Consider the following 72,089-nt stretch of genomic DNA (forward strand, 5'->3'; position numbering starts at 1 on the left):
CCCCACGGCGACGGGAGCGCAGGAGCCGCAAGCGGCGGTGCCGCGAGTAACCCGCACGGAAACGACGCGAGGTTTGTAGAGAACCGAGGAGGAGCAGTGAGCCTGCCTAGCCAGCAGCAGCATCTAGCCCTGGAGACTTTCCACGTCGAGATCCGTGCACCCGGAAAAGCTCCTTTTTCCCCAAGCTGAGGCGCTGCTGCGCGGCCATAAATTCCCATAACTCACGGGGACGCTGCCTCTGGCGCCGGTTTGAATGCGACGCATGCAAGACGATGCCGACGCGATTGATGCTCCGGTACGTAGTCCAGTCTCTACTACTAGTAGCATCAACGGCGCCACCAACCAGGCAGCCAGTCAGTGATGGTCTGATGGAGTGATACGTATTGCACTGCGTGCACAGTACTCCTTCGTTCGTCGTCTACGCGCAGCTCACCGTGCCCGTATGTATGGTACTCCCTTCGTCTGAATCTAAAACAAAAATATATCTAGATACATTTCCTTTTATTCATTTTGATAACAAGTATTTTTGAATGGAGGGAGTACTAGGTTTAGGACAACAGCACCAGCAATCTCTTCTCTCACAGTAACCAATTTTCTTAAACACGGTTTCTTAAAATCTGATTCATTAAAAAAGGTCAAATAGAGTTGCCCAGTAAATTAACCAAAAACTGGGTGAAACCCACCACAACATGTTCATAAAAACAAGAAACAAAGGACGATCTAGCAACCCACACAAGAACACACACACGCTGTCGAGAGAAAAGCGTCGTCGAGGTTGCAATCTGGTGTCATCGTCATCACTCCTCCGCGAGGGCGACTCCGACTCCACCTTCAACGACCATCGATAAAGCCCTCACCGCTCAAGCGCCGAGGCCTGCGCCGGTCGATGCCAAACAATCCACCACACGCGTCGACCAATGGGAGATAGTAGTTCGGGTTATATTCAACCGGTTCGGATGGCGCTCGCATAATAGGATAGGAGTCTAGGGAGCTTATCCTTCTTTTATCATACCGGTTATTCTTGTCCGCATATATTTTTCTTTATTTCTTTTTGCTCCGTTTACGAGCTGTAAGACTTTTATGACGATACTTTCTGAATTATTAATAAGATGGCCGCATGCATCATCATGATGTAGAGGACGGGGGCATGCCTCCATTTCAAAAAAAAAGCATGCATCGACGACCAGACAACTTTGACTCTGTCGACAAGCATTGCAGGGGAAAAGCATGGCGTAGCAAAATACTAGAAGGGCAAATATCAGCATGCACCCGTCTTTCACGTACCAGTTACTTACCACGGGTAGCTGGCATTGCCGCGGCGGCACAACTTGAATGCAAATATCCAAATATGTATCGGCAGAATCAACAGTCTTTCAGTTTAGGAGCTACTGATCCCATTTAATTAGTTAGCACTTCAGTGGTAAGACAAGGAGGATTTCATATTTACGGCAGTACACCAGTAGCCATTTCCCCCCTACAATCCTAAAGTACAACGTTTTCTTTTCTTGCAGAGAATGGCCGTGACACCCTCCAGGAAAGTTCAAGTTCGAAGCGGGAGTTTATAGAATCTTCTGGAAATAAAAAGAAATCATACATGCTCGCTGGGCTTGGGCCAGAACAAATTTAGCCCACATTCTGCTTGCCCACCGGCCCGGCTATGCACATGCCAGGAGGTCACGTGCGTTGTCTCGAAAAAAAAGGAGGTCACGTGCGATGCACATGCCAGTAAAACGCAACGCGTGCCGCATCGAAACGAATGGGGTTTTATCGCGAGACGAACGGACACGAACGAACGCGCCCCCTCCCTCCCTCTTCACCCTCCACCGACGATGGCCCAGCCGGCTGCCAAGGCGGCGCCGGCGACGCCTTTCTCGTCGCAGCCGCACGGCGGAGGCGTCCTCCTCCGGCGACCTTCGTCACCGCCGCCGCCCGCCGCGGCGCTGCGCCTCGGACCCCTCTTCTGGCCGTGGCAAAAGGTCCCGACACGCCAGCTCTCCTACACATGTCTCCTGCATATTATACCGTTCGGAATGCGGCGATTTCACATCAATTTTGCATGAATTTCATAGCGACGACCTCGAGTCGCGCAACCATCGGAGCACTTCCCCTGTTTTTGATAAACTTGTAGTCTTGCTTATCCAGAATTCCAGAGCCTTAAACTACAGTAGCACTAGCGCCGTGAACTGTGAAGCAGGCATGCAGGGCTTGGTGCAGTTTTTGACACAGCATCAGACTATCGACACAACATTGAATGGTTACACAGCACCCTCTCTTCCACACTGCGTTGCCGATTTCACGACATGACATGAGCTGTGCTGAACCTACAGTACAGTACAGCTCGCCATCAAAGAACATGGCGAGTAGATGAGACACGAGGACAACCGTCTGAACTCGCACACACCCACACTTGTTCACGAGGCAGGAACACGATTAGATTAGCAGTAGCAGTAGCAGTACTTTAATCTGTGGTGTCCCAGGGGCTGCGGATCAAACGGAAAAAAGCCCCTGTTCGTTTGGTTCAGAGCTATTGTCGATATGCATTCTGATTCTGCCGTTCCTCTTTACCGAAGCCGTGCACGGCGACCCAAAAGTTCCACATCACGTGAGAACGGGTTAGAGGCTTGACAGAAGGTTGCTGTTGCTGTGCTTATTTTAACTCTAGGTGGGTGAAAAGCTACTGACATAGCGTCTCTAGTAAAATTGGTTGATAGCACCTCTAAAGAAAAGGAGAAAAAGGGTTGGTTGATTCATCAGACCATCGTCAAAACAGGCAGAGGGTTAGTTGACCTGATTAGCTCTTATCCCTCTTCCACAAAGTCCTGATGGACTAGTGAAACATTGAACTCTTAACAAGTGCAGTGTCCAGAAATCTGTAAAGCCAACTCGCTAATTGTTCATCTTTGTATGCTCACATGACAGTCTGAACCATAACATGCAACGCAATCTTCAGAAAGAAAATGAGGACTGTACAATTAGTACGTTAGGTTATCAACTCTTGTTCACTGAATTCTGCTCAAGGTAACATTGCTGTTTCACAAATGTAGGTGAAAGTTGGGCCCCTTTCAGTTTCCCCCATGGGTTTTGGAACATGGGCTTGGGGCAACCAGCTGCTCTGGGGCTACCAGGAAAGCATGGATAGTGAACTGCAGGAGTGTTTCAATTTGGCTCTGAAGAATGGCATAAACCTTTTCGACACCGCCGACTCTTATGGAACTGGGAAGTTGAATGGCCAAAGCGAAAGGCTGCTCGGAAAATTTATCCGCGAGTGCCAAGGTTTGGATTGTTGGATAGCATAATTTGCTTAAAATGAATTCAGCAACCGTGAACTGATACTTGTTCTATCATTTGTATGGCTTAAAATTTATGACACTTTCTATGCCCTTGTATTGTCACAGGGCCAATAAAGTCTCCAGATGATGTGATTATCGCAACTAAGTTTGCTGCGTATCCTTGGCGACTAACGTCAGGCCAGTTTGTCAACGCCTGCAAGTACTCCTCCAATTTGTGTGCTTAATGTACATCAGCCATATTTCCTTTTGTTCAATCCATTCAATGGATTCGTGCAGAAACATATAGCTCAGACGGAGCATATCTGAGAAGTTGCATTAGCTTCTAATCACCTTGCGGAGTGCCTCTTTTGCAGGTCATCATTAGAAAGGTTACAGATCGATCGGCTCGGAATAGGGCAGCTGCATTGGTCTACTGCTAACTATGCACCTCTGCAGGAGCGCGCTCTCTGGGACGGTCTAGTTGAAATGTATGACAAGGTTGCCATTTTTTCAGACAAATCATATCATGCCATCGATATAAGTTTCTGAATTCCTTTCTACATATGTATGATTTGACTATCATTTCTTCAGACACATAACTGGCCAAAGTTTCTGAATTATGATTTGTGCAGTGCACACGCCATGCTATGTTTCCTATCATTCATTTGACTGGAAGTTTGTGGCGTTTTCAGGGTCTTGTCCGAGCCGTGGGTGTGAGCAATTATGGGCCGAAGCAGCTTGTGAAGATCCACAGCTACCTAGCATCCAGAGGTGTCCCCCTGAGCTCAGCTCAGGTTAGCTGCGAGAAAATGGCTGGCCGTGCATCTTCGGCCTATTGGGCCTAACTATACTTCTCATTCAGTGTAGTTATGCCTCAAACTTACTGTAAATGCAGGTGCAGTTCTCGCTGCTGAGCATGGGCGATGAGCAGATGGAGCTGAAAACCGTGTGCGATTCCCTGGGTGTTCAGCTAATCGCTTATAGCCCTCTTGGGTTGGGCATGCTCACCGGGAAATATGACGCCTCTAACCTTCCAAATGGGCCAAGGTAATGGCCGATGGGGGACGAGCGAATATGCGCCGTTTCCCTTTTCTGAATTTGCATTGCAGTTCATGAGTGTATGTTCTTCTCTTTCTCAACATATCCTGCAATGCAGATCTGTGTTGTTCCGGCAGATTCTTCCTGGGCTGGAATCCCTGCTGTCTTGCTTGAAGAGTATTGCCGACCGAAAGGGCAAAACCATGTCCCAGGTACGTGTTTTCCTAAGTGCAGAACGACTTTGGAGTGACCCAAATTGAGGGATCTGTCACAGCAAGTGGTCTTTTTTTTACATAGTAAGTGCAGAGTTCCTGAAATTTGGCTTTACCCTGCCAGAATATGTTAGGAAACCATGTGCATGCCGTAATTTGACATCTGGTTTTTTCTTTCAATCAAGGAGCTTTATTAAACACTAAGAAGGATTACAATCATACTGTAAAACATCAATAAGAAAAGCAGGAATGAAGTCTATCATAAGGCATCTCCTTCTAGTGCTGCTAGCCTGTTTTGCACATCTCTGAGCTGCCTCATTGGCTTCCCTACGATACAGGCATAACTCAACACAGCTACCAAAAGCTCCTCCAAATTCTTGAATCTCTATGAAAATTGCAGCTTCTTTTTCTCGTTTGCTAACAATAGGGGAAAATATCTGGTACACCGAAGCTTGTGGTGCTACCGGTGCACCGAACTCACATTGTGCTTTTAAAATGTTCAAAAAAATTTGAAAAAAAATTAGCACACTCGTACAACAGGTTGTCACAAAAATTCAAGTTAAAATTCAAAATATAACTCAAAAAACAAAAATGAAAAATTCAACACTAAATAGTACTCCCTCTGTAAACTAATATAAGAGTGTTTAGATCACTACTTTAGTATTCTAAACGCTCTTATATTAGTTTACGGAGGGAGTACATAACATAACTTGGGCTTTAGATTTGGCCCATTATCACACCGATGTCAAATTTGTCATTTTTATAGCTCAAAAAATATTTCATATTTTTGTACGAATTTTTGTGACATCATACATTGATGTTGCGTTAACGTGCTAGAATTTTTTTTCAGATTTTTTAAAACATTATATGGCATCCGGTGCACCGGTAGCACCACAAGTGCGGATGCACCGGATACATTCCCCTAACAATAGCTTTGCACCAGCTACGGTATGTCTGGGACGTGCGCATGCAGCTAGGAATGTGAGGCGGTTTAGGCTGCAGATGGGCACAGGCATTAGTCGGCAAGATCAAGCCCATCCCACTTAGGCCCTGTTGGCTTCGAATCACATGTAGATTAGCTTCACTCGCAGAATTTGCTTTACCACTCAAGTACGCTTGGACGTGCTTCTGGCAATTGCATTGAAAAGGGTCTGAATCTAGATTCAGCTTCACTGTCAAAGATGATTACAAATAATTGTTTGTTTCAATTTCTATTTTTTCCTACAAAAATCTGCTGCCTAAAGTTGAAACAAACAGGGCCTTAAAATGTTCCATGGGATCTCACGGTTAAGGCCAAAATTTAGTGGGTTCTTCTACGGGAAAACTTTGTTTTTTGCCACTCTAGTTTTTGCCTACTTTGCATATGCCACTCTAGAATTTAAGATATCATTTTTGCCACTCTTAGTTTTTAACAATACATCACAAATGCCATTCCGTGGCAAAAGCAATAACTTTTCATTTCACTTTTGCCACTCTTAGATTTTGACAATGTATCACAATTGCCACTCTAAAATTATTGCTTTGCCACAGAATGGCAATTGTGATGTATTGTCAAAAACTAAGAGTGACAAAAGTAAAATGTCAAATTGTAGAGTGGCATAAACAAAGTTGGCAAAAACTAGAGTGACAAAAACAAAGTTTTCCCCTCAGACCACCGGAGCCCATCTGTCCAACACGTATCAGCCACTTGACAGGCTCCCATGGCCTACTCGGTAGATGTTGTGTATCGCTCCATGCGAGCAACAAGCCTTAAGTCACTTGGTTGCCAGGTCGCTTCCCTAGCTGCTAAAAAATTCAAATATATTCTTGTTTTCGAATATTGGTTGGATTTTTTAATGTTTCATTTTCAAACTTTGTTCATAAATTCAAAACAATTGGGTTAAAAATGTGTTTCCAAATATTGTTTTGAAATTTCCACTGTATAAAATAATATACTATAAATTCAAAAACGTGTTCATGTTTTCAAGAATTGTTTGGAATTTCAAAAAACTTCCCTGTTTAGAAAAATCACAAATTCCAAAAAATTAGGCATTTTCCATAAAATGTTCCCATTATAAAAAAGGTTCTGAGATTTCAAGAAAAAAAAGTTCATCGGTTAGAAAATAGATAGGCGCGACACAACCGACAAGGTTTTGCACTGCCAACAAGTGAGGCTTCCTTGAAGGAATCACCGTACTCAGATGGCCACATGGGGCGTGTTTGGTTGCCGTAGGTCTACAGTAGTTGCATTGCATAGCCTTCTCAACTCAGTCTGGCTATGCAAATGCAGCCTCAAATGCTCCATCTGCAAGTTGTTTGGTTGCTTGCATGCCCTTTTGCCGGCATGGGCTGAACCACATTGCCTGGTGTTTGGTTGTCCTGCATGTAAGTGGACAAATCCAAGGCATGGTGTTTGGTTGTATGCAACGCCTGATGTGTGGTAACCTCTTTGGCTAGTTGGTGAGGTTACCAGCACACTTCGGCACAATCATGTACCACACATCATCAGCAGAGTAGAGCATAAACAGAGCATCAACTACTTAACAGCATAGTTCAGATAACATAGTACCACACATCATAACGATAGTTCAAACACTTCAACGCATAAACCATAAAGCAGACTCGATAGTACTTAGGAAGGAGGTGCCCCGGCCCTAGTCCCTAGCGGCGAAGGCTTCGTCGTGCTTCCCGCACTTGTTTACCACCTCAATGCCATCGTCATCGAAGATGATGACCTTGAGGCTGTCGGGAGTCAGGAGCTTGAACGTCACCATGTAGCCGATCTTGATCTGATGAACGGCGGCGTAGGTGGCCCAACCCTGATCCAGGGTCACCCTGCCGTTCATCAGCTTCACTGTCACCCTCCAGGAGCAGCCGGTGTTGTTCCTTGGCTTGAACTCCGTTGGCACCGCGACGAAGTGCTTGGGGAAGTCCAGAGGCAATGGGGATGCACTCAAGCTTTGGTGCAAGGATGACCTTGCAGAAGTGAGTTGGGCCACCCTCCTCATGGTAGTGGCCGTAGTTGCGGCGCTTGCTGCTGAGGGGCTCCTCCATGCGCTCGTCGTCACCAACCATTGGCGTCTTCGGTTCTTCCTTGGCGGTGGGCGGCAGCACCACCTCGGGCATTGGATGAACCGGCTCCTTCCCCTTCTTGTCAACGGTCGGGAGCACCTCCGTGCCCATCTCATTGCTTTCCTCGATCTGCACATAATTCATGGACTCAGACACATCGCAGAGTTCATGGCTTATTGAAGAGCATGTAGTTAAAATGACATGACTGTCACTCTGCCTCCTCGCCATCGCGCCTATATTTACTCACCCGGACCACCACTACTTACCCACTCCCTCTCTTCTCTCACTATCAACCTTCCTCCTCTCCATCGCCATGAGCTCCAACTCCAACACCAACCCCTTCCCTTGGGGTATTGGCTGGAGGGCCTTCTTCCTCGGATGGTCGGCTAGTGACCACACCAAGTTCGAGAACACCATGGAGGTGTGCTCGAACTTTGGCTCCATGCCTGACATGCAGAAGCAATCTGATGCACTGCTCATGAGGGCCATTGCACAAGACTTGAAGACGCTGATTCCTAACCTAGCGAAGGGCGCGATGGCAGTCGACATCATTCGCTGGGTCATGAATCAGGCCATCTCCGACGACGCTAAACAGAGAAAGAGGTGGTCCAAGTACAAGAACTATTGGGCTCCTAATGACCGTCGTGCCGCAGTGTACTGGGAGACGACAATCGTGCCGCCGGCGATCATCGGTGGGGAGCCTAATGAGGAGTAAGAACCGGTGCAGATGCCAGTGAGGGCGCCGGAGCCAGGCCGTCGTACCTGGCAGATCGACCTCGACTCCGCCGAGGACGAAGACGACCCGCCGCCCCGCACGGCGATGGACAAGAAGATGAAGGCCAGCCACTCGACCCGCCGCTCCGCACGCCTCAACGGCCGCCACGGTTAGCCCGTGTCTGTTGTGTACCCCAAATCCCCCAATCCCCCTTCTAATTCAACCGCATCTACCTTTATTCTGATCTTGCATGAACTAGAAAAAAGCCCATTTTACTCCCTTAAAGAAAATGGGTGGTTCGCATAACCCCCTGAACTTTTTTTTGGTTCAGTTAACCCCCTAATCTATCCCAAACCGTTCAAAAATCATCTCTAAGGTTTTTGAGCCCATTTGCTGACATGGACACAGTCAAGGCGGTATTTGACCAGTGGGGTGTGGGGCCCATTCGTCAATCGGATCCCCACTCTCCTCCTTGACGCCTAGAGAGCATAATCGACGCTTGGTTTATGCCGCCGGCGCTGTAGTTCTTAGCCCGCGTGGCCAACACCTCCCCCTCCCCTTCAATCCATGTCCTAGAGCTTCCCCTCGCTCTGCTATACGCTCATGCCAAAGGACTTTATCCTAGTCACCCTAAATCACCGGCGACTATGTCTTCTTCCCCGCCTCCGGCATCGACTGTCGCCGCCTCGATCTCTTCCTCTGGTGAGCCCCGCTTCTCCTTCTCTGCTTCCTAAGCACCGTGGTGCTCCTCTGAAGCTGACCGTCCCATCAATTTGGAGCTGCGCGTCCCCGAGGAGCTCTCCCCGCATGGCCAAGCTCCAGCCCCTGCTGCTGCTATGGGTGGCACACTGCGCGAGTAGGCTACATAGATGAGGGAGGGAACGGAGAGGCTCCGGAGGAGCAGGGACTCACCTAGGGGGTGCTGGCACAGGAAGGGGGACCAGAAGTGCTCTGCAGCGGCGCCATGGACGCCGAAGGCGGCGACCGGGGCGCAGGCTTGCGGGGAAGGGGTCGCGGGCCTCATCGGGAACCTGTCCAGAAGGTGCGTGAGGTCGTCTCGCGTCAACGAAGGGGTCGTGGAGGTCGGGGGCGCGCTGGTGATGGCGGATTTTAGCGTGGTGGCTGGCGGCAATGGCGAGGAAGACGACGATGCCAGGCTCGATTGGGGTTGGCTTGGCACAATGGATTTGGCAGAGTTGAAGAGGGTAACGAGGCAGATGATCCCGACATTTTGGTGTGGCTCTATGCTTCCTCCGGCCACGTGCACGGCGATGGTGGCCGTCGACCGAAGCAGATGATCCCGACATTTTGGTGTGGCTCTATGCTTCCTCCGGCCACGTGCACGGCGATGGTGGCCGTCGACCGAAGCTCGGGCACTCTCGGGGTGGCTGCAGATGTGGGAGAGAAGGCAGAGGAGGGCCCCACTGGTCAACAACGCTTTGACCTCGTCCATGTAAGCAAAACCACCGGTGCAAACCCACCAATGACGATTTTTGAACGGTTTGGGATAGATTAGGGGGTTAATGAACCAAAATAAAGTTCAGGGGGTTATGTGAACCACTCATTTTCTTCAAGGGAGTAAAATGGACTTTTTTCCATGAACTAGTATGAACTCGTCTGAACTAGTATGAATTGCCATGCTTATCTACCTCTATTCCCCATTCCCCTCTCCGCCGTGGATTGAATCTACCGCCGGATCGAACACGAAAAAGTAGTGCATGACGAACAGAAAAGTGCTTACCGCCATTGCCGCGGGCCAGGTGATGATCCGCTCGCCGGTGATGGAGTCCGGTGGTCTTCTTGCTCTCTTCCGATCCGCCGCCGCCGGAGGGAGTGGGGGAGAGTGGGGAGAGGGAGCGGTGAGGGGCGGTGAAGCTAATAACTGCCGGCGCTTCGGGAAGCAACGCAGCTTCTCGAGTGTGACCGCGCGCGTGCAGCCGCCGCCGCCCACGGGCACTGCTCGGGCCTGGCTCCGGATAAACTGTCGATTCGAGCGTTTCCAGGGAGCCAGGCCCAGGAGTGCTTTAAACATCATGCCATACAATCCCAACAATGTATGCAGCCAATCAAACATGCTGTTTTCTTTCCGTACGGACCTGATTGGGCCTCACGCAGGCAACCAAACACGCCCCAATTGAAGTCACGACCACCCGCGACGTTTTGCAGTGACAGTGTCTTTGCCCATGTTTTGTGGGATTGTACTTGCCCGCCAAGCCCAACTACGTATTGGGTGGGCTCCCCACTATTGGCCATGTGTCAGGATCATGTGGATTGAGGTGTGATTTCCACGGGCAGTCCCACGTGTAGCTTGAGAGATGGTCATGCTCTTGCGGTCTTGCCACGCGTAAATTTTATTTTTGAAAAGAATGTATCCTCCATCCTCTGCATTGATTGATGCACATGCCGCATTTTTTCTATTTAAATATGCCAAGTAAAAGTCAAAACATCGACATTGAACAAATTGGCGAACATACCCATTATCTCCAAAATTCCACCGCAAACCCGATGACATGTGACTGAATACGACAAGTACACTACCGCTAGCTAGAGTTTTCAAGAAGAGATCTTCCCACGTTCGTCAATATATATGTCATACATATACAAATATGAAGAAAAAAATTGACACTGATAAACAAAGCTTGACACTTAACTGAACGCAGGTGGCTATAAACTGGTGCGTTTGCAAAGGCGCAATTCCGATTCCCGGCGTGAAGACAGTGAGGCACGTGGAGGACAACTTGGGCGCGCTCGGCTGGAGGCTGAGCCCTGATGAGATCTCAGAGCTGGAAGCCGCGGCGATGGAGTGCCCCAAGAAGATGGTTCAGAACATATTTCAGACCGCATGAGCAAACTGGAAACTGCAGTAACGCCAATATTAAACACGACAGCAACCTGCAGAAAAGAGACATGTTGCTTCCTCTTCTCTGCCTAGTTCAGAGTTCAGTTCAGAACTTAAGAGTTCAGAGACATGCCATTGTGAATTCTGACTAGATATCTAGAGCTTTAGCTGATTGCTGAAACAGTATTCTGGTGTTGGTATGGACAGCAACTAGCCACAGTAAATGCAGAATCGAAGCGTGCGAGCGAAAAGAAAAATCGGGATGGCAGTTGACAAATCATCACTGACAGGGAATTACGCCAATTTATTCCGATAATACATGCATGATGCATCTTACAGTACGCTCTTCAAAGACTAATCAGGCGCGCTGCTTAACACACTGGCATGTCCATCCATCTGATCAGGTCCAGATGGCGCTTAACCGTACTTACTTAGCTAGTAATGGTAGGAGTATATAATACATTACATGCCATGAGGCATCAGGGCTTGGTGGTTCACGCAAAGCCTCTCGGGTCGTCAGACGGGCTTGCCGTACTTGCCGGCGGCGGCGGGGGTGTCCTGCTGCTGCATGAGCGCGAGGGCGCGCTCGAACTGCGCCCAGCGCTGCTCCAAGGTGCCGTTGTAGCCGACGGACATGCGGATGAGGCCGGGGGAGATGCCGGCGCGGGCGCGGTCCTCCGGGTCCATCTCGCTGCTGGTGCTGTTGCCGGAGCAGGACATGAGGGTGTCGTAGAAGCCGAGGCTGACGGCCATGAGGCCGAACTGGGTGGTGTTCTGCAGGTGGTACATGAGGCGGTTGGCGCGCTCCTCGGTGCCCATGTCGAGGCACAGCATGCCGCCGGCGCCGTAGCCCGGGTTGCCCATGGCGCGCAGCCTGGCGTGGTGCGGGTGGTCGGGCAGGCCCGGGTAGGTGACGCGCAGGCCCTGGCGCCGCATCCGGGCCGCGAACTCGGCGGCGCGCCGCGAGTGCTCCTGCATCCGCAGCGGCAGGTGCGGGAGGCGCGCCGCCAGCTCGGACGCCACCTTGGCGTTCATCGTCGGGCCCAGCAGCATCAGCGCGCCGTCCTGCAGGTCCATCATGGAGTTCACCAGGCTCGCCGGCCCGCAGATCGCACCTGCAATCGTCAACACTTGTTAGTCACTACTACTTGCTGCAAGATTTCACATAGGTTGATCAATTAGATGCATGCAAGTTTGCGAGAGATCAGTTGTTTGTTTGGTTCGGTGTATCGCGCTAGGCACCAAAAGCGTAGCCACAAGAAACCGTCGGCGCCGTGGAGCGATGCCATGGCAGGACTACTACGGACCAAAGAAAATGAATGCGTGGGGTGTGCACCGTTCACGGGCTGACAATTATTACTGGCAAGAGGAACAGCTCGCTCGCTCGCGCAATGATCGACCAGATGGCGCGAAAACGCGCAAGGAGCCAAAGGAGGACGACCCCGTAGGGTAGCGTCGTCCATGGACCGTGGAGGGCTAGCAGGCAGCCGAGGCTCCATCATTCGCGTCCGGCCGCGAGACGATCGACGGTGGTGGTGGTGGCATGCGAGGGAGCGTACGCGTGCACGGCCAAAACGGGTTAGGTGGGACACCACACGCACTAGCTAGAGATAAGTAGCTGCTGCTGGCTACAGACGAGTACTCGTAGTACGTATACGTGTGTGGGTGAGCATCGCTGACTCATCGCTTCGTCCTTTTGGGCCTTGTCTGCACACGGGGGTGGCGAGTGGCGACCACCTTGCGTGGGGTGCAACAGTGAGAGGCGTCCGTGTCGAGAGCCTCTTTGCATATATGCATGGTCCCGTAAAGTGATGGCCGGCCACCGGCAGTGAATTACCCGCTACTGAATTCTGCTTCTAGAGTTAGGCATAAGTAATACTAGTACTAGTGTTATATGACGAACTATGTAAACTATGATTAAGATCGGTCATATCATAATGGTTTAGCGCGGGGTACCATTTTCTCCTAATTACTCATCGCTGTTCCATAATCTTTTTACCATTTTCTCCTAATAATTACTACTCACAGCCATCCCATCGTTATTCCAGACCGTTTTTTAAACATGGATATACTTTTCTTTTCTTTTTTTCTAGTAGTTGAACCTATACAGCCCCGGGATGTCCTTTTCCATTCGTCCCGTGTCTCAGGGCATTGCATGTGAGCTAGCACTGCTGCTTTGAGCGTAGCTTTCCCCACCATGCATGGTAGCAAGTACAATATGTCTGGGTGTGTCAAGTGATGCTACTGCCGAAGTTTTTTCCTAACTTGCAGAACGAATGAGACGTCCGGATTACGATTGTTTCACGCCAGTTAAATAAGATGACGGTTGACTAAAAACGTGGGGTAGTTGCAATCCAAAATAAAAAAACTAGGTACGTATGGACTTTGTCGAACTGACTTTTAAGTTGGGGAGATAGGCTTGCATGCGTGGGACTTTTAACCAGCATACGTGGGTCGTTCTACGCAACAGCTGTTGCCGTTCCTTGTCTTTGCATGCGTGCATGGAACATGCATGCAACATAACTTGGGAGTACTTCTTGGATGTGTGCGTCCTTACCGGCGATGATGTCGGCGCCGCCGCTGATGAACTTGGACACGCTGTGGACGACGATGTCGGCGCCGAGCCGCGCGGGCGAGACGACGACGGGGGTGAAGGTGTTGTCCACCACCAGCTTGGCCCCGGCCTCGTGCGCCACCCGCGCCAGCATCGGGATGTCGGCCACGGCCAGCGTCGGGTTCGACATCGTCTCCACGTACACCACCCGCGTCTCCCCCGGCCTTATGGCCGCGCGCACGGCCGCCTCGTCGTCCGCATCCACGAACGTCGCCTGCACGCCGGAGGTGCGCGGCAGGAACCGGGACAGCAGCGCGTGGGTGCCGCCGTACAGGCAGCGCGACGCCACCACGTGCCCGCCGGCGCCCACCAGCTGCATCAGCACGCAGGAGATGGCCGACATGCCGGACGCCGTGCAGTAGGCGGCCTCGGTCCCCTCCAGCGCGGCCATCTGCCGCCCCAGCGCCAGCACCGTCGGGTTGAAGTGGCGGCTGTAGATGTACAGGTCGCCGCGCTCCGGGCCCAGCTCCCCCGTGAAGAGCCGGCGCATGGTGTCCGGCTCCATCACGGTGAACGTGGCCGAGGCCTCGATGGACATGTTCACGCCGCCGTGCTCCCCGAACTCATGCCGCGCCGCGGCCAGTGCCGCCGCCGGGTCCGACTCCCGGCGGCGCGCCTTGGGCGCCTTCTCCTCCGTGCTGCCGTTGTCGTCGCCGAAGCCGTCGTTCTGCGGCGGCGGGCGCTTGAGGAGGGTGAGGGGCTCGGCGGCGGCGAGGACGTGGGCCATTGGGATCGTAGGACGGATGACTGGATGTTTTCTTTTTGCAGAGAAGAGAGCGCGAGCGGGATCGATCAAGAGCTGTGTGGGGAAGCTAGCAGGGGACGGTGCCAATTTATAGCCGATGATCAGGAATTCAGGATCTGGCAGGTAGTCCGGAGTTGGGAGAGCTGCGAGCCGTGAACGTGGACATACGTACGGGCACAGGATTGGAAGGAGCAACGTGCCGGGGCAAAAGAAAAAGAAAAAGATCGTACCGTTCTTTGTAAATTGTAACGTCAATAATAATGCACGGCAAGTGTAATGTTGATGTATATAGACGTATTTTAGAGTATAGATTCGTTCTGTATGTAGTTCACATTAAGATCTCTAAAAAAGGCTTTATATTTAAGAGCAGAGGGAGTAAATTTTATGGGACAGTTCGTAAGCTAATTTGCCCTTTAACCGGCCAGCCAGGGTGAATGTGTACGTACAAACAAAGCAGGTTCAATGCACTTATGTTCGGCGGTGAAAAGAGACGGCGTCCATGTTCAATGAACCGAAACGCAGGCCTCCTATACGAAGGCGACCATTACTAGCAGCAGTCAAAATTGGCCGCCATGCATGCTAATTCTGGTACGTACTCCACAAAGATAGACGATTCGTGCAGATTTCGAATGAATCTGGCCATGAATCTTCCCAAATCTGGCAGGAAAAGTGAGCATCCGAAGGCAAACCGTATCAGGATGCTGCGTCTATCCGCATCTGGGCTCGCCATTTTTTTAGATGGATGCGTTCCATCACGATCACGGAGTCACGAGTGTTTGACTGATCCTAGCTGGCCCATCGACCAGAAGGCAAACTCGTGTTCAACTTCTCCTTCCAAACCAAACGTATTGGCGTGCGTGTAATCGCGTAACTGTGCAAGTTCTTTTCCTTCTTGTTCTGAACGACGAACTCGATCACAGCCACAGGGTTTCTGATAGGAAATTCTAACGAGCGAACTTTGAATTTCAGTACTACAATGCCAGCCAATCCCGTGCGGAAGTTCTACTTGTGTGCAAACACATCACCATCAAACCACGATTGATATGCAAAAGGAAACATTGCTAGTGCACACACAAATAAGAGAGTAGAATCACTAAGTGCGCACAAGCAAAAATCAAACGTGCTCTTAAAGAAAATAAAATTACATTCAAAATCTTGAAGGCTTCGAAGTCTTCTTCCTAACATTCATTCATTTAAAGATGTTTTATGAAAGAAAGAAAGAAAAAAAATTAGCCAAAAGAGCAAAACAACTACTCTTTTTGGGGTATTACAATCTTCGGTTATCAGTTCATGAAGGCTCGAAGGGACCTCAACAATCAGTTCTTGGTCCCATTGTCTCATGGCTAGCATCGCTAATTCATGAGCAACGTGGTAAACATCAACACACTCATCGCCATATCAAAGATGATCGGGTAACGCCGTGACTTAGAGGGGGGTTGTTGAATCAATTCTTTCACAAGCATGAACAATTCACTAGGACAACCGGGCCTCAGTGTACACCATTTTATAATACAATAGCATTGGACAATTAAAAACTTCAATACAATGTTCTCTTCGAAGATCGATTCGATGTAATATTTTTGCGGCGTGTTTGTTGGGATCCGATGAATTGTGGGTTTATGATCATATTATTCATTGATAATAATTCAGTCTTTTTTGAACTATATTATGTGTGATTGTTATAGCTTTATTTTTCTCTCCGATCTATCCATATAGTTTGGCCAATTAGATCAATTTATCTTCAGTGGAAGAGGTGCTTTGTGTTAGGTTCAATTTTGCGGTATCCTCACCCAGTAACAGAAGGGGTAGCGAGGCACGTATTGCATTGTTACTACTAAGGGTAAAACGATGGGGTTCGAACATGTCATTTGGCCTTACTTTGTCTACATTATGTCATCATGCTCCAAGCATTACTCTGTTTGTTATGAACTTATAATACCTTAAAATGCATGCTGGATATCGGTCAAGGGGTGGAGTAATAGTAGTAGATGCAGAATCGTTTCGGTCTACTTGTCACAGACGTAATGCCTATGTACTGATCATGCCATGAATAACATCATAACTATGCGTTTTTCTATCAGTTGCGCAACAATAATCATATCCAGCGTTACTACGCTCATGAGAGATGCCTCTAGTGAAAGTTATGCCCCCCCAGTCCATTCACTTCACATACTAAAATCTTGAATAGCGTTTTGCACATATTATGTTTTATTTTGTTTTATAATTTATCTATCTATCTTTAACAGAATTAATCCTTGCAATTAACGACTCAAGGGGATTGACAACCATCTTCCTCGCATTGGGTGCAAGTATTTTGTTTTGTGTGTGCGCGGCCGTGCAGGTACCGTTTATCCTTGTTTGTGTGACTCTCCTATTGGTTCGATAAATCTTGGTTGTTAACTGAGGGAAATAATTTTTGCTACTATACTACATCACCCTTACTCTTGGGGGAATTCCCAACGCCTATCACAAGTAGCAGAAGAATTTCGGGTGCCGTTGTCGGGGAGACTTCACCCAACAAATACAAGTTCCTTCATACACATATATCATTTACTTGTTCTACTTTTTATGTTCCTTTATTTGCCTATATTAGTTTTCGTTAAAAAATCAAAAATACAAAAAATATTTTTACTTTTGTTGCCTTCATATTGACTCAAAAAAATAAAAGGAAAAATATAATGAATTTATGGAGTCACTTAAAGCTTTTTACTTGGGTCATCTTCGATCCATTTGTGCTCGTGCTGAAACCCCACTCTAGCTCAGTTGAGGGGAAATCATTAGATGGGCATGCTTATTTTGTGCGTCACCGCTTGTCTCAAGGGGGGGGGCACTTATGGGATCAAATATCTAGATTGCAATTATGCGGATATTATGATTTTACTTGTTGTTCTAGAAAGGACTATAAAAACACCTTCCCTACCAATGTGAGTCTAATGATAATAAAACCTTATCTTTTTATGCCAAGGGTATTTATAATTACTATGATATCGAATAAATTGAAGAATTTTTTGCATTTAAGGGTGCCTATGAAATTGCTTCTTTTATTTAAAAGTATGATGCTACTCTCTATAAATCTGAAAAAATCCATACTTCAATATTGCTATGAAAATTATGATTCTAGTGACTATATTAAAGATTTTATTAAGAAAATCTCTGTTGTGCAAGAAGAGACCGATACTTTGTAGGAATCTGTAGATAATTGATATGATCTCGTTGATTTGATTGAAATATCCCTTCTTGATGAATGTGATGCTTGCTATGCTGCAAATATTAATGATGATTATGGAGATGAACTTGCTATAGTTCCTTACACTAAAAATGAAATTATTGCTATTGCACACACGCTTGGTAGTCCTATTATCTTTTGAATTCTCCCAAAAACACTATGAATGATGCTTGAGAGAAGTTTGCAATTATTAAGGATTATATAGATGGGTTGCATTTCACCATTATACATGATGATTTTATAATATGCATGTGCTTGTTACCCCTACTTGCAATTATTATGAGAGACGAACTACGTCTTCATTTTTTATGTTTCTAATACAATAAAATTACGAGAAACTATGTATGATATGTTTGTAGGCATTTTTATGATTTTTTATGCCTAATACTTAAAATGATCATGTTTGGGGTGATGATCATAATGCTATGAACATTAAAAGTGGGATTAGAAGAGTGTCAACATTAGAAAATCCCACTATCTTGGACAACAACCAATCTTATGAAATTTTTGTTAAAAATGGGTTTAAGATGTCAAACTTTAGTTGATGTTAATCCCATTATCTTGGAAGATTGTAAAATTTGTATGCACATGAGTCATAAAGAGAATATTTTATATGATAGCTATATTGTTGATTTTGATTATGATCTTACATGTAATTATTATAAGAGAGGAAAATATGGTTATAAAATTTTTAACGTCACTAAATTACCTCTCTTTGTGTTGAAATCATTAATGCGTCATTCTTCCTATTTGCATGAGCTAGATATCGCTTGTCTTGATAACTTGTTTTACTATGAAATGCCTATGCATATGAAGAGGGTTAGACTTAAATGTGTTTGTTACATGTTTTGTGATGCTATTTTTGTGCTTCAATTCTTGTTTTTCATGTGAGCACCATTAAAATCTCAAAGTCTATCTTAATGTCTATAAAGAAAGAGCTTACTGGGAGGCAACCTGATGTAGGGCACGGGCCAAAGTGCCCTGATTTGTCCTGATGTTCATGAATTGGAGGTGGGTTCGAGGAGGAACACGAAAAACGCGAGGGGAAAACAGGGAGAAATCACAAGAGGAACACTCAAGAACAAGTCCAATCATATATCTAATAGACTCACAAGAGGAACACTCAAGAACAAGTCCAATCACATATCTACTAGACTGACAAACACGATCCACAAGGTACATGAACAATCAAAGGGAATAAGGATATATGGTAGAGTTCATAAAAAAACCCTATGAAGGAGATGATGTCTTGAATCCAAGATGGATCTTCCTTTAGATAGGGGTTTGCACATGGAGGCCTTGGACTCAACGTGAGTAGGGGGTAGATATGAGCAAAGCTCTCTCTAGATATGAGATATCACTTTGCTAACCCTAGGACGGAGGTAGGGGACGAGTATATATAGTCTACGGGAGAGAGAAGGGTACATGGGTCGAAACCCACGGGTCTGCGTGCAGGCAGGTACCAGATGCCCGGAGGGTTACTGGTTGCACGACCTGAGGGGAAGTTCATGCTTCTTAGATGCTTCATGTGACTCTGGCCGATTGATGCCCCTCGCGTCCTTGATGCGTCCTTGTGTTGGATATATGCTCTAGAGGCAATAATGTATGATGATATTTCCTATGTGTTTATGAATAAAGATAGTCCTTGGACGTTATCAATGATGTGTATCAACAAGTACGTGACTTGTTTGTGGGACTATGCATTGCATGATGATTGTCCTAAAAGGTCCCTAGTGGAATGGGTTGTCTGGACGCGCAATCGACTAGACTAGTGATGTCGCTTGAAGCTACGTCGGTATTTCCCCAAAGAGGAAGGGATGATGCAGCACAGCGGCGGCAGGTATTTCCCTCAGATATGAACCAAGGTTATTGAACTAGTAGGAGAACCAAGCAACACAACGTAAACAACCCCTGTACACAAATAACAACCACTCGCAACCCGACGTGTTAAAGGGGTTGTCAATCCCTTTCAGGTAACGGCGCTAGAAACGGTGCGCGGACGGGAGAAAGTTGTAAATATTGATAGATTGAACGCCAAATAAAATAAATTACAGAAAGGTATTTTTGGTTTTCTGGTTTAATAGATGTGAAAATAAAAGAAAATAAAAATAGATCGCAAAGGCAAATGATATGAGAAAGAGACCCGGGGGCTGTAGATTTCACTAGTGGCTTCTCTCAAGAAAAATAGCAAAGCGGTGGGTGAACAAATTACTATTGGGCAATTGATAGAACTTTAAATAACTATGACAATATCCAGGCAATGATCATTATATAGGCATCACGTCCAAGATTAGTAGACCGACTCCTGCCTGCATCTACTACTATTACTCCACACATCGACCGCTATCCAGCATGCATCTAGTGTATTAAGTTCATGGAGAAATGGAGTAATGCAATAAGAACGATGACATGATGTAGACAAGATCTATCTATGTAGAGATAGACCCCATCGTTTTATCCTTAGTAGCAACGATACATACATGTCGGTTCCCCTTCTGTCACTGGGATCAAGCACCGTAAGATCGAACCCACTACAAAGCACCTCTTCCCATTGCAAGATAAATAGATCAAGTTGGCCAAACAAAATCCAAATATCAGAGAAGAAATACGAGGCTATAAGCAATCATGCATATAAGAGATCAAAGAAACTCAAATAACTTTCATGGATATAAAAAGATAGATCTGATCATAGACTTGAAGTTCATCGGATCCCAACAAACACACCGCAAAAAGAGTTACATCATATGGATCTCCAAGAGACCATTGTATTGAGAATCAAGAGAGAGAGAGATGAAGCCATATAGCTACTAACTACGGACTCGAAGGTCTAGAAAGAACTACTCACGCATCATCAGAGAGGCACCAATGGAGGTGGTGAACCCCATCCGAGATGGTGTCTAGATTGGATCTGGTGGTTCTAGACTGCGGCGGCTGGATGAATATTCCGCCGACTCCCCTAGGGTTCTGGAAATATTGGGGTATTTGTAGAGCAAAGAGGCGGTCCGGGGGGGGGGGGGGCACTCGAGGTGGGCACAACCCACCAGGGCATGCTTGGGCCTCTTGGCGCGCCCTGGTGGGTTGTCCCCTCCTCGGGACTCCCCCCAGGTGCAACCAGGGCCCAACATGTTCCTTCTGGTCCATAAAAAATCTCCGTAAAGTTTCGTGGCATTTGGACTCCGTTTGATATTTGATTTTCTACGATGTAAAAAACACGAAAAAACAGGAACTGGCACTTGGCACCATGTCAATAGGTTAGTTCCAAAAAATGATATAAAATGATTATAAAACATCCAAGATTGATAATATAACAACATGGAACAATCAGAAATTATAGATACGTTGGAGATGTATCAGCATCCCCAAGCTTAACTCCTACTCGTCCTCGAGTAGGTAAGTGATAAAAACAGAATTTTTGATGTGGAATGCTGCTTATCATGTCATATCATATTTCTTTCTTTATAGCATGGACAATTGGACTTTTATATTGTTCAAAGCAATATTCTAGTTTTGACATGATAATTTAGATACTCAAGCATATCAACAAGCAACCATGTCTTTGAAAATATCAACGCTAAAATAAGCTATCCCTAGCCCATCATGCTCAAACATTGATCCATTCATGAAACACACTCGAATATTAGCTACACCCAATACTTAAGTACGATCATATTGCCTCCTAGTTGGTGCTTTTATAAGAGAAGATGGAGACTCAAAATAAAAATTGCATAAAGTAAAAGAAGGCCCTTCGCAGAGGGAAGTAGGGATTTGTAGAGGTGTCAGAGCTCAAAGTGAAAAACTTAGAGATAAGAACATTTCAAGAGGTGTGTCCATCCAACCAACGAAAACGACTTAGAGTTCCCAATACTTTCCATGCATAGATATATCATAGGCGGTTCCCAAACAGAAAATAAAGTTTATTCCTTCTTCCACCATAACTTTCACTTTCCATGGCTAACCGTATCCACGGGTGCCCTCCATATACCAACAAATTTATTATTTGACAACATAAAGTAAATTCATTTTTTGCATTTCGGGACTGGGCATCCCTAATACCTTTGCCTTACTCTCGTGCAATGACAAGTGAATAAACACTCATCTTGAGAATAACACATCTAGCATGGAAAATATTAGCCACCTCTCACCACTTCGCGAGTGAAACGAACACACAAAAGAGAAGTTTATTTTTAAAATTAGAGATGGCACATGCAAATTTTCTTATAACAGCAAAAGAATATCGCATATAGGTAGATATAGTGGACTCATGTGGCAAAACTGGGTTAAAGGTTTTTGGATGCACAAGTAGTGATCATACTTAGTGCAAAATGAAGGCTAGCAGAAGATTGGGAAGCGACCAACTAAGAAACAGGTAATCTCATAAGCAAGCATTAAGCATAAATAACACCAAATAATGCACCACAAGTAGGATATAATTTCATTGCATGACTATTGACTTTCGTACTTGCATAGGGAATCACAAACCTTAATACCAATATTCTTACTAAAGCATAATTACTCATCAAGATGACTCACATATCACATCATCATATCTCAAAACTATTACTAAGAATCAAGTTTATTTTGTCCAATGATCTTCATGTCATTTTTTCTTTATCCTTCTTGGATACCTATCACTTTGGGACTAATTTTCATGTATTATTTTTCATAAGCTCAAACAAATATAAGTGAAGATCATGAGCATAACAATTTTTTCTTTCTCTCAAAATAATTTAAGTGAAGCAAGAGAATTTCTTGAAAATTTTACTAACTGTCAAATAAATCTACGTGAAGCAAGAGAGCATTCCTTCAAAAATACTAGAGCACACCGTGCTCAAAAAGATATAAGTGAAGCACTAGAGCAAGTCCATTGCTCATAAAAATTTAAGTGAAGCATAGAGAGCAATTCTAACAAGTCATGACATAATTTTGGCTCCCTCAAATAGGTGTGTCCAGCAAGGATTGATGACTTAAAGCACAAAAAAAAACAAGCAAAGACTCATATCATACAAGACGCTCCAAGAAAAACACATATCATGTGACGAATAAAAATATAGTTTCAAGTAAAATAATGATGATCGTTGGAAGAAAGCGGGGATGCCACTCGGGGGCATCCCCAAGCTTAGTTGGTTGCTCATTTTTTGATAATAGCTTGGGATGCTGGGGCATCCCCAAGCTTAGGCTCTTCCATCCTTCCTTCATCCATCGTAAGATAACCCAAAACTTGAAAACTTCAATCACACAAAACTCAACAAAATCATCATGAGATCCGTTAGTATAAGAATAATAAATCACTACTATAAGTGTTGTATCAAACCAATTCATATTTTGTTTTTGTATTATATATATTGTATTCCAACTTTTCTATGGCAAAAACTCACCAAAGAAAACCATAGAGCCATTAAAATAAGCACACAACACAAAGAAAACATAATCTGTAGCAATATGACTATTTCAAATACTTCTATAACTCCAAAAATTCTGAAAAATTAGGATGGCCTGAGAAATTTGTATATTGATCTACTGCAGGTTGAATGGGTATTTTATCGCTCTCTGGTAAAAAACGAAAATTAATTCCGTGAGCATAGAAGTTTCTGTTTTTCAGCAAGATCAAACAACTATCACCCAAGAAGATCCTAAAGGCTTTACTTGGCACAAACACTAATTAAAACATAAAAAAACACAATCATAATAGTAGCATAACTGTGTTAACACACAAAAACAGGAAGCAAAAAGCAAAAACAAAATTTATTCATTGGGTTGCCTCCCAACAAGCGCTATAGTTTTATGCCCTTAGCTAGGCATAAAGCAAGGATCTAAGTTTTGTCATCTTTGGTTCGAGATCCATAAGATGCCCTCATGATTGATTTATAAAGTGGCTTAATTCTAGTTCTAGGAAAGTGTTCCATACCCTTCCTCAAAGGAAATTGGAACTTAATATTTCCTTCTTTCAAATCAATCACGACACCGATAGTGCGTAAAAACGGTATACCAAGAATAATTGGACAAGACGGATTGCAATCAGTATCAAGAACAATAACATCTATGGGCACATAATTCCTATTTGCAAGAATAAGAACATCATTAATTCTTCTCATAGGCTTTTTAATAGTAGAATCTGCCAAGTGCAAATTCAAAGAACATTCTTCAAGATTAGAAGACCAAGCACATCACATAAAGATTTAGGAATTGTAGAAACACTAACACCCAAGTCACACAAATCAAAACACTCATAATTTTTAATCTTGACTTTGATAGTAGGTTCCCATTCATCATGCACTTTTCTAGGAACTGAAACTTCTAATTCCAATTTTTCTTCAAAAGCTTTCGTCATAGCATCAACAATATGTTTAGTAAAAGCTTTATTTTGTTCATAAGCATGGGGTGAATTTATCATGGATTGCAACAAACAAATACAATCAATCAAAGAGCAAGTATCATAATTAAAGTATTTGTAATCCAAAAGAGTGGGCACATCACTAGCTAAAGTTTTGACCTCTCCAAACCCACTTTCATCAATTTTTTCAACAAGATCTTCACCCTCCGAAATATTGGGACGCCTTCTACCTAAAGTTGACTCTTCTCCAGTCCCTTTTTCATCAATATTAACTTTACTAAACAAGTAATCAATAGAAGAAACACCAATCATTTTAAGATCTTCGTCACTTTTGCGAAATAAATCACTAGAAAAAGCTTTTTCTAAAAATTCTTGTTTAGCTCTAAGCATAGCGGTTCTTTTCTTAATTTCATCCATAGAAACATAAAGAGCTTTATTGATTCATATACTTTAGGCACAAAAATTTTCATCTTGAGATTTTCCACATCATGAGCAATTATATCAACACTTCTAGACAAATCATCAATCTTACTCAACTTTTCTTCTATGGAAGTGTTGAAAACTTTTTGTGTATTGATAAATTCTTTAATATTATTCTCAAGATCAGAGGTGTTCCTATTATTATTATAAGATTGATTTCCATAGGAATTACCATAATTAGAGGAATTACTAGGAAATGGCCTAGGATTAAAATTACCTCTATAAGCATTGTTGTTGAAATTATTTTGAGAGATAAAATTCACATCTATGACATCACTATTTTTATCAATCAAAGTAGACAAAGGCATATCATTAAGAACAATAGGAGCACTTCTATTAGCAACCAATTTCATAAGAGCATCAACTTTTTCACTCAAAGAAGAAATTTCTTCAACCGAATTAACTTTTTTACTAGTAGGAGCTCTTTCGGTATGCCATTGAGAATAATTTGCCATAATATTATCAAGAAATTTGGTGGCTTCACCCAAAGTAATTTCCATAAAAGTACTACCCGTGGCGAAATCTAAAAGATTACGAGCAACAAAATTCAACCCCGCATAAAAATTTTGTATGATCATCCAAAGATTTAACCCATGAGTTGGGCAATTCCTTAGCATCATTTTCATCCTTTCCCAAGATTGAGCAACATGCTCATGTTCAAGTTGCTAGAAATTCATGATCCGGGTTCTAAGGGAAATAATTTTTGTGGGAGGAAAATACTTAGTGATAAAAGCATCTTTGCACTTATTCCAAGAATCCATACTATTGCGAGGCAAAGAAGAGAACCAATTTTTTGCAGAATCATGCAAGGAAAACGGAAATAATTTCATCTTGACCACATCATTGTCCACATCTTTTTTCTTTTGCATATCGCATAATTCCACGAAGGTATTAAGATGGGACGCGACATCCTCGTTAGGAGTACCGGAAAATTGGTCTTCCATAACAAGATTCGGCAAAGCAGTATTAATATCACAAGTCTCCGCACTAGTGGCGGGAGGAGCAAGTGGAGTGCTGATAAAATCATAGTTCTTGGTATTTGAGAAATCACATAACTTGGTGTTCTCTTGAGTCATGATTACTACACAACAAGATTGCACTCAAAAACAGATCCAGCAAGAAAACGAAGAATGAAAAAAAGAGGCGAATAAAACAGCAATTTTTTGTGAAGTGGGGGAGAGGAAAACGAGAGGCAAATTGCAAATAATGTAAATTGTAAGGAGATGAGATTTGTGATAAGAAACCTGGTATATGTTGAAGATGCTCCCCAGCAACGGCGCCAGAAATTCCTTTTGATGTCGCTTGAAGCTACGTCAGTATTTCCACAAAGAGGAATGGATGATGCAGCACAGCGGCGGTAGGTATTTCCCTGAGATATGAAACCAAGGTTATCGAACCAGTAGGAGAACCAAGCAACACAACGTAAACAACCCCTGCACACAAATAACAACCACTCGCAACCCGACGTGTTAAAGGGGTTGTCAATCCCTTTCGGGTAATGGCGCCAGAAACGGTGTGCGAACGGGAGAAAGTTGTAAATATTGATAGATCGAACGCCAAATAAAATAAATTGCAACAAGGTATTTTTTTGGTTTTTGGTTTAATAGATGTGAAAATAAAATCAAATAAAAATAGATCACAAAGGCAAATGATATGAGAAAGAGACCTGGGGGCCATAGATTTCACTAGTGGCTTCTCTCGAGAAAAATAGCAAAGCGGTGGGTGAACAAATTACTGTGGGAAATTGATAGAACTTCAAATAATTACGACAATATCCAGGCAATGATCATTATATAGGCACCACGTTCAAGATTAGTAGACCGACTCCTGCCTGCATCTACTACTATTACTCCACACATTGACCGCTATCTAGCATGCATCTAGTGTATTAAGTTCATGGAGAAACGGAGTAATGCAATAAGAACGATGACATGACGTAGACAAGATCTATCTATGTAGAGATAAACCCCATCGTTTTATCCTTAGTAGCAACGATACATATGTGTCGGTTCCCCTTCTGTCACTGGGATCAAGCACCGTAAGATCGAACCCACTACAAAGCACCTCTTCCCGTTGCAAGATAAACAGATCAAGTTGGCCAAAGAAAACCCAAATACCGGAGAAGAAATACGAGGCTATAAGCAATCATGCATAAAAGAGATCAAAGAAACTCAAATATTTTCATGGATATAAAAAGATAGATCGGATCATAAACTCAAAGTTCATCCGATCCCAACAAACACACTACAGAAAGAGTTACATCATATGGATCTCCAAGAGACCATTGTATTGAGAAACAAATGAGAGAGAGGAAGCCATCTAGCTACTAACTACGGACCTGAAGGTCTACAAAGAACTACTCACGCATCATCGGAGAGGCACCAATGGAGGTGGTGAACCCCATCCGTGATGGTGTCTAGATTGGATCTGGTGGTTTGGGACTCTTCGGCGGCTAGAATCCATTTTCATCGACTCCCCTAGGGTTTCTGGAATATTGGGGTATTTATAGAGCAAAGAGGCGGTCCGGGGGGGTACCCGAGGTGGGCACAACCCACCAGGGCGTGCCTGGGCCTCCTGGTGCACCCTGGTGGGTTGTGCTCTCCTCGGAGCACCCCCTAGGCGCAGCCTTGGCCCATTAGGTGTCTTCTGGTCCATAAAAAATCTCCGTAAAGTTTCGTTGCATTTGGACTCCGTTTGGTATTGATTTTCTGCGATGTAAAAAAGATGGAAAAACAGGAATTGGCACTTGGCACTATGTCAATAGGTTAGTACCAAAAAACGTTATAAAATGACTATAAAATGATTATAAAACATCCAAGATTGATAATATAACAGCATGGAACAATCGAAAATTATAGATACGTTGGAGACGTATCAACTAGCATATGACACGGTCGATGGCTTGGTCTCACTAGCCAGGGAGCATTGGATGCTAACCGGATAATATGGACTCGGAAGGATCTGGTCGGATCCAAGTCGAGATAAGGTTTGAGTCGGATGGACCCAACTATGAGATGCAGTGATGTGTCATCTGTGAGTTTCTAGTACAACATGCGTTCTATGTCCTATGACCGGAGCTGGCGCATGTACTCGGGATGGTGACAGACTTGCTTTGGGCCAACTAAACGCTACTCCATGACTAGGTAGGTACGAAGGTAGGTTTCAGGCTTGTCCAGACCCATGTTGAGAGACATGGTTGAACAAGATGGGATTTTCCCATCCAATCAGGAGAGAGATATATACTCTGGGGCCCTCGTGCAATTCGACCAAGATAAGCATGGCCATGCGACAAGGATTATGAGATAATATGGTTTGTGGTCGGCATCACTGGAACGAGAAAGAGGTCGGGCTCGCACAAGGATGACAGACTTGCCTTGAGCCCGACAACATATATCGTGTGGCAAAGGGAACAGAAGTGTGACATGTTGTACATGTTCGCCAACCGGCTTCATTGTCTACTTGGTGGTCGGCACGCCTACCTAGAGGCCCCTATCAACCGAGCAAGTCGGAGGTGATCCGACCTGCGACCAAGCCGACTTGAACCTAAGGGGTCGCGCGCTTAAGGGAAGGAACTTGTGAGGCCCGATCCGACTCCACGAGTTAGACGTGATCCTACTCGGACTCGGATCCCGACCGAACAGATTTTGGGCTTTAGGGTCCGCGCGAGGCCAAAGTGTTGAGCCCGCGACGGATGTTTATATATAGTGGAAGTGCGGCATACTCATTCGGTTTATCGCGTCGGTGCCGTCACTAGGGCTTTGCATGTGTTGCAAGTAGCCACCTCCACTCGCCACCGATTGTGTGATCGGATCTAGCAGTCCGCCACATGGTGTTCCTCCTGCACGCGTGAATACCGTTAGAGGTGGTGCACTTGCGCTACTCTGGCGAACCAGTACATGGGATCCGATGAATGATTGTTCGAGGGAGATTGGACAAGGAGGAGACGACTACAGAGACGCACTGCCCTAACTCTACTCCCGCTGCATGCACTGCGTGTCTAGTGGTAACGAGCCGTGATCCATTCCCGTTGCATGTTCCTGGTTGTTCTGCGCGTAGGAAATTTTAATTTGCAGTCGACACACCCTACCATAGAACCCAACATCTTGGTCTCCTGTACCTCGGTTGCAAAGGCCGCCATCTGCTCCTCAGTTCTAAGGGAGCATTGTCAGTGTCAAAACCAGCAGATCTTGGGTAGGGGGGGGCCAAGCTGTGAGTCTAAGGATCAATGGTAACAAGGGACAATGGGGACACGATGTTTACCCAGGCTCGGGCCCTCTTAAAGGAGGTAAAACCCTATGTCCTGCTTGATTGTATTTGATGAGTATAGATGCTACAAGAGTTGATCTACCTCGAGATCGTTATGGCTAAACCCTAGCCATCTAGTCTATGATTATTCTGCTTGCCTCCACGGACTAAACCCTCCGGTTTATATATATACACACCAGAGGGGCCTAGGGTTGTACATAGTCGGTTTGTAGAGGAAGGAAATAGTACATCCGGACACCAAACTTGTCGTCCACGCATATAGGAGTCCTACCCGGACACGGGGGATAGTCTTCTGCTTTATCTTCACGGCCCATCAGCCTGGCCCATATCAAATACACCGGACACCCGAGGACCCCCTAATCCAGGACTCCCTCAGTAGCCCCCGAACTTGCCTTCAATGACGATGTAGTATCCAGCTTATGTCTTCGGCTTTGCAAGGCGGGTTCTTCATCATACTCCGGATTGACGACATTACGGTTTTTACGTCCATGTTCTGCCTTTACGATTCCTTCCTGTCGTCGCCTCGATTTCCACGCGCCGAGCGAATGTGAACGGTCCATAATTTTTTACAAATATACCCCTTATCATGCAAGGGCGGCATCTATATAAGAGGTTAGATCTCCCAATGACATCCCATACCGCGCAAAGAACATCAGAGCAAACCATGAAAAAACTACAAAACATGGCGAGCGCTCCTGGCTCTTCCTCGCGCACTCATGGCCCTCAAGCGGGTGATTGGCGAAGCTGCTCTGTGTCTCACCTCCAGCTGAATCGACTTCAGACGCAGGGATATCTCCCTCATGCAGATCTAGTCTTCGTGCGGGCGGGATTGGCCTCGATTGGCAACGATGTGCTAGCAGAGAATTTCCCCAACCCCAACAAGGAGGAGAGGGTGTGCTTCGTCTCATTTCTTCTGAGGGGCTTAGGATTCCCGATCCACCCCTTCCTCAGAGGTCTACTGGAATTCTACGGGATCCAGCTGCACAACCTCACACCAGGTTCTATCCTGCACATTTCGGGTTTTGTCGCTCTTTGTGAACTGTTCTTAGGCTGCGAGGCTCATTTCAAACTATGGAGAAAGTTCTTCTGCCTCATCCCTCGCCATCAAGGGGGTTCTATATTTGAAGTGGGCGGCGCCAAAGTATGGCGCATAGCCGGATCAGGTTACCTCGTCAGAACTCCCAAGAAGGCATCCAAAGAATGGACTTTAGAATGGTTTTATATTGAGGACGTTCCCCTTCCGGACCCAGTTTGACATGGACTTCCCTAATTCTTTAGTTCTCATTTTAAGAAACGCCTCAATTGGCGCTCCCGGAGCCCCAAAGAAGAAGACGGTGCGGAAGTAAGGAGGTTGGTCAGCAAGGTCAGGTTAGTTGCCCATCCCGAACTCTCGATAATCGAGATCATGGCCATCGCGATAAAGCGATGCGTCCAGCCCCTTCAGTCCAGAGTGAACCCTTTATGGTGTTACAATGGGGAGCATGACACATCTCGTTATAAGCGCTAGGGTTTGGATACCCCAGCCGCTCTGGCCGCCATTTTGGCAGATCTTTATAAGGGGGAGAAAGAAGAGTTCACCCGTTTAAATTGTTGGGAAGGTTTTTCCATGTATAACCCCATTGAATGGGTAAGTTTTTGATTAACAACATTGTCCTACCTCATTATCGAGGTGCACTAATCAAATTGTTCTGGCCATCTTAAAATAGACATGGAGGAAGGTAGTCAAAAATGTCCATTGCCCCTCCCCATAGCTAGAGGACCATGCTCGCAATGAAGAACCCGGCTTCTGCGAGGATCTAGATATATTTATAGAGTTTGATGATGGAGTCTTTTACCAAGCGAGCCTTGACGGCTCGGAAGTGGCTATTACGATAGACTACCCCGGCATGTTCCCTTTCTCCAAGGTAAGTACTCGGAAATCATCCTCAAAAAGGGAGCCCCCCACTTGTGTCTCACCCATCACACTAAATCGTGATTCATAGGATCGGCGCTCAGTGCACCGCACTCCATCTAGGGCGGCCTCTAGGAAGGTAGCATCTACGCAGGGTGAGCCTTCAAAACGAAAGGAAACTGGGAGCCCCGCCAAGCCCCCTCCTTCATCAAAGAGGTATAACTTTTAATATGTGCCTAGGCATAAGACCAGTTTGTCATATTTCTCCTTCCATCTTAACTCAGGAGGAGCACACGGCGAACTGTGTCGAAAATCCCAGTTAGCCGATCATCAGCTAATCTGACACCGGGATCATCAACCAGGACGAGAGCCAATACGGATGCAACGCCAACTCCTCCACCTCATGAGGATTCGGACGACGTATCCGTCACAAATTCTAAAGTGGAGAGCATGATGAATCATCGACAACTGAAAGAGACCATGCGTGCTCTGGTTTTTACTGAGCATGAATTTACTACCCTTAGCATCGTGGATGCATATATCTGAGCCGCCCGGGACGGACTTGCTGGAGTTGCGCACCTGTTTTCAAAAGATATGCAGGTAATGGTTTGTGTAAACTTAATAGCTATATGCCAGTAGCCCTCGAGACTTTAAGTGGTTTAGGCCAACCGATTTAAGGACCGTTATTACCGCAGGTTCTCAAAGAGAAGAACAACACACTGTCCCAGGAGCTTGAAACGAGTCGGACAAAGCTAAATGCCGCCATGATACGTCTCCAACTTATCTATAATTTTTGATTGTTCCATGCTATTATATTATCTGTTTTGGATGTTAATGGGCTTTATTTTACACTTTTATATTATTTTTGGGACTAACCTATTAACCCAAGGCCTAGTGCAAATTGCTGTTTTTTTGCCTATTTCAGTGTTTCGCAGAAAAGGAATATCAAACGGAGTCCAAACTGAATGAAACCTTCGGGAGCGTGATTTTTGTAACAAACGTGATCCAGAGGACTTGGAGTGGACGTCAAGCAACCAACGAGGTGGCCACGAGGCAGGGGGCGCGCCTACCCCCCTAGGCGCGCCCTCCCCCCTCGTGGCTCAGCCGACCTACTTCTTCCTCCTATATATGTTCACATACCCCCAAAACATCCAGGAGCACCATGAAACCCTATTTCCACCGCCACAACCTTCTGTACCCAAGAGATCCCATCTTGGGGCCTTTTTCGGAGCTCCACCGGAGGGGGCATTGATCATGGAGGGCCTCTACATCAACTCCATGACCCCTCCGATGAGGTGTTAGTAGTTTACCTCAGACCTTTGGGTCCATAGTTATTAGCTATATGGCTTCTTCTCTCTCTTTGGATCTCAATACAAAGTTCTCCTCGATTTTCTTGGAGATCTATTCGATGTAATCTTCTTTTGCGGTGTGTTTGTCGAGATCCGATGAATTGTGGGTTTATGATCAAGGTTATCTATGAACAATATTTGAATCTTCTCTGAATTATTTTATTTATGATTGGTTATCTTTGCAAGTCTCTTCGAATTATCAGTTTGGTTCGGCCTACTAGATTGATCTTTCTTGCAATGGGAGAAGTGCTTAGCTTTGGGTTCAATCTTGCGGTGCTCGATCCCAGTGACAGAAAGGGAAACGACACGTATTGCATTGTTGCCATCGAGGATAAAAAGATGGGGTTTATATCATATTGCATGAGTTTATCCCTCTACACCATGTCATCTTGCTTAAAGCGTTACTTTGTTCTTATGAACTTAATACTCTAGATGCATGCTGGATAGCGGTTGATGTGTGGAGTAATAGTAGTAGATGCAGGCAGGAGTCAGTCTACTTGTCACGGACGTGATGCCTATATACATGATCATACCTAGATATTCTCATAACTATGCTCAATTCTATCAATTGCTCGACAGTAATTTGTTCACCCACCGTAATACTTATGCTATCTTGAGAGAAGCCACTAGTGAAACCTATGGCCCCCGGGTCTATTTTCCATCATACAAGTTTCCAATCTATTTTATTTTGCAATCTTTACTTTCAATCTATATCATAAAAATACCATAAATATTTATCTTATTATTATTATCTCTATCAGATCTTAGTCTTGCAAGTGGCCGTGGAGGGATTGACAACCCCTTTATCACGTTGGTTGCGAGGTTCTTATTTGTTTGTGTAGGTACAAGGTGACTCGCGCGTGGTCTCCTACTGGATTGATACCTTGGTTCTCAAAAACTAAGGGAAATACTTACGCTACTTTGCTGCATCACCCTTTCCTCTTCAAGGGAAAACCAACGCATGCTCAAGAGGTAGCCAGAAGGATTGCTGGCGCCGCTGCCGGGGAGTCTACGCACAAGTCAAGACATACCAAGTACCCATCACAAACTCTTATCCCTCGCATTACATTATTTTCCATTTGCCTCTCATTTTCCTCACCCCCACTTCACCCTTGCCGTTTTATTCGCCCTCTTCTCCGTTCGCCTTCTCCCTGTATGTATCATTCTTTGTGTTTGCATGTGCCTTCTATTTGCTTGCATCTTTGCTTGCTAAAAATCTATTGATATAGATCCACTTAAAGTGTTCTACTTGGATCATCTTCGATCCTTATGCGCTCATGCTGAAACCCCAACTAGCCTAGTTGATGGGAAATCTTTAGATGAGCATGCTCATCTTGTGCGTCACCGTTTGTCTGAAAAAGGGAGACTCTTATGGGATCAAATAAACAGATTGCTATGTTATGCTTGGAATCTTTGTGAAATTTGTGATCTTACTTGTTGCTCTAAAAACCCTAAAAAACACCTCCCCTACCTATGTGAGTTTAATGATAATGAAATCTTATCTTCTTATGCAAAGCGTGTTTATAGTTACTATGATATCAAACAAATTGAAGAATTTGTTGCTTTTAAGGGTGCTTATGAAGTTTCTTCTTTGATTGAAAAGTATGATATTACTCTCTACGAATCTGAAAATTTTGACATACTTAAATATTGCCATGAAAACTATGCTCATAATGTCTATGTCAAAGAATTTATTGAAAAAATGACCATTGCTTCGAAAGAAAATAATGATATGCATGAATCTATAGATAATGATGATTCCAATGATTTGATTGAAATATCCCTTGATGAACATGATGCTTGCTATTCTTGTGGCCATGATGCCAATATTTGTGAAGATGAATTTGCTATAATTCCTTATGTTAAACATGAGATCGTTGCTATTGCACCCGTACTTGATAGTTCCTTCGATGAAAAGCATGATTGCAATGATGTTATTATAAATTCTATAAACGTCAATTGTGCTAATAACATGCAAAACCCTAAGCTTGGGGATGCTAGTTTTGCTATAACTACTATTTGTTGCAATGATCATGATTGGGGTGATTCTTCTTTTGATCTTGAAAATTTATTTAAGCCCCATGATGAATATGAGATTAATTATAATGTTGCAATAATATTGAAAGTGGGTTTGTAATAGTGTCAACTTTAGATCCCACATATTTGGAGAATGTTCAATCTTATGAAGTTTTTGATAAAATTGGGTTTGGAGAGGTCATGACTTTAGTTAATGTTAATCCCACTATTTCGGAAGAGTGTCAACTTTGCATGCATGTGGATCATGTTGAGAATATTTTATGTGATAGCTATATTGTTGAATTTGCTTATGATCCTACATTTAATTATTATGAGAGAGGAAAATATGGTTTTAGAAATTTTCATGTTACTAAATTTCCTCTCGTTATGTTGAGATTGCTTTTGTTTCTTTCTTCTTTCTTGCATATGCTAGATCTTGCTTGTCTTGCTAATTTGTTTTCCTATAGAATGCCTATGCATAGGAAGTATTTTAGACTTATATGTGATTTTCTTATACTACATGATGCTCTCTTCGTGTTTCAATTGCTATCTTTCATGTGAGCATCATTAAATTTTTCGATGCCTAGCTAGGGGCGTTAAACGATAGCGCTTGTTGGGAGGCAACCCAATTTTATTTTTATTCCTTACTTTTTGTTACTGTTTAGTAATAAATAATTTATCTAGCCTCTGTTTTGGTTGTGTTTTGTGTTTAATTAGTGTTTGTGCTAAGTAGAACCGTTGAGAGGACTTGGGGAAAGTCTTTTTGATCTTGCTGTAAAAAATAGAAACTTTAGCGCTCACGAGAATTGCTGCCATTTTTTACTGGAGAGTGTTATTTAGTTAATTCTTTTTGCATATGATTAATAGATAAATTCCTTGCGTCCAGAAATTAATTTTTGAATTTTTGGGGTTCCAGATCTTGCGTTAGCTACATATTACTACAGACTGTTTTGTTTTTGATAGATTCTGTTTTTTGTGTGTTGTTTGCTTATTTTAATGAATCTATGGCTAGTAATAGAGTTTATGTGAAGGAAATATGCCCTAGAGGCAATAATAAAGTTATTATTTATTTCTTGATATCATGATAAATGTTTATTATTCATGCTAGAATTGTATTAACCGGAAACATAATACATGTGTGAATACATAGACAAACAGAGTGTCACTAGTATGCCTCTACTTGACTAGCTCGTTAATCAAAGATGGTTATGTTTCCTAACCATGGACAAAGAGTTGTTATTTGATTAACGGGATCACATCATTAGTTGAATGATTTGATTGACATGACCCATTCCATTAGCTTAGCACCCGATCGTTTAGTATGTTGCTATTGCTTTCTTCATGACTTATACATGTTCCTATGACTATGAGATTATGCAACTCCCGTTTACCGGAGGAACACTTTGTGTGCTACCAAACGTCACAACATAACTGGGTGATCATAAAGGTGCTCTACAGGTGTCTCCAAAGGTACTTGTTGGGTTGGCGTATTTCGAGATTAGGATTTGTCACTCCGAATGTCGGAGAGGTATCTCAGGGCCCTCTCGGTAATGCACATCACATAAGCCTTGCAAGCATTACAACTAATGTGTTAGTTGTGAGATGATGTATTACGGAACGAGTAAAGAGACTTGCCGGTAACAAGATTGAACTAGGTATTGGATACCGACGATCGAATCTCAGGCAAGTAACATACCGATGACAAAGGGAACAACGTATGTTGTTATGCGGTCTGACCGATAAAGATCTTCGTAGAATATGTAGGAGCCAATATGGGCATCTAGGTCCCGCTATTGGTTATTGACCGGAGACGTGTCTCGGTCATGTCTACATTGTTCTCGAACCGTAGGGTCCGCACGCTTAAGGTTTCGATGACAGTTATATTATGAGTTTATGAGTTTTGATGTACCGAAGGAGTTTGGAGTCCCGGATGAGATCGGGGACATGACGAGGAGTCTCGAAATGGTCGAGACGTAAAGATCGATATATTGGACGACTATATTCGGACATCGGAAAGGTTCCAAGTGATTCGGGTATTTTTCGGAGTACCGGAGAGTTACGGGAATTCGCCGGGAGAAGTATTGGGCCTTATTGGGCCATACGGGAAAGAGAGAGGGGCTGCCTAGGGCAGGCCGCGCACCTCCCCAAGGCCTAGTCCGAATTGGACTAGGGGGAGGGGCTGCGTCCCTTCCTTGTTTCCTACTCCTACTACATGGAAGGACTCCTAGTTGGACTAGGAAAGGGAGAATCCTACTCCCGGTGGGAGTAGGACTCCCTAGGGCGCGCCATAGAGAGGGTCGGCCCTCCCCTCCTCTATTCCTTTATATACGGGGGCAGGGGGCACCCCATAGACACACAAGTTGATCTTCGTGATCGTTCCTTAGCAGTGTGCGGTGCCCCCCTCCACGATATTACACCTCGATCATATTGTAGCGGTGCTTAGGCGAAGCCCTGCGATGGTTAAACATCAAGATCGTCACCACGCCGTCGTGCTGACGAAACTCCTCCCCGAAGCTTTGCTGGATCGGAGCCCGGGGTGCGTCATCGAGCTGTACGTGTGTCAAGAACTCGGAGGTGCCGGAGTAATGGTGCTTGGATCGGTTGGACCGGGAAGACGTACGACTACTTCCTCTATGTTGCGTCAACGCTTCCGCTTCGGTCTACGAGGGTACGTAGACAATAGTCTCCCCTCTCGTTGCTATGCATCACCATGATCTTGCGTGTGCGTAGGAAAATTTTGAAATTACTACGTTCCCCAACAGTGGCATCCGAGCCTAGGTTTTATGTGTTGATGTTATATGCACGAGTAGAACACATGTGAGTTGTGGGCGATATAAGTCATACTTCTTACCAGCATGTCATACTTTGGTTCGGCGGTATTGTTGGATGAAGCAGCCCGGACCGACATTACGCGTACGCTTACACGAGACCGGTTCTCCCGACGTGCTTTGCACATAGGTGGCTTGCGGGTGACAGTTTCTCCAACTTTAGTTGAACCGAGTGTGGCTACGCCCGGTCCTTGCGAAGGTTAAAACAACACCAACTTGACAAACTATCGTTGTGGTTTTGATGCGTAGGTAAGATTGGTTCTTGCTTAAGCCCGTAGCAGCCACGTAAAACTTGCAACAACAAAGTAGAGGACGTCTAACTTGTTTTTGCAGGGCATGTTGTGATGTGATATGGTCAAGACGTGATGAGATATAAGTTGTTGTATGAGATGATCATGTTTTGTTGAAATTATCAACAACTGGCAAAATCCTTATGGTTGTCTCTCTATTGCATGAGATGCAAGCGTCCAATAATTGCTTTACTTTATCGCTATGCGATAGCAATAGTTGCAAGAGCAATTGTTGGCGAGACGACCACGTGACGACACATTGATATAGATCAAGATGATGGAGATCATGGTGTCATGCCGGTGACGATATAGATCATGACAGTACTTTGGAGATGGAGATCAAAGAAACAAGATGATGATGGCCATATCATGTCACATATTTTGATTGCATGTGATGTTTATCTTTTATGCATCTTATCTTGCTTTGGTTGACGGTAGCATTTTAAGATGATCTCTCACTAATTATCAAGAAGTGTTCTCCCTGAGTATGCACCGTTGTGAAAGTTCTTCGTGCTGAGACACCACGTGATGATCGGGTGTGATAGGCTCTACGTTCAAATACAACGGGTGCAAAACAGTTGCACACGCGGAATACTCAGGTTATACTTGACGAGCCAAGCATATACAGATATGGCCTCAGAACACGGAGACCGAAAGGTCGAGTGTGAATCATATAGTAGATATGATCAACATAGTGATGTTCACCAATGAAACTACTCCATCTCACGTGATGATCGGACATGGTTTAGTTGATTTGGATCACGTGATCACTTAGAGGATTAGAGGGATGTCTATCTAAGTGGGAGTTCTTAAGTAATATGATTAAATTGAACTTAAAATTATCATGAACTTAGTCCTGGTAGTATTTTGCAAATTATGTTGTAGATCAATAGCTCGCGTTGTTGCTTCCCTGTGTTTATTTTGATATGTTCCTAGAGAAAATTGTGTTGAAAGATGTTAGTAGCAATGATGCGGATTGGATCCGTGATCTGAGGTTTATCCTCATTGCTGCACAGAAGAATTATGTCCTTGATGCACCGCTAGGTGACAGACCTATTGCAGGAGCAGATGCAGACGTTATGAATGTTTGGCTAGCTCAATATGATGACTACTTGATAGTTTAGTGCACCATGCTTAACGGCTTAGAATCGGGACTTCAAAGACATTTTGAACATCATGGACCATATGAGATGTTCCAGGAGTTGAAGTTAATATTTCAAGCAAATACCCGAGTTGAGAGATATGAAGTCTCCAACAAGTTCTATAGCTAAAAGATGGAGGAGAATCGCTCAAGCTGTGAGCATGTGCTCAGATTGTCTGGGTACTACAATCGCTTGAATCAAGTGGGAGTTAATCTTCCAGATAAAATAGTGATTGACAGAATTCTCTAGTCACCATCACCAAGTTAGTAGAACTTCGTGATGAACTATAATATGCAAGGGATAACAGAAACGATTCCCAAGATCTTCGTAATGCTGAAATTGATGAAGGTAGAAATCGAGAAAAACATCAAGTGTTGATGGTAGACAAGACCACTAGTTTCAAGAAAAGGGCAGAGGGAAGAAGGGGAACTTCAAGAAGAACAGCAAGCAAGTTGCTGCTCAAGTGAAGAAGCCCATGTCTGGTCCTAAGCCTGAGAACTAAGTGCTTCTACTGCAAAGGGACTAGTCACTGGAAGCGGAACTACCCCAAGTGATTGGCGGATAAGAAGGATGGCAAAGTGAACATAAGTATATTTGATATACATGTTATTGATGTGTACTTTACTAGTGTTTATAGAAACCCCTCAGTATTTGATACTAGTTCAGTTGCTAAGATTAGTAACTCGAAATGGGAGTTGCAGAATGAACAGAGACTAGTTAAGGGTGAAGTGACGATGAGAGTTGGAAGTGGTTCCAAGATTGATATGATCATCATCGCACTCTCCCTATACTTTCAGGATTAGTGTTGAACCTAAATAAGTGTTATTTGGTGTTCGTGTTGAGCATAAATATGATTTGATCATGTTTATTGCAATACGGTTATTCATTTAAGTTAGAGAACAATTGTTGTTCTGTTTACATGAATAGAACCTTCTATGGTCATACACACCAACGAAAATGGTTTGTTGGATCTCGATCGTAATAATACACATATTCATAATATTGAAGCCAAAAGATGCAAAGTTAATAATGATAGTGCAAACTTATTTGTGGCACCGCCGTTTAGGTCATATTGGTGTAAAGCGCATGAAGAAACTCCATGCTGATGGGCTTTTGGAATCACTTGATTATGAAACAGTTGATGCTTGCGAACCATGCCTCATGGGCAAGATGACTAAGACTCTGTTCTTCGGAACAATGGAGCGAGCAACAGATTTGTTGGAAATCATACATACTGATGTATGTGGTCCGATGAATATTGAGGCTCGCGACAGGTATCATTATTTTCTGATCTTCACAGATGATTTGAGCAGATATGAGTATATCTACTTGATGAAACATAAGTCTGAAACATTTGAAAAGTTCAAAGAATTTCAGAGTGAAGTGAAAAATCATCGTAACAAGAAAATAAAGTTTCTACGATCTGATCGTAGAGAAGAGTATTTGAGTTATGAGTTTGGCCTTCACTTAAAAACAATGTGAAATAGTTTCACTACTCACGCCACCTGGAACACCACAATGTAATGGTGTGTCCGAATGTGATAATCGTACTTTATTAGATATGGTGCGACCTATGATGTTTCTTACCGATTTACCACTATCGTTTTGGGGTTATGCATTAAAGACAGCTGCATTCACGTTTAAAAGGGCACCATCTAAGTCCGTTGAGACGACACAATATGAACTGTGGTTTGGCAAGAAACCAATGTTGTCATTTCTTAAATTTTGGGATTGTGATGCTTATATGAAAAGGTTTCATCCTGATAAGCTCAAAACCAAATCGGAGAAATATGTCTTCATAGGATACCCAAAGGAAACTGTTGGGTACACCTTCTATCACAGATCCGAAGGCAAGACATTCGTTGCTAAGAATGGATCCTTTACAGAGAAGGAGTTTCTCTCGAAAGAAGTGAGTGGGAGGAAAGTAGAAAATTTGATAAGGTAATTGTACCTTCTCCCTTATTGGAAAGTAGTTCATCACAGAAATCTGTTCCTGTGACTACTACACCAATTAGTGAGGAAGCTAATGATGATGATCATGTAACTTCAGATCAAGTTACTACCGAACCTTGTAGGTAACCCAGAGTGAGATCCGCACCAGAGTGGTATGGTAATCCTGTTCTGAAGGTCATGTTACTTAACCATGACGAGCTTACGAACTATGAGGAAGCGATGATGAGCCCAGATTCCGCGAAATGGTTTGAGGCCATGAAATCTGAGATATGATCCATGTATGAGAACAAAGTATGGACTTTGATGGATTTGCCCGATGATCGGCAAGCCATAGAAAATAAATGGATCTTCAAGAGGAAGACGGACGCTGATAGTAGTGTTATTATCTACAAAGCTAGACTTGTCGAAAAAGGTTTTTGACAAAGTTCAAGGTGTTGACTACGATGAAATTTTCTCACTCGTAGCGATGCTTAAGTCTGTCCAAATCATGTTAGAAATTGCCGCATTTTATGAAATCTGGCAAATGGATAAACAAAATTACATTCCTTAATGGATTTAAAGAAGAGTTGTATATGATGCAACCAGAAGGTTTTGTCAATCCTAAAGGTGCTAACAAAATATGCAAGCTCCAGCGATCCATTTATGGACTGGTGCAAGCATCTCGGAGTTGGAATATACGCTTTGATAAGTTGATCAAAGCATATAGTTTTATACAGACTTGCGGTGAAGCCTGTATTTACAAGAAAGTGAGTGGGAGCACTACAACATTTCTGATAAGTATATGTGAATGACATATTGTTGATCGGAAATAATGTAGAATTATTCTGCAAAGCATAAAGGAGTGTTTGAAAGGAGTTTTTCAAAGAAAGACCTCGGTGAAGCTGCTTACATATTGAGTATCAAGATCTATAGAGATAGATCAAGACGCTTGATAAGTTTTTTCAATGAGTACATACCTTGACAAGATTTTGAAGTAGTTCAAAATGGAACAGTCAAAGAAAAAGTTTCTTGCCTGTGTTACAAGGTGTGAAGTTGAGTAAGACTCAAAGCCCGACCACGGCAGAAGATAGAAAGAGAATGAAAGTCATTCCCTATGCCTCAGTCATAGGTTCTATAAAGTATGCCATGCTGTGTACCAGATCTATTGTATACCATACACTGTGTTAAGAGAGGGAGTACAATAGTGATCTAGGAGTAGATTAATGGACAGCGGTCAAAATTATCCTTACTGGAATAAGGATATGTTTCTCGATTACGGAGGTGACAAAAGGTTCGTCGTAAAGGGTTACGTCGATGCAAGTTTTGACACTGATCCAGATGACTCTGAGTCTCAATCTGGATGCATATTGAAAGTGGGAGCAATTAGCTAGAGTAGCTCCATGCAGAGCATTGTTGACATAGAAATTTGCAAAATACATGCAGATTTGAATGTGGCAGACCCGTTGACTAAACTTCTCTCACAAGCAAAACATGATCACTTTTTGGGTCTTAATCACATAGCGATGTGAACTAGATTATTGAATCTAGTAAACCCTTTGGGTGTTAGTCACATGGAGATGTGAACCAATCACATAAAGATGTGAACTATTGATGTTAAATCACATGGCGATGTGATCTAGATTATTGACTCTAGTGCAAGTGGGAGACTGAAGGAAATATGCCCTAGAGGCAATAATAAAGTTATTATTTATTTCCTTATATCATGATAAATGTTTATTATTCATGCTAGAATTGTATTAACCGGAAACATAATACATGTGTGAATACATAGACAAACAGAGTGTCACTAGTATGCCTCTACTTGACTAGCTCGTTAATCAAAGATGGTTATGTTTCCTAACCATGGACAAAGAGTTGTTATTTGATTAACGGGATCACATCATTAGTTGAATGATTTGATTGACATGACCCATTCCATTAGCTTAGCACCCGATCGTTTAGTATGTTGCTATTGCTTTCTTCATGACTTATACATGTTCCTATGACTATGAGATTATGCAACTCCCGTTTACCAGAGGAACACTTTGTGTGCAACCAAACATCACAACATAACTGGGTGATCATAAAGGTGCTCTACAGGTGTCTCCAAAGGTACTTGTTGGGTTGGCGTATTTCGAGATTAGGATTTGTCACTCCGAATGTCGGAGAGGTATCTCTAGGGCCCTCTCGGTAATGCACATCACATAAGCCTTGCAAGCATTACAACTAATGTGTTAGTTGTGAGATGATGTATTACGGAACGAGTAAAGAGACTTGCCGGTAACAAGATTGAACTAGGTAGTGGATACCGACAATCGAATCTCAGGCAAGTAACATACCGATGACAAAGGGAACAACGTATGTTGTTATGCGGTCTGACCGATAAAGATCTTCGTAGAATATGTAGGAGCCAATATGGGCATCCAGGTCCCGCTATTGGTTATTGACCGGAGACGTGTCTCGGTCATGTCTACATTGTTCTCAAACCGTAGGGTCCGCACGCTTAAGGTTTCGATGACAGTTATATTATGAGTTTATGAGTTTTAATGTACCGAAGGAGTTTGGAGTCCCGGATGAGATCGGGGACATGAAGAGGAGTCTCGAAATGGTCGTGACGTAAAGATCGATATATTGGACGACTATATTCGGACATCGGAAAGGTTCCGAGTGATTTGGGTATTTTTCGGAGTACCGGAGAGTTACGGGAATTCGCCGGGAGAAGTATTGGGCCTTATTGGGCCATACGGGAAAGAGAGAGGGGCTGCCTAGGGCAGGCCGCGCACCCCCCCAAGGCCTAGTCCGAATTGGACTAGGGGGAGGGGCTGCGCCCCTTCCTTGTTTCCTACTCCTACTACATGGAAGGACTCCTAGTTGGACTAGGAAAGGGGGAATCCTACTCCCGGTGGGAGTAGGACTCCCTAGGGCGCGCCATAGAGAGGGCCGGCCCTCCCCTCCTCCATTCCTTTATATACGGGGGCAGGGGGCACCCCATAGACAAACAAGTTGATCTTCGTGATCGTTCCTTAGCAGTGTGTGGTGCCCCCCTCCACGATATTACATCTCGATCATATTGTAGCGGTGCTTAGGCGAAGCCCTGCGACGGTTAAACATCAAGATCGTCACCACGCCGTCGTGCTGACGAAACTCCTCCCCGAAGCTTTGCTGGATCGGAGCCCGGGGTGCGTCATCGAGCTGTATGTGTGTCAAGAACTCGGAGGTGCCGGAGTAACGGTGCTTGGATCGGTTGGACCGGGAAGACGTATGACTACTTCCTCTATGTTGCGTCAACGCTTCCGCTTCGGTCTACGAGGGTACGTAGACAACACTCTCCCCTCTCGTTGCTATGCATCACCATGATCTTGCGTGTGCGTAGGAAAATTTTGAAATTACTATGTTCCCCAACATTATGAACCATAGAAAAGTTGGAATATAGTAGGTTTAACACCAATATAAATAAATAATGAGTTTATTACAGTACGTTGAAGTGGTGGTTTGTTTTCTTTTACTAACGGAGCTCACGAAGATTTTCTTTTAAGTTTTGTGTTGTGAAGTTTTCAAGTTTTGGGTAAAGATTTGATGGATTATGGAACAAGGAGTGGCAAGAGTCTAAGCTTGGGGATGCCCAAGGCACCCCAAGGTAAAATCCAAGGACAACCAAAAGCCTAAGCTTGGGGATGCCCCGGAAGGCATCCCCTCTTTCGTCTTCGTCCATCGGTAACTTTACTTGGAGCTATATTTTTATTCGCCACTTGATATGTGTTTTTCTTGGAGCGTCTTTTATGATTTGAGTTTTTGCTTTTTAGTTTACCACAATCATCCTTGCTGTACACACCTTTTGGGAGAGACACACATGAATTGGAATTTATTAGAATATTCTATGTGCTTCACTTATATCTTTTGAGTTGGATAATTTTTGCTCTAGTGCTTCACTTATATCTTTTAGAGCACGGCGGTGGTTCTATTTTATAGAAATAATTGATCTCTCATGCTTCACTTATACCATTTTGAGAGTCCTTTATAACAGCATGGTAATTCACTTTGTTTATAAATTTTAAATGCTAAGAGAAGTTGGATGCTTGATATATTGTTTTGAGATATAAAGGTGGTAATATTAGAGGTGTGCTAGTTGAGTAATTGTGAAATTGATGAATACTTGTGTTGAAGTTGGCAAGTCCCGTAGTATGAATGTATGGTAAACATTATGTGACAAATTTGAAGCATGGGCTGTTCTTTGATTGCTTTCCTTATGAGTGGCGGTCGGGGGCGAGCGATGGTCTTTTCCTACCAATTTATCCCCCTAGGAGCATGCGTGTAGTGCTTGGTTTTGATGACTTGTAGATTTTTGCAATAAGTATGTGTGTTCTTTATGAATAATGTTGAGTCCATGGATTATACGCACTCTCACCCTTCCATCATTGCTAGCCTCTTCGGTACCGTGCATTGCCCTTTCTCACCTTGAGAGCTGGTGCAAACTTCGCCGGTGCATCCAAACCCCGTGATATGATACGCTCTATCACACATAAGCCTCCTTATATATTCCTCAAAATAGCCACCATACCTACCTATTATGGCATTTCCATAGCCATTCCGAGATATATTGCCATGCAACTTTCCACCGTTCCATTTATTATGACACGCATCATCATTGTCATATTGCTTTGCATGATCATGTAGTTGACATCGTATTTGTGGCAAGGCCATCATGTTTCATTTTTCATACATGTCGCTCTTGATTCATCGCAATCCCGGTACATCATCGGAGGCATTCACATAGAGTCATATTTCATTCCAAGTATCGAGTTGTAATTCTTGAGTTGTAAGAAAATAAAAGTGTGATGATCATCATTAGAGCATTGTCCCATGTGAGGAAAGGATGATTAAGACTATGATTCCCCCACAAGTCGGGATGAGACTCCGGACGAAAAAAAGAGGCCAAAAGAAAAAAATAAGAAGGAAGAAGGCCCAAATAAAAAAAGGAGAGGATGCGAGAAAAAGAGAGAAGGGACAATGTTACTATCTTTTTTCCACAATTATGCTTCAAAGTAGCACCATGATCTTCATGATAGAGAGTCTCTTATTTTGTCACTTTCATATACTAGTGGGAATTTTTCATTATAGAACTTGGCTTGTATATTCCAATGATGGGCTTCCTCAAATGTCCTAGGTCTTCATGAGCAAGCGAGTCAGATGCACACCCACTTACTTTCTTTGATGAGCTTTCATATATTTATAGCTCTAGTGCATCCGTTGCATGGCAATCCCTACTCCTTGCATTGAGATCAATCGATGGGCATCTCCATAGCCCATTGACTAGCCACGTCAATGTGAGACTTTCTCCATTTTTTGTCTTCTCACACAACCTCAATCATCATATTCTATTCCACCCATAGTGTTATGTCCATGGCTCGCGCTCATATATTGTGTAAAAGTTAAAAGAGTTTGAAAAGGCTAAGTATGAAACAATTGCTTGGCTTGTCATCGGGGTTGTGCATGAGGAGAGCATTTTGTGTGATGAAAATGAAGCATGGCCAAACTATATGACTTCGTAGGGATAAGTTTTCTTTGGCTATGGTATTTTGATAAGACATAATTGCTTGATTAGCATACTTGGAGTATTACTATTTTGATGTCAACAATAAACTTTTATCTTGAATCTTTCGGATCTAAACATTCATTCCACAATAGAGAAAAATACATTGAAGAATATTCTAGAAAGCATTCCACATCAAAAATTATATTTTTATCATTTACCTACTCGAGGACGAGCATGAATTAAGCTTGGGGATGCTGATACGTCTCCAACGTATCTATAATTTTTGATTGTTCCATGCTATTATATTATCTGTTTTGGATGTTAATGGGCTTTATTTTACACTTTTATATTATTTTTGGGACTAACCTATTAACCCAAGGCCCAGTGCAAATTGTTGTTTTTTTTCCTATTTTAGTGTTTCGCAGAAAAGGAATATCAAACGGAGTCCAAACAGAATGAAACCTTCGGGAGCGTGATTTTTGGAACAAACGTGATCCAGAGGACTTGGAGTGAACGTCAAACAACCAACGAGGTGGCCACGAGGTAGGGGGCGCGCCTACCCCCTGGGCGCGCCCTCCCCCTCATGGCTCAGCCGACCTACTTCTTCCTCCTATATATGTTCACATACCCCGAAAACATCCAGGAGCACCACGAAACCCTATTTCCACCGCCGCAACCTTCTGTACCCAAGAGATCCCATCTTGGGGCCTTTTCCGGAGCTCCGCCGGAGGGGGCATTGATCATAGAGGGCCTCTACATCAACTCCATGGCCCCTCCGATGATGTGCGAGTAGTTTACCTCAGACCTTCGGGTCCATAGTTATTAGCTAGATGGCCTCTTCTCTCTCTCTATTTGGATCTCAATACAAAGTTCTCCTCAATTTTCTTAGAGATCTATTCGATGTAATCTTCTTTTGCGGTGTGTTTGTCGTGATCCGATGAATTGTGGGTTTATGATCAAGCTTATCTATGAACAATATTTGAATCTTCTCTGAATTCTTTTATGTATGATTGGTTATCTTTGCAAGTCTCTTCGAATTATCAGTTTGGTTTGGCCTACTAGATTGATCTTTCTTGCAATGGAAGAAATGCTTAGCTTTGGATTCAATCTTGCGGTGCTCGATCCCAGTGACAGAAAGGGAAACAACACGTATTGTATTGTTGCTATCGAGGATAAAAAGATGGGTCTTATATCATATTGCATGAGTTTATCCCTCTACATCATGTCATCTTGCTTAAAGCGTTACTCTGTTCTTATGAACTTAATACTCTAGATGCATGCTGGATAGTGGTCGATGTGTGCAGTGATATGTCTCCAACGTATCTATAATTTTTGATTCCTCCATGCTATATTATCTTCTATTTTGGACATTATTGGGCTTTATTATACACTTTTATATTATTTTTGGGACTAACCTACTAACTGGAGGCCTAGCCCAGAATTGTTGTTTTTTGCCTATTTGAGGGTTTCGAAGAAAAGGAATATCAAACGGAGTCCAAACGGAATGAAACCTTTGGGAACGTGACTTTTGGAACGAACAAGATCCAGGAGACTTGGACCCTACGTCAAGCAACCAACAGGGAAGCCACGAGGTAGGGGGGCGCGCCTACCCTCCCAGGTGCGCCCTCCACCCTCGTGGGCCCCTTGTTGCTCCACCGACGTACTTCTTCCTCCTATATATACCTACATACCCCCAAACGATTAGACACGGAGCCAAAACCCTAATTCCACCACCGTAACTTTCTGTATCCACGAGATCCCATCTTGGGGCCTGTTCCGGAGCTCTGCCGGAGGGGGCATCGATCACGGAGGCTTCTACATCAACACCATAGCCCTTCCGATGAAGTGTGTGTAGTTTACCTCAGACCTTCGGGTCCATAGTTATTAGCTAGATGGCTTCTTCTCTCTTTTTGGATCTCAATACAAAGTTCTCCCCCTCTCTTGTGGAGATCTATTCAATGTAATCTTCTTTTGCGGTGTGTTTGTTGAGACCGATGAATTGTGGGTTTATGATCAAGTTTATCTATGAACAATATTTGAATCTTCTCTGAATTCTTTTATGTATGATTGGTTATCTTTGCAAGTCTCTTCGAATTATCAGTTTGGTTTGGCTACTAGATTGATCTTTCTTGCAATGGGAGAAGTGCTTAGCTTTGGGTTCAATCTTGCGGTGTCCTTTCCCAGTGACAGCAGGGGTAGCAAGGCACGTATTGTATTGTTGCCATCGAGGATAACACGATGGGGTTTTCATCATATTGCATGAGTTTATCCCTCTACATCATGTCATCTTGCTTAAAGCGTTACTCTGTTCTCTTGAACTTAATACTCTAGATGCATGCTGGATAGAGGTCGATGTGTGGAGTAATAGTAGTAGATGTAGGCAGGAGTCGGTCTACTTGTCTTGGACGTGATGCCTATATACATGATCATACCTAGATATTCTCATAATATGCTCAATTCTGTCAATTGCTCAACAGTAATTTGTTCACCCACCGTAAAATACTTATGCTCTCGAGAGAAGCCACTAGTGAAACCTATGTCCCCCGGGTCTATCTTCTATCATATTAATCTTCCAATACTTAGTTATTTCCTTTGCTTTTTTACTTTGCTTTGCATCTTTATCATAAAAATACCAAAAATATTATCTTATCATATCTATCAGATCTCACTCTCGTAAGTGACCGTGTAGGGATTAACAACCCCTTATCGCGTTGGTTGCGAGGATTTATTTGTTTTGTGTAGGTGCGATGGACTGGCGCATAGCCTCCTACTGGATTGATACCTTGGTTCTCAAAAACAGAGGGAAATACTTACGCTACTTTGTTGCACCACCCTTTCCTCTTCAAGGGAAAACCAACGCAGTGCTCAAGAGGTAGCATGGTCCAATGAAAATCTTTTGTGACGATACTGGTGCAATTGCCTTGGCAAAGGAATCCAGATTTCACAAGAGAACCAAGCACATCAAGAGACGCTTCAATTCCATCCGCGATCAAGTCAAGGAGGGAGACATAGAGGTTTGCAAGATACATATGGATCTGAATGTTGCAGACCCGTTGACTAAGCCTCTCTCACGAGCAAAACATGATCAGCACCAAGACTCCATGGGTGTTAAAATCATTGCAATGTAATCTAGATTATTGACTCTAGTGCAAGTGGGAGACTGACGGAAATATGCCCTAGAGGCAATAATAAAGTTGTTATTTATATTTCCTTATATCATGATAAATGTTTATTATGCATGCTAGAATTGTATTAACCGGAAACTTAGTACATGTGTGAATACATAGACAAACAGAATGTCACTAGTATGCCTCTACTTGACTAGCTCGTTGAATCAATGATGGTTATGTTTCCTAACCATAGACATGAGTTGTCATTTGATTAACAGGATCACATCATTAGAGAATGATGTGATTGACTTGACCCATCTGTTAGCTTAGCACAATGATCGTTTAGTTTGTTGCTATTGCTTTCTCCATAACTTATACATGTTCCTCTTCTATGATATTATGCAACTCCCGAATACCGGAGGAACACCTTGTGTGCTATCAAACGTCACAACGTAACTGGGTGATTATAAAGATGCTCTACAGGTGTCTCCGATGGTGTTTGTTGAGTTGTCATAGATCAATATTAGGATTTGTCACTCCGTCTATCGGAGAGGTATCTCTGGGCCTTCTCGGTAATGTACATCACTATGATCCTTGCAAGCAATGTGACTAATGAGTTAGTTGTGGGATGATCCATTACGGGACGATTAAAGAGACTTGTCGGTAACGATATTGAACTAGGTATGATGATACCAACGATCGAATCTCGGGCAAGTAGCATACCGATGACAAAGGGAACAACGAATGTTGTTGTGTGGTTTGACCGATAAAGATCATCGTAGAATATGTGGGAGCCAATATGAACATCCGGGTTCCGCTATTGGTTATTGACTGGAGACATGTCTCGGTCATGTCTACATAGTTCTCGAACCCGTAGGTTCCACACGCTTAACGTTCGGTGACAATCGGTAGTATGAGTTTATGTGTTTTGATGTACCGAAGTTAGTTCGGAGTCCCAGATATGATCACGGACATAACGAGGAGTCTCGAAATGGTTGAGACATAAAGATTGATATATTGGATGACTATATTCAGACACCGGATGAGTTCCGGGGGTCACCGGATAATTATCGGAGTGCCGGTGGGTTATCGGAACCCCCGGGGGATCTAATGGGCCAATATGGGCCTTGTGAGAGAGATAGAGAGAGGAAGGGGCCTTAGGGCTGGCCGCCCCCCTGGGTGTCCGAATTGGACAAGGAGGGGGGCGGCGCCCCCTCTTTCCTTCCCTCTCTCCCACTCCTTCCTTCCCCCTTCCTCCTCCTAGTTAAACTAGGAAACGCGGGAGTCCTATGATACATCTCCGTCGTATCTACTTTTCCAAACACTTTTGCCCTTGTTTTGGACTCTAACTTGCATGATTTGAATGGAACTAACCCGGAGTGACGCTGTTTTCAGCAGAATTGCCATGGTGTTATTTTTGTGCAGAAATAAAAGTTCTCGGAATGACCTGAAAATCAACGGAGAATTACTTTGGAATATACAATAAATACTGGAAGGAAGATCCACGTTAGGGGGGCCTCCACCTATCCACGAGGATGGGGGGCGCGCCCCTGCCTCGTGGCCCCCCTGACGCTCCACCGACCTCAACCTTGACTCCATATATTCACTTTCAGGGAGAAAAAAAAGCAGAGAGAAGGATTTATCGCGTTTTATGATACGGAGCCGCCGCCAAGCCCTAAACTCTCTTGGGAGGGCTGACCTGGAGTCCGTTCAGGGCTCCAGAGAGGGGAATCCGTCGCCATTGTCATCATCAACCATCCTCCATCACCAATTTCATGATGCTCACCGCCATGCGTGAGTAATTCCATCATAGGCTTGCTGGACGGTGATGGGTTGGATGAGATTTATCATGTAATCGAGTTAGTTTTGTTAGGGTTTGATCCCTAGTATCCACTATGTTCTGAGATTGATGTTGCTATGACTTTGCTATGCTTAATGCTTGTCAGTAGGGCCCGAGTGCCATGATTTCAGATCTAAACCTATTATGTTTTCATCAATATATGAGAGTTCTTGATCCTATCTTGCAAGTCTATAGTCACCTATTATGTGTTATGATCCGTTAACCCCGAAGTGACAATAATCGGGATACTTACCGGTGATGACCATAGTTTGAGGAGTTCATGTATTCACCATGTGTTAATGCTTTGTTCCGGTACTCTATTAAAAGGAGGCCTTAATATCCCTTAGTTTCCAATAGGACCCCGCTGCCACGGGAGGGTAAGACAAAAGATGTCATGCAAGTTCTTTTCCCTAAGCACATATGACTATATTCGGAATATATGCCTACATTACATTGATGAACTGGAGCTAGTTCTGTGTCACCCTAGGTTATGACTGTTACATGATGAACCGCATTTGGCATTGTCGGTGTCAAAACTGGCGGATCTCGGGTAGAGGGTCCCGAACTGTGCGTCTAGGCCGGATGGTAACAGGAGGCGAGGGACACGAAGTTTTACCCAGGTTCGGGCCCTCTTGATGGAGGTAAAACCCTACGTCCTGCTTAATTAATATTGAAGATATGGGTGTTACAAGAGTAGATCTACCACGAGATCAGAGAGGCTAAACCCTAGAAGCTAGCCTATGGTATGATTGTATGTTGTGATTGTTGTCCTACGGACTAAAACCCTCCGGTTTATATAGACACCGGAGAGGGTTAGGGTTACACAAGGTTGGTTACAAAGGAGGAGATATCCATATACGTATTGCCTAGCTTGCCTTCCACGCCAAGTAGAGTCCCATCCGGACACGAGACGAAGTCTTCAATCTTGTATCTTCATAGTCTAACAGTCCGGCCAATGGAGATAGTCCGCCTGTCCAGAGACCCCCTAATCCAGGACTCCCATAGTAGCCCCTGAACCAGGCTTCAATGACGATGAGTCCGGCGCGCAGTTGTCTTCGGCATTGCAAGGCGGGTTCCTTCTCCAAATACATTACAGAAGAAGTTGAATACGAGGATAGTGTTCAACCCTACAAAATAAGTCCCACATTTCACCGTAGAGAGAATAATGTTTTTTCGCAGATCTAATTTGCTGGCTTGTTTCGACAGCATGACGTCATGTCATGGCCCGGTGATTATTCGAACCGTTTCTTTTAACCAGCCCCGCACATAACGCGAGGCAGTTTTTCGACACGTCTTGTCAAAGCAGAGATCGTGTCCCCTTATTACGGGATTCTCATCAATACGGGCATGGGTAACCCAACCGTGCCATCAATTGCGGCGCTTGGGGGATAAGAGAGTTTTACTAGGCAAGTGGGGACATTTAATTTTGTCCGCCCATATAAAGGGATAAGGATTCACCTTTTTATCCATGCCTTCTTCCTCCTCTGCTCATCCGCTCCCGCATACTCAAGCTCTAGCACCCAAGTCCTCACTTCCATCTCAACCTTCTCCAACCATGTCCGGAGCGGGAGGCAAGTGGATGGTCTCCTCCGTCACGGAGGGAGACATCAAGAAACTGAGGAGAGCCGGATACCTCCACGACGACATCGCGCACCGGCTCCCAGATGAGGGACAACTCATCCTCACCCCCGAGCCCCATGAGAGGGTGGTATTCCTCACCCATTTCCTCCACGGACTAGGATTCCCTCTCCATCCCTTCGTCCCGAGGCTCATGTTTTATTAAGGCCTGGATTTTCATGATCTAGCCCCAAACTTCATCCTCAACATCTCGGCGTTTATCGTCGTGTGTGAGGCCTTCCTCCGCATCAAGCCCCACTTCGGCTTATGGCTGAAGACCTTCAATGTCAAGCCGAAGGTAGTGAGCAGCCGCTAGGCGGAGTGCGGAGGCGCCATGGCGGGCAAGATGCCCAACATCACATGGCTCGAGGGCACCTTCGTGGACACCATAAAGGGGTGGCAATCGGGGTGGTTCTATATCACCGAGCCGCGCGACCCCGCATGGGTAGTGGCCCCTGAGTTCCGATCCGGCATCCCCATGCAGCTCACCTCCTGGAAAGAGAAGGGCCTATCCTGGGGTAATTCAAAAGAGCTGACTGGACTCCAGTCATGTATTCAGAACATGGTGGATAAGAAGCTCAAGCTTGTCAACATAGTCCAGGTTATGCTCGTTCGCCGGATACTCCCGTGCCAACAACGGGAGTTTACCTTGTGGGAGTTCAATCCGGCGCAACATCGAACTTTGAACGGGCTCTTCGACACGACTCATGAAGATGCCTGGAGGGTGCTGTTCAAGGGCACCATGGTCCCTCCCCCCATTACTGAGGATCGCGGATTCAGCGTGAAGCGCCACGCTAGTGCGGTAAGTTGCTTTGCCTCTTACAGGATATTTGTTTTATATATATAGATTGGCTCTATGCGGGATCTAAACTCCCGTAATTTTGACAGGACTGGCAGAAGATGGCCGGACAGATCGACTGTCTGGCTCCCTTGCACAAAGGCCCCGCAGACACTCTTCTGACGAAGATGCTGACTCCGGCCCCTTATAAGGTGCCGGAGAAGACCAAGAAGGCCAAGGGAGCTCGAAAGAGTTCCCGATGCCAGGCGTCGTCAGACTCGCCGTCCGATGACTCTGCGGCCCACTCTTCCCCCGAAGACGAGGAAGAGGAAGGAGAGGCCCCTCCACCGACTGGGGGAGACAAGAAAAGGAAGGCCGCCCCAACTGTGGAGGCCGAAGGGTCCAAGAAGGGAAGGATGCTCCTTCCGGACAGCTCTACCGCCGCCGACAAAAGTGAAGACGAGTGGTTGCCCAGGGGCAAGCCCCAGGGGAGATCGTAAGTGTTCGGATACCAAAGTAACCCATAGGATTCCTTTGTCGCATTGCTTTCCCTAACGCCAAACTCAATTGTATAGGCCGCCCTGAGCCAATATCGAGGTATCCTCGGACGGCTCCCTGGCTTCGTCAGACATGGATAGCGACCCAGTCCCGACCGCCACCTCCCCTCATCCAGCCGACGACGCTGAGGTGCTGTCTCAAGAGGCACCAGATGGAGGGGGAACAGTCCTGGAGGCGCCTCAAGGCGACCTTCCGGACTCCGGGAGCCGAGGGGACGGGGTCCTCGAGAGCTCTGAGTTTGGCCCTCAGCCGAACACCGCGTCGGATCCTCCAATGGATCCGAGCTCGGGCAGGCGGTCCCCTTCTAAGGAGGGTGAGACGCCAGTGCCGGTGACCTCTGTCCACCCAGAGGCACCGAACACTATGTTGGAAGCACTTCGCAGCGCTTCCATCGAGGAGGAGCACCGCACTATCATGAGTGCGCTGATCCAGAAGGTTCAGTCCGCCAAGAGCGGATTGACTTAAGTTTGTACTAGCCTTCTAACAGGCTTCGAGGTAAGTGTTTTAAAATGTAGTAGAAGTGTTACCGCATAGACAGTAGCCCCTGATGCTTTGTTCGGTGTTCACAAAGAAAAGTCGAACAGAGGATCAAATAATATCGCAGGAGTCTAATATAAGTATGTCAATATGCATGTGCAGGCTTCGCTGCTAGCGTCCGCCGCACTAACTGCGGAGGTCGCCGTACTGAAGGAGGCCCTTGAGGGGTCCCAGAAGGAGCTCGGCCTTGCTAAGAGGCAGCTCGAGGAGAACAAGGGTAAGTGATACCCCGTCTGTAGATGAGAAAAAGGACGTGATTGCTAAATGACAGGATCATTGTATGTTTGCCAGGGGCCACGACCGAGGTGGCGACCCTGAAGCAAGCATTGTCCTAGGCCGAAGAAAAGGCGGCCCAGGAGCGCACCGAGCGAAAGAGGCACGCAGCTCGGGTGGGCGATGTGCAGCAAGAGCTCCAAGCTCTCGTGACGAAGCATGAGGCGTTGGAGCTTGACTTGAAGACAAGAGAGTCTGAGCTTGCCGCGGCCTGTGAGAGCGCGAAGAGTGCCAAGGCCGAGGCCCAAAAGGCCCTTCAGGATATCGACGTGATGAAGAAGATATCGGCGGGTAAGGCTTTCTATATGCAAAGCAAGCATGTAAAGGTGAATTACCGATTACTTACCCGAATCCGGAGCTCGAAGGAGTCCGATGCCGCACTGAAGTGTGTCCGATGCCGCACTATTCTACCAAGCCGAGGACGGAAGCTCGAAGGAGAAGTTGTTCTGGTCTCAGTATGCTGAGGCCGAACATCCGGTGCCAATGAGCGACCAGTTGAAGCAGATGGCCGAGCTACATAAGGCGGTCGATCAGGCCATGAAGGGCTTCATAGTCCGGTTGTGGCCTGGCGACGCCCTTCCGAACAGCTTCTTCAGCCTGGTGAGGCGGCTTGTGGATGCCTGCCCACAGCTGGAGGTCGTCAAGCGATCAGTCTGCATTGAAGGTGCACGCCGGGCCTTTGCCCGTGTGAAAACGCAGTGGGTCAAGCTAGACGCCGTGAAGCTTATCAAGGAGGGGCCGCCGGAGGGCAAGGAGCACCGCCACCCCGAGATGTACTACGAGGGTGTTCTGCCGGGCGCCCGTCTTATCGCGGATGAGTGTTCACAAAATGTAATATTTGAATGAGACTTGCTCGTTTTTTATCCCGTGTAATGAAAACTTGTTTCATATGCGCTATGCAACGCTTGTGTGAATTTAAAATATTACCTTCTGTTTGGCGGTTTATCCAATCTGAGAGATGGGTAGTCCTCGGCTTCTGCCCCCATGCCACGAGTGCCGGGGTGTTCGGGATAAACCTGAGCACTCTTGTTCCCATGTTTGGGTTCTTTGAGGGAGGTGCTCAGCACAACGAACAAGGCAACCGGACTAATAATGCTTTATCACTCTCACTTAGCCATAGAATTCTATAATTTTAAATTTCGGCGAAGCCCCTGGTATTCGGAAGGCCGAATTCGGGGCGCGATACATGCCTGTAAGCCGGACGGACCTGGCCCCTCGCCCTAAGCAGCATAAGTCTTTAGGGACTCAAAAAACCTCGCTGAAAAGCGACCAGTCTCTCGCCTTATCATGATAGTCAGTTTTGGCTTTCTCTACTGAGGTGCTCGGCCTGGAAGAACCGGGGCACAATCGCAGTAGTTCTCCTAGTGCTACCTTACCCGATAGAGCGGAACGTAAGGTACCAAAACATAGGAGCCAGGCAAACCCAACATTTGACCAAAGACATGATTCGGAGCTGATGCATATAATGCTATAAGTTCGGGGTGCCGCACTTGTGAAAGTGTTCGGACTTTTCACACCATATTGTGGGTACATAAGCCCCTGGTGCATTGGCCGTACCAGAGTGTACGGTTGCTAGGCATCATTAATGAACACATACATATGTATACATATAACAAAAATGCGATAATAGTCGTAATGTCACGCATTGTATATTAAAAAATTGCATTAAAGCAGAGTGCTACAGATAGTGTAATGAGCAAAAGAGTTGGACTATGTCCCATCCAAGGGCGAGCTAAGGAATTATGTGAAATCTGTAATCCACCTGGGAATTCCGTAGTCGTCGGCCTCCTTGGTTGCTGTATCATGTGTTCGGCAATAGAGCTGCCGGACAGGGTTTCCAGAGATTGAAGTCCTGAAAGAAAAAGAAAAATAACCAAACGGGAAGCCCCTGGTGTGGTTTAGGCCGCGTTTTGGGACGTGCCGTAGTTGTGCCTCCCCCTCCCCATCTATGCCCATGGTATTTTTAATGCGTAATGATGTACGCGTGGCACGAACAACAACGTTGGGCTGGGGTTGGGGTGGCCGCCGTATTGCTACGCGAGCTCAAATCATGCTAGGCGGTCTGTTTGCCGATTGCCCCGAGCGCGCTTGAAGGTGTCTGGGCTTTGAAACGCCAAACTGATAGGTTGCCTTGAAAGGCTGCTTTGCGCTTCTGTTGCGAGGGCCGCGGTGTGCTCCTCTGTTCGGAGAGAGCGCTCTGTGTTTCCATTGACTGTGATAGCTCCGCGAGGTCCTGGCATCTTGAGCTTGACGTATGCATAATGTGGTACCGCATTGAATCTAGCGAATGCGGTTCGTCCGAGCAGTGCGTGATAACCACTGCGGAACGGGACTATATCGAAGATTAACTCTTCGCTTCGGAAGTTATCCGGGGATCTGAAGACCACTTCCAGTGTAATTGAGCCTGTGCAGTGGGCCTCTACGCCTGGAATGACGCCTTTAAAGGTCGTCTTTGTGGGTTTGATCCTTGAGGGGTCTATACCCATTTTGCGCATTGTGTCCTGATAAAGCAGGTTCAGGCTACTGCCGCCGTCCATGAGGACTCGAGTGAGGTGAAATCCGTCGATGATTGGGTCTACGACCAGTGCGGCGAATCCACCGTGACGGATACTAGTGGGGTGGTCCCTGCGATCAAAGCTAATCAGACAGGAGGACCAAGGGTTGAACTTCGGGGCGACTAGCTCCAGCACATATGCGTCCCTGAGCGCACGCTTCCGCTCCCTCTTGGGGATGTGGGTTGCATATATCATGTTCACCGTCCTCACTTGCAGGGGAAACCTCTTCTGTCCTCCCGTGTGCAGCTGCCTAGGTTCTTCCTCGTCATCGCTATGCGGCCCCTTGTCCTTGTTTTCGGCAATTAACTTGCCGGCCTGCTTGAACACCCAACAATCCCTGTTGGTGTGATTGGCTGGCTTATCTGGGGTGCCGTGTATTTGACACAAGCGATTGAGTATACGGTCCAAGCTGGACGGACCCGGCGTACTTTGTTTGAATGGATTTTTCCGCTGACCGGGTTTAGAGCCTTTGAATCTGGCATTGACTGCCGTATCCTCAGTACTTTCGCCGTTAATGCGGTGCTTATGCTTGTTGCGACGTGACCTGCTATTGCCATCCTTGGTATCTGAGGTACCATGGTTCTTTGATATGTTGTTACTGCGAGCCAACCAGCTGTCTTCTCCCGCACAAAAGCGGGTCATGAGCATCGTGAGGGCTGCCATAGATTTCGGCTTTTCCTGACCAAGGTGCCGGGCTAGCCACTCGTCTTGGATGTTGTGAAAGCCGCTAAGGCCTCCGCATCCGGACAGTCGACGATTTGGTTTTTCTTTGTAAGGAACCGAGTCCAGAATTGCCTGGCCGATTCTTCTGGCTGCTGAATTATGTGGCTCAAGTCATCGGCGTCTGGTGGTCGCACATAAGTGCCCTGAAAGTTATCGAGGAATGCGGCTTCCAGATCTTCCCAACAGCTAATGGAGTCCGCTGACAAGCTATTAAGCCAATGTCGTGCTGGTCCTTTGAGTTTTAGTGGGAGGTACTTGATGGCATGTAAGTCATCACCGCGGGCCATGTGGATGTGGAGGAGGAAGTCCTCAATCCATACCGCGGGATCTGTTGTGTCGTCGTATGATTCAATGTTTACAGGTTTGAAACCTTCTGGGAATTGATGTTCCATTACTTCGTCAGTGAAGCATAAGGGGTGTGCGGCACATCTGTATTGGGCTATATGGCGACGCAGCTCGTATGGGTCCTGCCCGCTGTGTTCGGCCCGGTCGGATTTGCTTTTACTGTATCCGGCATGACGTTTACCGTCTCGTAGAGTGGTGCGCCCTCGTGATCCGTAGATCGATCTTGAGTGCTTTGCTTTGTCCTCCAATATGTCTCACAGGTCTGGTGTATCTCCCCATGCCTTTTTATTTGGATGGCATTGTGGTGGAGGCTGAGCTTTCGGCATGAATGTCTCTCTATTGCGGCCACGAGGTGGCCGGTCAGCCGTATCATACGCTTCTTCCTCCAATCGGGGTAGTAACCTGCGCCTTGGGTAACTCTTGGAGGGACGCTCGAGTTTATATTCCTCGGCTGCGAGGACTTCAGTCCATTTGTCAGCTAGCAGATCTTGATCAGCTTGAAGCTGCTGCTACTTTTTCTTCAGGCTATTTGCCGTGGCCATAAGCCTGCGCTTGAAGCGCTCTTGTTCGACGGGATCCTCTGGTACGGCGAATTCATCGTCGCCGAGGCTTGCCTCGTCTTCGGAGGGGGGCATGTAATTGTCATCCTCCTCCTCTCCGCCAGCCGCTCTCTCAGGAGAGCTGGCTCCTTCATCCTCCTGATCTAACTCTTGCTGGAGGGGGTTTTCGTTGTCTTTAGCGCTATCCGGAGTGTTATTATCTCCTGTGCTGGTATCACCACTTTTGCTTTGGAGGGACTTAGAGCGGCGCCGCTGACGTCGGCGCTTGGGTTGCTTCTTGGAGGGGTCATCCTCCGCTATCGCGTCGCCGTTGCCTTCATTGGGTGTATCCACCATGTATATGTCATACAATGAGGTGGCTTTCCAGTGCCCTATAGGTGCTGGTTCATGTTCGTCTCCTACATCGTCGTCCATACCGTCGATGTCTTCGGAGTCGAAGTCGAGCATGTCGGTTAAATCATCGACAGTGGCTACAAAGTGGGTGGTGGGTGGGCGTCGAATTTCTTCGTCGTTCGCATCCCAGTCCTGTTGGCCATGATCCGGCCAGGGCTCTCCTGACAAAGAGAGAGACCTCAGTGAATTCAGAATGTTGCCGAAGGGCGAGTGCTGAAAGATATCCGCAGCGGTGAATTCCATGATCGGCGCCCAGTCGGATTCGATTGGCAAGGGCGCGGATGGTTCAGGGTCCGGAGGAGAGTCCGGCACCTTGGAGTCACGGGCTGCGCAGAGGATTATGCTGGTGTTCGGCTCGATCGCCGTTGAGACTGCAGCCCCTGAGGTGGTGTCTAGCCACCCGTCCTTGATTGGTGCAGCTGGCTCCGAGCTAAGGGTCGGAGCTGGTGTGGGCACGGCATCTAGAGTACCGTCTGGAGGCAGAGCTAGTCCATGCCTATCGAGACAGTGCGGCGCGCCGGCTGTGGCTCGAATCCGTCGAAGATCAAGTCTCTGCGGATGTCAGCCGTGTAGTTCAAACTTCGAAATCTGACCTGATGGCCAGGGGCGTAGCTTTCAATCTGCTCTAGATAGCCAAGTGAATTAGCCCGCAGTGCAAAGCCGCCAAATATGAAGATCTGTCCGGGGAGAAAAGTCTCACCCTGGACCGCATCGCTACCTATGACAGTAGGAGCCATCAAGCCTAACGGCGATGACACAGAGGAACTCTCAATGAAAGCACCAATGTCGGTGTCAAAACCGGCGGATCTCGGGTAGGGGGTCCCGAACTGTGCGTCTAGGCCGGATGGTAACATGAGGCGAGGGACACGAAGTTTTACCCAGGTTCGGGCCCTCTTGATGGAGGTAAAACCCTACGTCCTGCTTGATTAATATTGAAGATATGGGTGTTACAAGAGTAGATCTACCACGAGATCAGAGAGGCTAAACCCTAGAAGCTAGCCTATGGTATGATTGTATGTTGTGATTGTTGTCCTACGTACTAAAACCCTCTGGTTTATATAGACACCGGAGAGGGTTAGGGTTACACAAGGTCGGTTACAAAGGAGAAGATATCCATATATGTATTTCCTAGCTTGCCTTCCACGCCAAGTAGAGTCCCATCCAGACACGAGACGAAGTCTTCAATCTTGTATCTTCATAGTCTAACAGCCTGGCCAATGGAGATAGTCCGGCTGTCCGGAGACCCCCTAATCTAGGACTCCCACAGGCATAATTCTCCATGACCGATCCAATGCCTACGAGCTTTCCATATATTGTTCTTCACTTATTTACTTTTTCGTTGCTATTGTTATCATCACTACAAAACACCAAAAATATTACTTTTACTATTGTTACTTCTGCTATCGGTACCACTACTATCATATTACTTTGCTACTAAATACCTTGCTGCAGATATTAAGTTTCCAGGTGTGGTTGAATTGACAACTCAACTGCTAATACTTGAGAATATTCTTTGGCTCCCCTTGTGTCGAATCAATAAATTTGGGTTGAATACTCTACCCTCGAAAACTGTTGCGATCCCCTATACTTGTGGGTTATCAATACTATTTTCTGGCGCCGTTGTCGGGGAGCATAGCTCTATTCTTTGAGTCACTTGGGATTTATATCTGCCTATCATTATGAAGAACTTGAAAGATCCAAGAACTAAGATCTATCCCTCAACTACGAGGGGAGGTAAGGAACTGCCATCTAGCTCTGCACTTGATTCACCTTCTGTTTTGAGTAAGCTTGCGACACCTAAATTATGATATGTCGCATGTTATTGATGATGCCACTTCTGCTATGCATGATACTTATGATGAAAGTACTTCTATGCTTGATACTACTGTGCCACTTTGTGAATTTCTTGATGAACAACTTGCTAGGGCTAGAGAGAATGAAATTATTAAAACTGATAATATTGATGAAAGTGATGATGAAGATTCTCCCCCTATATATGAATTACATGTTGTGCCTGAGGGCTATGTTATGGATGAAGAAACTGCTAGAGATTTTCTTGCTTGTAACGATAGGAGTGATCTTAAGAAATTATTAGCTAAGCTGAAACAAAAAACGCTGAATGCTAGAAATGAAATATGATCCTGCTTATGCTACTTCACCTATCTTTGTTACTGATAAGGATTTTGAATTCTCTGTCGACCCTGATATAATTACTTTGGTTGAATCTGATCCTTTCTATGGCTATGAATCTGAAACTGTTGTGGCACATCTTACCAAATTAAATGATATAGCTACCCTATTCACTAATGATGAGAAAACTCGCTACTATTATATCCTTAAACTATTTCTGTTCTCATTAAAGGGTGATGCTAAGATATGGTTTAATTCTCTTGATCCTGGTTGTGTGCATAGTCCCTAGGATATGATTTATTACTTCTCTGCTAAATATTTTCCCGATCTTAAGAAACAAGCTGCTTTAAGGGAAATATATAATTTTGTGCAAATTGAAGAAGAGAGTCTCCCACAAGCTTGGGGGAGGCTTCTCCAATTACTTAATGCTTTGCCTGATCATCCTCTTAAGAAAAATGAAATACTTGATGTCTTTTATAATGGACTAACCGATGCTTCCAGAGACCACCTGGATAGTTGTGTTGGTTGTGTTTCCAGGGAAAGAACACCAGATGAAGCTGAAATTCTATTGAATAATATGTTGACTAATGAAAATAACTAGACACTTCCTGATCCAATTCCTGATCCAATTCCTGAACCAACTCCTAAGCCAACTCCGAAGAAAAGGGGTATTCTATTTCTTAGTCCTGAAGATATGCAAGAGGCAAAGAAATCTATGAAGGAAAAAGGTATAAAAGCTGAAGATGTTAAGAACTTACCTTCTATTGAAGAAATACATGGTCTTAATTTACTGCCTGTTGAAGAAATACATGGTTTTAATCCATCACTTATTGAAGAAACACATGGTCTTGATAACCCGACACAGGTAGTAAAGGTAAATTCTCTCTATAGATACAATAAAGCTGAAATCCCTCCTACCAAGTTTGCTAGCCAATGTTTGGATGAGTTTGATAAATTTATGGTTAAGCAAGAAGATTTTAATGTTCATTTTGGTAGAGAATTAAAACATAATGCTTATCTGATTGAACACTTGAGTGATTATATGGCTAATGTTAAAGGTGAACTAAAACTTATTAGTAAACATGCTTCTATGGTTACCACTCAAGTAGAACAAGTACTTAAAGCTTAGAATGATTTACTCAACGAATTAAATAAGAAAAATGATAATTTTGTTAGAGTTATGACTAGAGGTGGTAAAATGACTCAGGAACCTTTGTATCCTGAGGGCCACCCTAAGAGAATTGAGCAAGATTCTCAGAGAAATAATATTGATGCACCTAGTCCTTCTAAAAGGAAGAAAAAGAAGAATGATAGGACTTTTCATGCTTCTAGTGAACCTGTTGTTGACACACCTAAGAATCCCAATGATATTTCTATTTATGATGTTGAAACACAATCTGGTAATGAGCATGAACCTAGTGAAAATGTTAATAATGATGCTCATGTTGATGCTCAACATAGTAATGACAATGATGTAGAGATTGAACCTGTTGTTAATCTTGATAACCCACAATCAATGAATCAACATTATGATAAGAGAGACTCTGTTGCTAGGAAGAACGATAAAGAAAGAGAACCATGGGTTCAGAAACCCATGCCTTTTCCTCCTAAACCATCCAAGAAAAAGGATGATGAGGATTTTGAGCGCTTTGCTGAAATGATTATACCTATCTTTTTGTGTATGTGATTAACTGATATGCTCAAAATGAATCCTTATGCTAAATATATGAAAGATATTGTTACTAATAAGAGAAAGATACTGGAAGCTGAAATTTCCACCATGCTTGCTAATTATACTTTTAAGGGTGGAATACCTAAGAAACTAGGAGATCCAGGAGTACCAACTATACCATGCTCCATTAAAATAAACTATGTTAAAACTGCTTTATGTGATCTTGGAGCTGGTGTTAGTGTTATGCCTCTCTCTTTATATCGTAGACTTGATTTGAATAAGTTGACACCTACTGAAATATCTTTGCAAATGGCTGATAAATCAACTGCTATACATGTCGGTATTTGTGAGGATGTGCCTGTTGTGGTTGCAAACGTTACTATTTTAATGGACTTTGTTATTCTTGATATTCCCGAGGACGATAGTATGTCTATTATTCTTGGAAGACCCTTTTTAAATACTGAAGGGGTTGTTATTGATTGCACTAAGGGCAATGTCACTTTTCATGTTAATGGTAATGAGCATACGGTACAATTTCCGAGGAAACAACCTCAAGTTCATAGTATAAACTCTATTGGAAAATTCCATCGATTATTTTTGGAGGTTTTGAATTTCCTCTTCCTACTGTCAAGAAGAAATATGATGTTCTTATTATTGGGGACGTGCATATCCCTGTTGAGGTAACCTAGTGTTATTCGAAAATTCTACGGTTCCATGTTATTTGGAAGGAGTTTGTTAACAAGACCTGATCAACCATGTTAGTAGATTCCTTTTGATGAGCATGAGATAGATGAATTTAGAAAACACAACTCTCTGTACCCTCTTTTTACTTTCTGTTATTTATATTAAATAGAGCAAAAATAGTAATTTCTATCTGTTTTCTGAATTATCCATGTAATAAAAAATACCCCGAAAATAAAAGTTCTCCAAATGCCCTGAAAATTAAATATGATTTTTTCTAGAATATTTGAAAATATCTGGCACTGGAAACACAGCAGGGGGAGCAAGCACCTGGCCACGAGGGTGGAGGGTGCGCCCTACCCCCTGGGCGCGCCCCCTACCTCGTGGGCCCATGGTGGCTCCCCTCCACTTATTCCAGCTATCACACACTCATTCTTCCTCCCACAAACATCACTAGCCAGCTCAAACCCTAGTCCAAGCTCATCTTGCTGCCATTTTCAATCTCCTTGCTCAAAGCACCTCTCACAAAACTGCTTTGGGGGATTGTTCCTTAGTATGTGGCTCCTCCAATGGTCCAATTAGTTTTTGTTCTAGTGCTTTATTCATTGCATATTTTTGCTGCTTAGGTGACCCTGTTCTTGAGCTTGCATGTCAAATTTATGTGGTCAAAAGTAGTTTTAATGCATGATATATCCTCTAGGCACTTGTGGGAGTAGTTGCTATCAATTTTGTTGAGTTTGGTTCACTTTTATTTTGAAGTTACTAAAAATTTCAGATATTTTCAGAAAAATATGAAGAGATTTTTGAGGGGCTCATCGAGCCGAAGCTCGAAGGATAAGCAAAGTGAGGAGGATAAGAGGCCCAAGTATAATCTCCCTCGCACCGCGGAGGTCCGACCGTGCGAATGGCCTTGTGATAATTTCTTGAGAGCAGCCGGGATTTATGATGATTTCTATGAATTGGCTAAGAATGCAGGCCTCACCACCTTCCTCCACGACCAACGCGAACAGTATCTCTTACTCACCAATATCTTTGTGCAAAACTTTCATTTCCATGCTAGGAGCTCACCACCTATGGTGGAATTTTATTTATATGATGAGCATAAGGATATGTCACTTCGTGATTTTTGTCGGGATTGTTTGATCCCTTTTGAGGGCAGTGTAGAGGAACCACATTGTGATGATGTGGATGGATTTATTGATACCATTGCTGTAGGGGAAACACGGAAGGTTTCCGACGCACGAATTACTACCATGCACTTTCTGTTCTACGCTACTTTGCTATATTTGCTAGTAGGTGCTTAATTGGGCGCGGAAACTGTGGAAACCTGAGTGGCCCTGATATTGTTATTTTTTGCCATGCCTTATTTCGTGATGACACATTTAGTTTGGGCGCTATTGTTGCAAAGCGGTTAAATCTTAACTGTACTAAGGGCCCCTTCCTTGGAGGCATCTTCGCCTCGCGCCTCGCTGCACATTTTAATATACCTATTAGGCATTATGAGAAAGAAGAAAAATTACTGCCTCCTGTTTATCTAGATTATAAGAGTATGGTAGCACATGATTTTATTGTTAAGAATAGGGAAAAGGCGCTTAAGTACAAACTAATATTTGGTAAAAAATCATCCTGAGACTATTACCTTGCCTGCTCCTTCCTTGCTTGATTTATCTACACGCAAGTACCTTGTTTCGTTAGAGGCCATTCACGCCTACCGAAACCCTACATCAGCTACAGAGCCAGAGTCAAAACCACAATTTGATCCTCCACGACAGTCGGATTACCAGTGGGATCCGGAGGTGATTGCCAACCAGTGGCAATCTGAGGCTTCTTCACAGTACGAACCCAACTATTACTATGGATATCCGCCAGGCCAGCCGTGGCCAAAGACCAACTTAGGCCAAAAGCCTAAGCTTGGGGGAGTACGTATTTCTCACCGACATTACATTTATGTTCACACACTCATTGCTAGTTGTCGGTGCTCATACTTTTTCATTGTATCATCCATGCTAGTTTATTTTCATTTTTACGCTTTCTTCTTGTGTGTTTGATAAGCCTTAGAAAAACCAAAAAAATTAGTTGTAGCTTTTAATTAGTTTACTTTTCATGATGTAGTAGTAATAACTAAAAAGAAAACCCAAAAAGATTTCTTGTTCTTCTTTTTTCTTGTTGGGAGCTTTCCCGTGTAAATAGTTTTGTTTCTTTTCTTTGGGGGTCGAGAGGACAAGGCCATAATTAAAATGTTAAAATGGCTCTTATATGCATTATTGTTCATCTGACAAAAGAGCCCATATTATCTTGTCATCTCTCTTGAATTGAATGCCTGCAGATTCCAGCTTAGTCCAATGCATGTGCACTATTATTATTATTCACATCGTTCGGTCGTGCAAGTGAAAGGCAATAATGATGATTATATGATGAACTTATTGAGATGAGAAAAGCTAGTATGAACTCGACCTCTCTTGTTTTTGTAAATATGATTAGTTCATCGTTCCTGATTCAGCCTATTATGAATAAACATGTTTGCAATGACAATTAGAGATTGTGGTTGCTTATGCCATGCTTAATTAGCTAGGATCTTGTAATGGTTTACCTTGCGTGCCAACATGCTATTAAAATGGTTGTGATGTGGTATGATAGGGTGGTATCCTCTTTTGAACGATTCGAGTGGCTTGACTTGGCACATGTTCACGCATGTAGTTGAAACAAAATCAACATAGCCTCTACGATATTTATGTTCATGGTGCATTATATCCTACTCATGCTTGCATTCGGTGTTGATTAATTTTAATGCATATTCATGACTGTTGTCGCTCTCTAGCTGGTCGCTTCCCAGTCTTTTTCTAGCCTTCACTTGTACTAAGTGGGAATACTGCTTGTGCATCCAATTCCATAAACCCCAAAGTTGTTCCATATGAGTCCATCATACCTACCTATACACGGTATCTACCTGCCGTTGCAAGTAAATTTGTATGTGCCAAACTCTAAACCTTTAAATAAACATAATGTTCTGTATGCTCGGATAGCTCATGTATCAACTAGGGTTGTTCGTATCTTCCATGTTAGGCGGGTTATTCTCAAGAGGAGTGGACTCCGCTCCTCACTCATGAGAAAATGGCTGGTCACCGGGATGCCCAGTCCCATGCTTTACGCAAATCAAATCAAAATAATTGCAAACAAAACTCCCCTGGGACTGTTGCTAGTTGGAGGCACTCGTTGTTTCGAGCAAGCCATGGATTGATGCTTGTTGGTGGAGGGGGAGTATAAACTTTACCATTCTATTTGGGAACCGCCTATAATGTGTGTAGCATGGAAGATATCGCCATCTCTCGATTGTTATGTTGACAATGAAAGTATACCGCTCAAAATATTATTCATATCTATTTCAAAATCGAGCTCTGGCACCTCTACAAATCCCTGATTCCCTCTGTGAAGGGCCTATATACTTACTTTTATGTTGAGTCAGCCTCCTCTTATTAAAAAGCACCAGTTGGAGAGCACCACTGTCATTTGCATCCATTATTGTTAGTTTACATTGAGTATGACTTGACTGGATCTCTTTTACCATGAATTACAATGTCTAGTCAGTCCTTGATCTTTAAAGGTGCTCTGCATTTATGTTTTGCGGTCTCAGAAAGGGCTAGCGAGATACCATCTTGTTATATCATATCATGATTTTTTGACAAAGTGTTGTCATCTGAGATTTATTATTATTGCTCGCTAGTTGATTATGCCATTGATATGAGTAAACATGAGACCTAAATGCTATTGTGAACATGGTTAGTTCATAATCTTTGCTGAAAACTTGAATGCTGGCTTTACATATTTACAACAACAAGAGCAAACAGAGTTTGTAAAAGTTTTTCTTTATCACTTTCAGTTTATCAACTGAATTGCTTGAGGACAAGCAAAGGTTTAAGCTTGGGGGAGTTGATACGTCTCCGTCGTATCTACTTTTCCAAACACTTTTGCCCTTGTTTTGGACTCTAACTTGCATGATTTGAATGGAACTAACCCGGACGGACGCTGTTTTCAGTAGAATTGCCATGGTGTTATTTTTGTGCAGAAATAAAAGTTCTCGGAATGACATGAAAATCAATGGGGAATTATTTTGGAATATATAATAAATACTGGAAGGAAGATCCACGCCAGGGGGGCCTCCACCTGTCCACGAGGGTGGGGGCGCGCCTTCCCCCCTAGGCGCGCCCCCTGCCTCGTGGGCCCCCTGACGCTCCACCGACCTCAACCTTGACTCCATATATTCACTTTCGGCGAGAAAAAAACCAGAGAGAAGGATTCATCATGTTTTACAATACAGAGCCACCGCCAAGCCCTAAACTCTCTCGGGAGGGCTGATCTGGAGTCCGTTCGGGGCTCCGGAGAGGGGAATCCGTCGCCATCGTCATCATGAACCATCCTTCGTCACAAATTTCATGATGCTCACCGCCGTGCGTGAGTAATTCCATCGTAGGCTTGGTGGACGGTGATGGGTTGGATGAGATTTATCATGTAATCGAGTTAGTTTTGTTAGGGTTTGACCCCTAGTATCCACTATGTTCTGAGATTGATGTTGCCATGACTTTGCTATACTTAATGCTTGTCACTAGGGCCCGAGTGCCATGATTTCAGATCTGAATCTATTATGTTTTCATCAATATATGAGAGTTCTTGATCCTATCTTGCAAGTCTACAGTCACCTATTATATGTTATGATCCGTTAACCCCTAAGTGACAATAATCGGGATACTAATTACCGGTGATGACCGTAGTTTGAGGAGTTCATGTATTCACTATGTGTTAATGCTTTGTTCCGGTACTCTATTAAAAGGAGGCCTTAATATCCCTTAGTTTCCAATAGGACCCCGCTGCCACGGGAGGGTAGGACAAAAGATGTCATGCAAGTTTTTTCCCTAAGCACGTATGACTATATTCAGAATAGATGCCTACATTACATTGATGAACTGGAGCTAGTTCTGTGTCACCCTAGGTTATGACTGTTACATGATGAACCGCATCTGGGATAATTCTCCATCACCGATCCAATGCCTACGAGCTTTCCATATATTGTTCTTCGCTTATTTACTTTTTCGTTGCTATTGTTATCATCACTACAAAACACCAAAAATATTACTTTTACTACTGTTACTTCTGCTATCGTTACCACTACTATCATATTACTTTGCTACTAAATACCTTGCTGCAGATATTAAGTTTCCAGGTGTGGTTGAATTAACAACTCAGCTGCTAATACTTGAGAATATTCTTTGGCTCCCCTTGTGTCGAATCAATAAATTTCGGTTGAATACTCTACCCTCGAAAACTATTGCGACCCCCTATACTTGTGGGTTATCATCCTACTCCTACTAGGAGGAGGACACCTCCCCTCCTTGGCGTGCCCCAAGGGCTGGCCAGCCTCCCCCTTGCTCCTTTATATACGGGGGCAGGGGGCACCCTAGAACACAAGTTGATCATTGATCCCTTAGCCATGTGCGGTGCCCCCCTCCACCATAATCCACCTCAGACATATCATCGTAGTGCTTAGGCGAAGCCCTGCACTGGTAGCTTCATCATCACCGTCATCACACCGTCGTGCTGACGAAGCTCTCCCTCGACACTCAGTTGGATCGAGAGTTCATGGGACCTCACCGAGCCGAATGTGTGCAGATCGCGGAGGTGCCGTACTTTAGGTACCAGGATCGGTCAGATCATGAAGACGTACGACTACATCAACCGCATTGTCATAACGCTTCCACTTATGGTCTACGAGGGTACGTGGAAAACACTCTTCCCCTCTCATAGCTATGCATCACCATGATAGATCTTGCATGTGCGTAGGTTTTTTTTGAAATTACTGCGTTCCCAACAAGTTGTACTAAGACTGTAAAGAGAGAGGCGAAAGACATTCTGATTGCTAGGGAAGGTGAAGCGGAATGCCCGTATTGTGCCCTCCTCCATGCGTAATGCGCGCACGACTCTAGGCCAACCCTTTGTGATGGCTGCCCGTCCATCCTTCATTGTCTTCATTAGGACTTCTCAATGCTCATTGTAGTCTGGATGAAATAATTTAACCTTCATTGTGTGTCCACCAATCATGTACTTTGCGAGGTAATCTTGAGTGAACTCCTTCGAGAACCACTGGGAATGAAAAATATTCAGACATTGTTGTCTAACAACTCATTATGGGCAGTATAAAGAGAAGGTTGCAGAGTTTGTAGTTACCATCCTAAATCTCACTGTTGTGTTGGATAGAGCATAAACAAATAATTTTCTTGACACCGTTCATATCTTTTTGCTAATAATCTTTATCAGTTTCCTCACTTGATGCTTGTTCATCAATATCTCATTGCCTCATACGCAAAAAGGGTCGATGCGTGGATCCTTGCAAAGGGCATATGCACCTACAAGCAACAAGTCAATATTAGAAGCTAACTAGTGTCCAGGCCTGGATCTATATACACTACATTATGGAACAACGGGGGAGTACAAGCCGAGGGATGAAGCTAACCTCGGTGGAAAATGGTGGCTACTCCCGTTGTTGTCCTGCATAAGTAGTGGAAAGGCATGATAAGTACAACAATCTTACCGTCAAACAAATATAGCAAAGGTAAACAACATCATCTCCAAATGATAGCTTGAATGTGTTGGTTTCAGCATGTTGTTAAAGCAGATATAAAATGGAAGGCAATGTTACCGACAGCAGGTTTAACAACTGAGGGAGTCCTGGATTAGGGGGTGTTCGGATAGCCAGACTATACCTTCAGCCGGACTCCTAGACTATGAAGATACAAGATTGAAGACTTCGTTCCATGTCCGGATGGGACTTTCCTTGGCGTGGAAGGCAAGCTTGGCGATGCGATATTCAAGATCTCCTACCATTGTAACCGACTCTGTGTAACCCTAACCCTATCCGGTGTCTATATAAACCGGAGGGTTGTAGTCCGTAGGACAGGATCAACTCCATACACAACAATCATACCATAGGCTAGCTTCTAGGGTTTAGCCTCCTTGATCTCATGGTAGATCTACTCTTGTACTACCCATATCATCAATATTAATCAAGCAGGAGTAGGGTTTTACCTCCATCGAGAGGGCCCGAACCTGGGTAAAACAAAGTGTCCCCTGTCTCCTGTTGCCATCCAGCCTAGACGCATAGTTCGGGACCCCCTACCCGTGATCCGCCGGTTTTGACACCGACATTGGTGCTTTCATTGAGAGTTCCTCTGTGTCGTCGCCTTTAGGCCCGATGGCTCCTTCGATCATCAACAACGATGCAGTCCAGGTTGAGACTCTTCTCCCCGGACAGATCTTAGTCTTCGGCGGCTTCGCACTGCGGGCCAATTCGCTTGGCCTCCTTGATCAGATCGAAAGCTATGCCCCCGGCCATCAGGCCAGGCTTGGAAGCCTAAACTACATAGCTGACATCCATGGGGACTTGATCTTCGACGGATTCATGCCACAGTCAAGCGCGCCGCACTGTCTCGATGGGCATGATATAGCTCTGCCACCGAACAGCGCTTTGGAAGCCGCACATGCACCGGTTCCGACCATTGATATGGAGCCCACTGCACCAATCGAGGACGAGCGGTTGGGCGTCACCTCAGGGGCTGCGATCCCAAAAGTGATCGAGCCGAACGCTAGCCCCGCACTCTGCACAACCCGTGACTCCAAGTGTCCGGACTCCACCCCGGACTCTGAACCCCCCGCGCCCCTGCCAATCGAATCCGATCGGGCGCCGATGATGGAGTTCACCGCCGCAGACATCTTTCAGCACTCGCCCTTCAGCGACATCCTGAATTCTCTAAAGTCTCTCTCGTTGTCAGGAGAGCTCTGGCCGGACTACGGTCAGCAAAGTTGGGATGCGGACGATGAAGAAATCCAAAACCTACCCACCACCCACTTTATAGCCACTGTCGACGATTTAACCGACATGCCCGACTTCGGCTCCGAAGACATCGACAGCATGGATGACGATGGAGGAGATACCGACGAACCAATGCCCATAGGGCATTGGACAGCCACCTCATCTCATGATGTGTACATGGTGGACACCCCTAAGGGAGGCAACAACGAGGAAAAAGGGGAGGGGACGAGAGATCGACCCCCCGAAAGGCATCGGCGTAAACGCCAACCCAAGCCCCGCCTCGACAAAAACCCAGCCATAGAGCAGGATGAGCCGGTAGACGACGGGCAGGCCTTAGAGCAACCATCCAAACAGGGCAACACGGATAGAGAAACTGAACATCCCTCCTCTGGCGAAAACGGCATTCCGGACAACCTCACGCCGAATACACTCACGGAGCAGAAGAATCTCCATGAGAGGCTCGTTGCAACTGCACATAGCCTAAAAAAGCAGAAGCGGAAGCTAAAAACAGCGGAAGATGCACTCCGGATCAGATGGAGCAAGGTAATCAATGCCACAGATAAGTACGGCGACAGTCGCCGCACTAGAAGCTATCCGAAAAGAAAGCTACTGCCTGAATTCGACGAAGAGGCCTTAGAGCCCTCGCATTCAAAAAATGAAAAAGCCACACGGTCGGATAGACGACCCCATAA

The 72,089-nt window shown here is 44.7% G+C and overlaps 2 protein-coding genes across 2 annotated transcripts; one reads left to right on the plus strand and one right to left on the minus strand.

Moving 5' to 3' along the window:
- The first annotated feature begins 1,760 nt into the window (after nucleotides 1-1,760).
- Nucleotides 1,761-11,465, plus strand: LOC123048823 (pyridoxal reductase, chloroplastic). The gene is made up of 8 exons (XM_044471853.1): nucleotides 1,761-1,976; nucleotides 3,045-3,273; nucleotides 3,396-3,489; nucleotides 3,644-3,767; nucleotides 3,962-4,063; nucleotides 4,165-4,316; nucleotides 4,426-4,519; nucleotides 10,946-11,465. The coding sequence occupies exons 1-8, from the start codon at nucleotides 1,830-1,832 to the stop codon at nucleotides 11,129-11,131; spliced, it is 1,128 nt and encodes a 375-aa protein (XP_044327788.1). The 5' UTR covers nucleotides 1,761-1,829; the 3' UTR covers nucleotides 11,132-11,465.
- On the minus strand, nucleotides 11,409-14,564 carry LOC123048811 (methionine gamma-lyase). Its single transcript, XM_044471844.1, has 2 exons — nucleotides 13,682-14,564; nucleotides 11,409-12,239 (listed from the first exon to the last, which is right to left on the minus strand). Exons 1-2 carry the CDS (start codon nucleotides 14,463-14,465, stop codon nucleotides 11,641-11,643), a joined length of 1,383 nt encoding a protein of 460 aa, XP_044327779.1. The 5' UTR covers nucleotides 14,466-14,564; the 3' UTR covers nucleotides 11,409-11,640.
- Between the last annotated feature and the right edge of the window lie 57,525 nt (nucleotides 14,565-72,089).

This window comes from Triticum aestivum, chromosome 1A (genome assembly GCF_018294505.1).
Source record: "Triticum aestivum cultivar Chinese Spring chromosome 1A, IWGSC CS RefSeq v2.1, whole genome shotgun sequence".
In the NCBI taxonomy this organism is placed as follows: domain Eukaryota; kingdom Viridiplantae; phylum Streptophyta; class Magnoliopsida; order Poales; family Poaceae; genus Triticum; species Triticum aestivum.

Excerpts from the sequence above, each read along its gene's own strand:
- LOC123048823 (XM_044471853.1), top strand. The coding sequence starts at position 1,830 with ATGGCCCAGCCGGCTGCCAAGGCGGCGCCGGCGACGCCTTTCTCGTCG. Across the intron at positions 4,317-4,425 it reads AACCTTCCAAATGGGCCAAG|ATCTGTGTTGTTCCGGCAGA; the intron begins GTAATGGCCGAT and ends CCTGCAATGCAG. Across the intron at positions 4,520-10,945 it reads AGGGCAAAACCATGTCCCAG|GTGGCTATAAACTGGTGCGT; the intron begins GTACGTGTTTTC and ends AACTGAACGCAG.
- LOC123048811 (XM_044471844.1), bottom strand. The coding sequence starts at position 14,465 with ATGGCCCACGTCCTCGCCGCCGCCGAGCCCCTCACCCTCCTCAAGCGC. Across the intron at positions 12,240-13,681 it reads CGGCGCCGACATCATCGCCG|GTGCGATCTGCGGGCCGGCG; the intron begins GTAAGGACGCAC and ends TGACGATTGCAG.